This window comes from Amblyraja radiata, chromosome 3 (assembly GCF_010909765.2).
Source record: "Amblyraja radiata isolate CabotCenter1 chromosome 3, sAmbRad1.1.pri, whole genome shotgun sequence".
Taxonomy (NCBI): Eukaryota; Metazoa; Chordata; class Chondrichthyes; order Rajiformes; family Rajidae; genus Amblyraja; species Amblyraja radiata.
Genome location: NC_045958.1, coordinates 99,033,868 through 99,105,956, shown reverse-complemented (window position 1 = coordinate 99,105,956; position 72,089 = coordinate 99,033,868). Strand labels below are relative to the sequence as shown.

The following is a 72,089-nucleotide window of genomic DNA, read 5'->3' as shown; positions in this document are numbered from 1 at the left end:
ATAATTAGCTTCCTAATGACATGTTAATTGGTCATGCAATGCCAATCAACAACTCTGGCACAGAAAGAGAAGAACTTCAACTGTTTACTCTCATGCCTGCATGTGGCACGCATGTTGTCGAAGAATTTTAAAATGTGATTGTTTTTCTTATGCCTCTCTTGCTCCCTCTCTTTGTTCAATCTTTGTTTCAAATCCAGGCTTTTCTTCCATCACGAACAAAACACACGGTGCTGGAGAAGCTCAGCAGGTTGGGCAGCATCTTGGCTAGAGGCAGATAGAAGAAGTTTCGGGTCGATCGGGACCCTTATTCAGGCTGCTTGTGGGAGGGGGCAAAAAGCTGGGAAATAGGGTGGGGGCAAGACAAAGCCTTGGAGTGATAGGTGGATATGGATGAGAGGGATTTTTGAAAGGCCGATTGGTGGACAAAGGCTAGAGATTTTTTTTCCAAAAAAGACAAAAGGGTGTAAGTTAAGGAGGAAGAGGAATGTAACGCACAAAACATGGTCAAAGAACAGGAGGTCAGCATGAATGACAATGGACGAGCAGCGAGAGGTTGGCTCAAAGAACTCTCGTTGGAGAGAGGAGGTGAAATTCAGTGGGATGGATACAAAAGTGAGAGCCAGGGGAGAGGATAATTGGAGATATGGAAGGGTACATAGAGTATGTAAGGTTTAAAAATGACAGATCAAAGCAGGCGATGATCAAATAAATGTAGAACGGTTCATTGTTGGCTGAGGGGAAGGTGATAACGGGGCATATGAACAGTAAATTTAATCGGGAGGACAGTGAAACGAGTGGGTGAACTCGGGTGGGGGAGGGACAGGGAGAGGGGGAAAGCAACGGGTTACTTGAGGGTAACAAAATCATTATTCATACGGTGGGGTTGCAAGCTGCCCAAGTGAAATATGAGGTGCAGTTCCCCCAATTTGTGTTTAGCCTCACTCTATAATAGTGGAGGAGGCTAAGGACAGAAGGATCAGTATGGGAATGGGAGGGGGAGTTAAAGTGTTTAGTCATCGGGAGATTACATAGGCCTGAGCAAAGGTGTTCAGCGAAACAATAGAGGGGTAAAGCGTGAAGTTTTTCCAGTGGAGCACTAACATAGAGAAACAAGCAAATGCAGAATCTGGAATGTTGAACATGAATATACAAACATATAGGTGCAAGAGGAGGCCACTTGGCCCTTCGAGCCTGCACCACCATTCATTGTGATGATGGCTGATCATCCACAATCAGTAACCCTTCTCCCCATATTCCTTGATTCAGCTAGCCCCGAGAGCTCTATCTAACTCTCTTTTAAATTCATCCTGTGATTTGGCCTCTACTGCCTTCTGTGGCAGATAATTCCACAAATTTACAACTCTCTGGGTGAAAACGTTTTTTCTCATATCAGTTTTAAATGGCCTCCCCTTTATTTTTGGACTGTGGCCCCTTGTTCTGGATTCCCACAACATTGGGAACAATTAACAGAGTTGACGTGGAAAAGCTTTTCCCACTGAGAGTAGGGAAGATTCAAACAAGGGGACATGACTTGAGAATTAAGGGACTGAAGTTTAGGGGTAACATGAGGGGGAACTTCTTTACTCAGAGAGTGGTAGCTGTGTGGAATGAGCTTCCAGTGAAGGTGGTGGAGGCAGGTTCGTTTTTATCATTTAAAAATAAATTGGATAGTTATATGGATGGGAAAGGAATGGAGGGTTATGGTCTGAGCGCAGGTATATGGGACTAGGGGAGATTATGTGTTCGGCACGGACTAGAGGGGTCGAGATGGCCTGTTTCCGTGCTGTAATTGTTATATGGTTATATGGTTATTTTCCTGCATCTAACTTGTTCAGTCCTTTTATAATTTTATATGTTTCCATAACATCTCCTCTCATCCTTCTAACTTACAGTGAATACAAGCCCGGTCTTTCCAATCTTTCCTCATTTGACAGTTCCGCCTTCCCGGGGATTAATCCCGTGAACCTGCCTCAATAGCAAGGATGTCTTTCCTCAAATTGGAAGACCAAAACTGCACACAATAGCCCAGATGTGGTCTTACCAGCTCCCTGTACCACTGCAGAAGGACCTCTTTACTCCTATACTCAAATCCTCTCGTTACAAAGGCCAAAATGCCATTAGATTTCTTCACTGCCTGCTGTACCTACATGTTTACTTTCAGTGACTGGTGTACAAGGACACCCAGGTCTCGTTGCACTTCCCTTTTTCCGAATCTGACACCATTGATATAATAATCTGCCCCCTTTTTCTTGACGCCAAAGTGGATAACCTCATATGTATCTACATTATACTGCATCTGCCATGCATCTGCCCACTCACTCAACCTGTCGTAGTCACCCTGCAACCTCCTAGCATCCTCTTCGCAGTTCACACTGGCACCCAACTTTGTGTAATCTGCAAATTTGCTAGTGTTACTTTTAATTCCATCATATAAATCATCAATATATATTGTAAATAGTTGCGGCCCCAGCACCGAGCCTTGCGGCACTCCACTCGCCACTGCCTGGCATTCTGACAGGAACGCGTTTATTCCTACTCTTTGTTTCCTGTCTGCCAAACAATTCTCTATCTACGTCAATGCCCTACCCTCAATGTCATGTGCTCTAATTTTGCCCACTAATCTCCTGTGTGCGGCCTTATCAAAGGCTTTCTGAAAGTCCAGATACACTACATTCACTGGCTCTCCTTCATCCATTTTACTTGTCACATCCTCAAGAATTTCCAGAAGATCAGTTAAGCAGGAATTAAATCCATGCTGACTTGGACCAATCCTTTAACTGCTATACAAATGTGCCGTTATTACTTCTTTAATAAATGACTCCAGCATTTTCCCCACCACCGATGTCAGACTAACTGGTCTATAATTCCCCATTTTCTATCTCGCTCCTTTCTTGAAAAGTGGGATAACATTAGCTACCTTCCAATCCCCAGGAGCTGATCCTGAATCAATAGAATATTGGAAAATGATCACCAATGCATCCACGATTTCTAGAGCCACCTCCTTGAGTACCCTGGGATGCAGACCATCAGGCCCTGGGGATTAACAGCCTTCAGTCCCATCAATCTACCTAATACTATTTCTCGCCTAATGCAAATTTCTTTCAGTTCCCCTGTCTCCCTAGATCCTCTGTCCTCTAGGGGTGGGGAACCTGCGACCTTAAGGCCGCATGCGGACTTCTGGGCCATTAAGAGCGGCCTTTTGAACGAATCCAAATTTTGTAGGACAAATCCTTTTATTTTTATTAATGTGTGTTGGTTCATCTTTTATTATTTTAATTTTAATCTTAAAATGAACCTATTTAAAATACCAAAGAGTAAAAGAAGATTCAACAAAATAATCCTCCCCGACTGACGGCCACAATTAAAACATTAGTAAATCTACTATTTTAAGTGACACTTTGGAACAAGTTATAAGTAGTGTTAACTATATTTGTGCAAATGCAACACGGCATTGGCAGTTTCGTAATATGCTAAAATTGGAAGATGAGACATTCAGTGTGGATTTGCCATATCATTGTAAAGTGCGTTGGCTATCGCAGGAACAGGTGTTAGCAAAGTTTTTATCTTTGTGAGAACAGATAGTTAAATTTCATGAAGAACAAATCTGCAATGTGAATTATTTAAAGAAGATCTCTATAGAAATAGTGCATTTCTATGTGATAACATGTCAAAGCAACATTACTTGAATGTTTCTTTGCAAGGTAAAACTAAGTCTATATATGATATGTGGCAAAAAATCCAAGCATTTCAAATAAAAAGCTATCTTTTTTCAAAACTCTTCTTCAAAATGAAATTTCAGATGAACATTTTCCCCAGTTAGCGAAGGTCATTAATGAGCAGGAGGATTCATGCGAATCATTTGAAGAATACACAGCTGTTATAGACTTATTAATTAAAGAATACAATGAAAGGTTCACTGACTTTGAGAATCATGACATCACACTCAAATTAACATTTTAACCTCACCTAGTTGATGTCTCTAAGGCTCCTAAAGAACTACAGATGGAATTGATTGAGCTCTCAGAAGATGACATTTTAAAGTCCTTATTTGACACTAAGAAAGATCCTATTTAAATATGGAAAAATGCAATAGAATACCCACGTCTTCGGCAACATGCATGAAAAATGCTTTTTTGCTTTTCAACCACTTATTGCTGCCAATCTACATTGTCCTACCTAACCCAAATCAAGACTCCCTTAAGGTCACAAATGACGGATACCCACGAAACTGTGTACCTCCATGTTGCAACCAAATATTCAAATGCTTTCCCACAAAAGGCAGTCACCACAAAGTCATTAAAAGGTTAGTTAACTTTAGAATTAACAAAATGTTTTCATTTTCTTGAAGTTAGTACATAGTTGTTAGATTTTTACAAAATAATGTACATTTTGAAGTATATCTAATTGAAGTTTCTTGGATGCGGCCTTATTTGATTACAGCTAACTTAATGCGGCATTCCAACATGAAAAGGTCCCCCACCCCTGCTCTAGTACATTTGGGAGATTGTTTGTGTCTTACTTAGTGAAGACATAACCAAAGTGCCTGTTCAACTCTTCTGCTATTTCCTTGTTCCCAATAATAATTTCATCTCTTTCTGCCTTCAAGGGACGTACATTTATCTTTACTAATCTTTTTCTCTTAACATACCTAAAGAATCTTTCTAAAGAACCTCACCTTTCACATCGATTCCTATTTCATTTGGTCATACTCTCCTCTTACTTCGTGATTTTTCAGTCCCGTTAGTTCTGATGCCTTTCTTAACTTTTCCTATACTCTCTTAAGGTGCAACTCGTCCCTTGTGTACAATTCACCCGTACCCCAAAACAGATGTCAATGGTCTAAGAATCAAAATCCCTGCCCTCTGCACCAGCTCCTTAGCCATACATTCAGATCCACTATCTGTGGCGATTCGCTGAAGGAGACTGGATCCCAAAGGAGGAAGATTCCAAGAAGATCGATCAGTTCAGAATCATCTCCTTGCTAAGTGTTGAAGGCAAGATTTTCTTCAGCATAGTGGCGAGGCGGCTGACCAACTTCCTCTCCAGCAATGGTTACAACGACAGCTCAGTGCAAAGGGGAGGCTTATCTGGAGTGCCGGGGTGTCTAGAGCACACGGGAGTGGTGACCCAGCTCATCAGAGAAGCCAGGGAGAACAAGGGTGACCTGACAGTGCTCTGGCTTGACCTGGCCAACGCCTACGGCTCCATCCCGCACAAGCTGATCCAGACAGTCATGGCCAAGCATCATGTGCCGGGCCAAGTGGCAGATCTCATCCTGGACTATTACAACCAGTTCAGCATGAGAGTCTCATCAGGGTCAGTAACATCAGAGTGGCACAGACTGGAGGTTGGGATCATCACAGGCTGTACCTTCTCTGTGATCCTTTTTGCCTTGGCGATGAACATGATCGTCAAGTCTACTGAGTCAGAGTGCGGGGCCCTCGGACCAAGTCAGGAATGCGCCAACCACGAATCAGAGCCTTCATGGATGACCTGACTGTCACCACTGAGTCAGTGCCAGGAGGCAGGTGGATCCTGCAGGGGTTGGAGAAACTGATTGGAGGTCACTGGTGCTGAAGAAGGGCAAAGTCATGGAAAGGTTCCGCTTCAGCATCGAAGGGACACCAATCCCAACTGTCTCCGAAAGGCCAGTGAAGAGTGTTGGCAAGATGTTTAACAGCAGCCTGAAGGATACAGCATCTGTCCAGGCAACCTGTCAGGAGCTGGAGAGCTGGTTGAGAGCAGTGGACCGGTCGGGGCTTACCGACAAGTTCAAGGCATGGATTTATCAGCATGGTATCCTGCCAAGGATACTCTGGCCACTGCTTGTCTACGAATTCCCAATATCCATCGTAGAGAGATTGGAGAGGAAAGTCAGCAGTTTTCTCAGAAGGTGGCTGGAACTGCCCAGGAGCCTTAGCAGCATCGCCCTTTACGGAAATAACACCAAGCTCCAGCTGCCCCTGAAGTCCCTGGAGGAGGAGTTCAAGGTGACTCGGGCAAGAGAGGTGATGATGTACAGGGACTCCAGCGACCCCAAGGTGGCTCAAGCAGGGGTGGAGGTGAAAACTGGGAGGAAGTGGAGAGCCGGCAAAGCCGTGCTGCAAGCAGAGTCCCGGATACGCCACAGAGTCCTGGTGGGAGCAGTGACTCGGGGAAGAGCTGGCCTGGGAATCTTCCCATCTCCCCAGTTTCACAAGGCCAAGGGGAAGGAGAGGCGCAGGCTGGTCCAGGAGGAAGTGAGGGTAGTGGTGGAGGAGGAGAGGTGTACCAGAGCAGTTGGATTGAGGCAGCAGGGAGCCTGGACAAGGTGGGAGCAGGCCATGGACCGAAAAGTCACATGGACTGAGCTCTGGCAGGCTGAACCACAGCGCATCAAGTTCCTGGTCCAGGCAGTGTATGATGTCTTGCCTATCGAACCTCTTCATCTGGGGAAAAGCGGAATCTCCAGATTGCCCGCAATGCTCAGGCAAGGGGACGTTGGAACACATCCTGAGCTGTTGCCCAAAGGCTCTTGGGCAGGGCCGGTACACATGGCGTCATGACCAGGTTCTCAAACCCATTGCAGAAGCCATCAGCATGGGAATCAGCAGCTGCAGACGAGAACGCCCCACCACCCAGATGATCACCTTCGTGAAGGCCGGAGTGCAGCTGCCAAGAACCACAGCAGCCAGGAATACATCAGGAATCCTGGCGACTGCGCAGGACTGGCAGCTTTCCATAGACCTGGTGAAACAGCTGAAGTTCCCACAGCACATTGCCACGACCACCCTAAGGCCAGATATCCTCCTGGTCTCAGAGGCGACCAAAAACATCGTCTTGTTGGAACTGACAGTGCCGTGGGAGGACCGTCTGGAGGAGGCCCATGAGAGGAAGATGGCCAAATATGAAGAACTGGTCATAGACTGCCGCAAGCAGGGCTGGAAGGCAAGGTGTATGCCCATCGAGGTTGGCTGCAGAGGTTTTGCAGGGCAATCGCTCTACAAAGCCTTGAGTGCACTGGGCATCAACGGAGTGGCAAGGAGAAGGGCCATCAAGAACACCACAGAGGCAGCGGAGAAGGCCTCGAGATGGCTCTGGATCAGGAGAGGAGGTCCATGGGGAGGAGCGAATGCCACCTGAACACGTCGTGGTCTGATCAACCACGGCTGGGTCGCCTGGGTGAGGGTGTCTGATGTTGAAAGACCCGAAACACCCAATGACCCCAGGTTACATCACTGATGATGTGTTCAGGAGCATCTATCGATGTATTTGTATCAATCTCCCTGTTCCTGCCCTCACCAGCATGAGGAACTGGAAGCAAACCGGAGATAACCACCCTGGAGGTCCTGCTTTTCAGCCTTCTTCCGAGCTCTCTAAAGTCACGCTGCAGAATCTCTTTCCTCTTCTTCCCAACGTCAGTTCTGCTGACATGCTCTACCACTTCTGGCTGCTCACCTTCTCCCTTGAGGGTGTCCTGCAATTGGTCCGTGACATCCTGGATCCTGGCACCAGGGAGGCAACACACCATCCTTGAATCCCGCCTGTTGCTGCAGAAATCCCTGTCTGTATCCTCTCATGATGGAGTCCCGACTACCACGGCTCTGCGTGATATTCGTCTGTTCGGCTTTGCTTCAGTGCCACGTTTTAAATAGCAGACGTGTCCGCCACTCAGACTGGCAGTGTCTTCTGTCCCGACAGCTTCCATATCATACAGCACACAAATCCACCCATTGGCCCACATAATTTAAAATACATTGAGTAAAATACAACATGCAGTGTTTGTGTCTCAGCAGGTCAGCTCTGTCAATCGTCAAGAGTCAAGAATGTTTTATTGTCATAGGTCCCAATTAGAGCAATGAAATTCTTACTTGCAGCAGCATAACAGAATATCATAATCATAATCATAATCGTGATTTATCAGCCAAGTATGTTTAGCAACTTACGTGGAACATAGTACACTGTAAACAATATAATAAAGAAGAGAACAAAATGTCCAAAGGTTTCAAAGGTATTTTATTGTCACGTACCAATTAAGGTAAAGTAATATGCGAATTACCATACAACCACACGAAAAAAGCAAGAAAAAAAAGCACCAAGACACACAACTACATAAAAGTTAACATAAATATCCACCATAGTGAATCCCCCACATTCCTCACTGTGCTGGAAGGCTATAAAGTCCAATCTTTTTCCTCTTTAACACATACATTTAACACATATTATTAAAACACAAAAAATGAAGGGACAGACAGACTGTAGATCTATACACACACGGGCGCGCACATACATACACAAAAAATAACCAATAATAGTGCAATAATAATAATAATAGTTTATGTTGTTCAGAGCTTATTTGAGGTTGTAGTGTTTAATAGCCAAATGGCTGTAGGGAAGTAGCTATTCCTGAACCTGGAAGGTACAGTATTCAGGCTCCTGTACCATCTTCCCGATGGCAGGGGTGAAATTAGTGTGCGGTGGTGTGGGTCTCTGATGATGCTGACTGTCTTTTTGAGGCAGTGATTCCCTTTGATGGTGGGGAGGTCCGAGCCGGTGATGGACTGGCAGTGTTCACAACTTTTTGCTGTCTACTTTGCTCCTGGGCATTCAAGTTGCTGAACCAGGACGTGATGCAAACATAGATTGATGATATGCAAGATCCCCCTTTAGACTGATTGGAGTAGGGGGGAGATGGATGGAAAATAGTTTTCTTCCATTTTTATCTTGTTTGTTTTCCTCATTGAGGTAACTATGATTCACTCTTTCACAAGCATTTCTTCTGGGTTTTTTACTCAATCCTTATTGTTCATTGGTCAAGGAGCTGCACTATTGGATTGTTTGTTCACTGACTTCGGCCCAACTTGCCCACACTAGACCATGTCCCAACTACACTAGTCCCACCTGCCCGCATTTGGTTTATATCCCTCCAAAATCTGTCCTATCCATGTACCTGTCTAACTGTTTCTTAAATGTTGGGATAGTCCCTGCCTCAACTACCTCCTCTGGCAGCTTGTTCCATACACCCACCACCCTTTGTGTGAACTTGCCTGAACTGGCGTTGCTAAGACATGCATGCTTGGTTTAGCACTCCCATTTAGGAGAATATGAATTTCTAGACATCCATTTCTGTAATAAATCACTTAAATACATATCTTATCACTGGCGCAGCGGTAGAGTTGCTGCCTTACAGCTCTTGCAGCGCTGGAGACCCGGGTTCAATCCCGACTACAGCTGCTGTCTGTACGGAGTTTGTACATTCTCCCCGTGACCATGTGGGTTTTCTCCGAAATCTTCGGTTTCCTCCCACACTCCAAAGAAGTACAGGTATGCAGGAAAAATGGCTTGGTGTATGTGTAAATTGTCCCTAGTTTATGCAGGATAGAGTTAATGTATGGGGATCGCTGGTCGGTACCAACACGGTGGGCCGAAGGGCCTGTTTCCATGCTGTATCTCTAAATTAAACTTACCTTTGGCTACTTGCTTTATGGTTAGTGGATTAAGGGCCTGTCCCACGAGCATGCGACTCCATGCGGCAAGCGTGACCTAACGTGGTCGCTTGAGCCATACGGCCTCGCAGGGCCGGTCCCACTTCGATCGCCGGAGCCGTATGGAGTTGTGCGGAGCTGGTCCCGACATTGCGCGGGGCTCCGAAAAACTGACCGTGTTCAAAAATTCCGCGCGGCAACGGCCTGCCGGCCCGCAGCCACCTCGACGCCGTGCGCACCGCCTCGATGGGCATGCGCAACGTCTCAACACCATACACAGCGTCTTGACGGCGTACGTCATGCGCAAACTTCGCTCGAACTGCACGTCACTCACTCGAACTCCGCGCGGCCCCCGCTTCCAGTTTGGTTACGCTCGCTGCATGCAGGCGCATGCTGGTGGGACCGGCCCTGTATGGGGATCACACGACCTCCGCGCGGCTCCCGCTTCCGGTTCGGTCGCGCTTGCCGCATGTAGGTTGCATGCTCGTGGGACAGGCCCTTTAGTTTAGTTTCAAAGAGGAATTATATTTGCCGTTTTCTCAACCCCTGCAGTGGATTCCCTGGGTGTTTATATTCACATGCAGTGCTTCTGCTATCAGTTCCTTTATTGACTTTGCTGCCCACAGCTACAATTGAATATGCCTAGACACTTAATATAAAGTAATTGAGTCACACAGTGTGGAAACAGGCCCATTGGCCCAACTTGATCACATCAACCAGCATGCCCCATCTACAATAGTCCCATCTGCCTGTGATTGACCCATAATCCTCTGAACCTATCCTGACCTGTCTATATATATTATTTTGCATGACCTATCCCATTCTAATACGCATTGGTAATTATGCACCAACGAAATACTTAATCATTTACTTGCTTTTTATTAAATATATGACCATTTCTTTTTTTCATTTTTTGTTTCCATGTCTTTCCTAACTTGGGCATCTATATCTTAAAGTCAATGTTTCCTGTTCTTTGTACATTTCATTCATTTCCTATCTGCAGTTTTAATCTCACCTGTTTTATTTATGCATGGCATCTTCCTTTTATCTCAGTTATTCTCACTGCTAAAATTTCTCGAGGTGTAGTCACCTTGACTATAAATATTTCCCATTGATGTCCTACCCTTTGTCAATAGGTTTCTTTTATGATTTATCTTCCATAGTTTCATCCTAATTCCCTAATAGTTAGCTGTTTCTCTATCTACCACTTTGATCTTTTCACCATCTAGATCTGTCAATATCTTAAATCTTATTAAATAATGATCACTACTCTCTCATTTCTTTGTTCAAAGCCTGTGTTTATCTTATCGAGTTCTCATTTTTGAGGCTTTATTTATACAGTAATGTAAGATATTCCATAATAACCTTTGTTCTTCCTCATATGTGTGAAATAATTCGCTGGAAGGAGAGTCATTTTTTGTTTTATCATGGGCGAGGAATGATTTTTCTGTCTACAATTGAAATAGTTTTATTTAAGTTTGTATTTGGTTGGGTCTCAGGAAATAATTGAATCAGCTCCACCACTGTCATTATGTGCCACAGTCACTGATAGCCTTCTTGTTTTCGTCCAGGGAATATACTTTCCGACATGTCAACGTCTAAATCAAAGGAAAAATAATTACTTCTCAGCCCCATGATGGTTCATTGCGGAGGCACATTTATTTTTTAGCAAAACAGCAACTGTGTAAACAATCAGGAAGAGAAAAATGCTTCAACATAAAGAAAAACGCAGTTTGATGCCGTTGAAATGAGGAGCAGTCTAACTGGCAGCATCGTTAAATTTGGCAGATAATTACTGATACTGGCCTTACTGATGAAGCTCTTTGTGAATGGCAGTTCTCAACCAGGTGTTTTCATAGAAACATAGAAAATAGGAGCAGGAGTAGGCCATTTGCCCCTTCGAGCCAGCACTCACACCTAACAGCACTGCTACTCTCATCCACGCCCTCGTCACCTCCCGTATTGATTATTGTAACTCTTTCATCTCTGGTTTACCCCACAAGTCCATCCATAAACTCCAATTGGTCCAGAACTCAGCTGCCCGCATTATCACCAGAACCCCATCCACCGAACACATCACTCCCATCCTCAAACAACTGCACTGGCTCCCTGTCCAATATCGCATTGATTTTAAGATTCTCCTCCTCACTTTCAAAGACCTCCACAATCTCGCTCCTCCAAAGGTCTCTGAACTCCTCCAGCCTTACACTCCATCCCAAACTCTCTGTTCTTCTTCCTCCCTGCTCTCCACTCCATCTGTCCGCCGGTCCACGATGGGGTTCAGAGCCTTCAGCCGTTCTGTCCCTCGCCTCTGGAACTCTCTCCCACCATCCATCCGTACCAGAGAGTCTCTCCCCACCTTTAAAACCTCCCTCAAAACTCACCTATTCAGATTGGCCTATCCCACATAATTTCAGTTTCTATCAAATTCATGGATATGTTTTTTTTGTTTCATTTTATTTATATATTTGTAATTTGCTGGTTTTAACTGTAAAGTGTCCTTGATTGTTCTGAAAGGCGCCCATAAATAAAATGCATTATTATTATTATTATTATTATTATTATTATTATTATTATTATTATTATTATTATTATTATTATTATTGCGCCAGAGACCTTGGTTCGACCCTGACTACGGGTATTATCTGTATGAAGTTGGTACGTTCTCCCTGTGATCACATGGGATTTCTTCGGTTTTGTCCCACATTCCAAAGACTGACAAGTTTGTAGGTTAATTGGCTTTGCTAAAGGTTGTAAATTGTCCCTAGTGTGTAGGATAGTGCTGGTGTACGAGGATCGCTGGTCGGCGCGAACTCGGTTGGCCGAAGGGCTCGTTTCCGCGCTGTATCCCTATACTAAACTAAACTAAACAAAAGTCATGGGAGCAGAATTAGATGGTATTCAGAGACAGGTAAGGCAGATTCACCAAACTGATTTCTGGGTGGAGATTCCTAATGTCGAGAAGAAAGACTCCTAATTTTTGGAAACATATCAACACTCCTCAAAATGTTCACAAGTTCACAAGTTTTTTGGAGTAGAATTAGGCCATTCGGCCCATAGCGTCCACTCCGCTATTCAATCATGGGTGATCTCTGCATCCTAATCCCATTTTCCTGCCTTCTCCCCATATCCATTGACACCCTTTCTAATCAAGAATGTGTCTATCTCTGCCTTAAAAATATCCACTGACTTGGCCTCCACAGCCCTCTGTGGCAATGAGTTCCACAGATTAACTCCCCTCAGACTAAATAAATCCCTCCTCACCTCCTTTGTAAAAAAGCGCCCTTTAATTCTGAGGCTAAGACCTCTGGTCCTCGATTCTCCCACCAGTGGAAACATCCTTTCCACATCCACTCTATCTATGCCTTTCATTATTCTGTAAATAATGTAATGCTGACAGTAAAAGGGAGACAGTAAAAGAGAATGTAAATTTTGGCTGTGTTCTGAAACTAAGTATCCTAAATCTCAGAATAAAGAATGGCTATTTAGGATTGAAGTGAAGATAAATGTCTTCATTTCAGAATCTTTGGAATTTAGAAGACAATGGCTGCACACCAATTAAGCTTTTCAAGGCAAAAATCAATAAATAACTGGTATCACTGATTGTTCCTGGAGCTTGGTTTGTTAATTGGACTTTTAAACGTAAATCTGTGCCTTATACACTGTTGACGTCTAGTGATGTACTACGGAGAGTTCAGCATTGTCCTCACTAAATACTGTCCACTAATGAGTGATACACAGTACAACACAAATACATGATCTTAATAAAAATATAAAACCCTTCTCGTTCTGACAATGGTGTAATCAATTGGGTGGCAGGAGGAGTGATGGGTATGGAGATTGGACAGGAATGTGGATTCAAGGTAAATGTTGAGCCCCGGTCTCATTTAATGATAGAATAACACCAAGGGTCAAGTTGCTCACTCCTCTCATTACTTCTAATGATTATTACAGATGGCTTTGAGGAAAAAAGCTGGATGATTGTACCGTTAGTTAATGCTTTGAAGGTTGCAAGGTTAAGTAAAGATAGGCATAATTGAATACTGATTCGAAAAACAATGCTTTAGGAATCCTGAAATTATTCAGACATTATGCAAAGGAAGTCACCAGGGCCCGAGCAAATAATATAAGATGTGATGCAATTGATATGTCGTTGGTGTCGTTTCTCTTGTTTCATTTTTCCTTACGCCTTCATCGCTCGACTGGTTTAAGGCAGTGGGCTTGCCTATGTGAGAAGCTGCAGGGGTAACTGTTTTTTTATGTGCATCGTTAACAAATTACTTACATTACTGTACTCAAAAGTTTGTTAATCTTGGCATTAAACAGTGATCTGAAGTGTTAAAGGCACACGTATGACGGTTATGATGAATAGCTAAAGACGGATAAGGTTCAGTCCATCTTTGGAAGGCGCAGTTCTACTCACGTTTGAACATTCACTCATGACAACAGTTGGGTGGTTTCTGAAATTTCTGCTCCATTTGCTTTTATGAACCAACTGTGGAATTATGAATAAAACAAATTGCTGAGAATAGTGATTATGTTAGGTATATTTTCAGAAGAGTTAATAGACTGGATTGAGCTGATGGGACTCTGGTGGCACCAGAGGACAATAACATTAGCTGCAGTGCATGTGACAACATTTTACAGTGCATCTGAACTTAGAACATATAATATCCAACAGTACAGTGCAAGAACAGGCCCTCCGGCTCACAATGTCTGTGCCGAACATACAAAGGATACAAAGGACATTTATTATCACATACACCAATTGGTGTAGTGAAATTTGACTTGCCATTTGCAGCACACCAATAAAAATAAGACACAACATTAAATAATTTAACAATTAACATAAAAACATTCCCCCACAATAGTTCCCACTGTAAGGGAAGGCAGCAACGTCCAGTTCTATCCCCTGTTCACCCATGGTCGGGCCTATTGAGGCTTCCGCAGGTGCCGTTACAGCAGCCCTGAGAACATAATGCCAAGACCATCACTTATCTACCTGCACATCACTCATATCCCTCCATGTCACTAACATATCTGCTTCAACCATCACCTTCAGCAGCGCGTGTAGGGTGTCAGGGTTTATGGGGAGAAGGCAGGAGAATGGGATTGAGAGGGAAAGGTAGGGGAAATGTGCGGGGCCACAATTGAATGGCGGAGTAGACTTGATGGACCGAATGACCTAATTCTGCTCCTATCACCCATGAACTTATAAATAGATACAAAAAGCTAGAATAACAGGCAGCATCTCTGGAGAGAATGAATGGGTTTCGGGTTGAGACCCTTTGTCTGACCCAAAAAGTCACCCATTCATTCTCTCCAGACATACTGCCTGCCCCATTGAGTTACTCCAGCTTTTTGTGCCTATCTTCGGCTTAAACCAGCATCTGCAGTTCCTTCCTACACTTATGATGTACCAGGCACTCTTCACCTTCTGTCTAAGACAACTTGCCCCTCACATCTCCTGTAAATTTTACCCCTCTCACCTTAAAGCTATGCCCTCTGCTATTTGATTTTGTTTCATCCTGTAAAAAAAGATTCTGACCCTGCCTCTGCCCCAGGGAAGATTGTAGTCGTACTGAGCTTCTAGACTTTAGATCCAACACAGCCCCTTCATTTTAAACAAAGCTGCATTTATCTACAGTATGTAGCATTTTTATTAATAAAGCGAATAAGACAAACAATTACCAAAATCTTCTGCTGGGGAATTTAGTTTAGTTTAGTTTAGAGTACGGAAACAGGCCCTTCAGCCCATCGAGTCCATGCCAACCAGCGATCATCGCACACTAACACTACTCTGCACACACTAGGAGCAATTTACATTCATACCAAGTCAATTAACCTACAAACCTGTACGTCTTTGGAGTGTGGGAGGAAACTGAAGATCTCGGAGAAAACCCATGCAGGTCATGGGGAGAACGTACAAACTCCGTACAGACAGCACCCCTATTCGGGATCGAACCTGTGTCTCTGGTGCTGCCAGCGCTGTAAGGCAGCAACTCTACCGCTGCGCCACCATCCGGCCCTTAAAAGAAAATTACAAAAGTTGTTTTCTCTTAAATTTTGAAGAAATATTTATGCTAGAAATTGGACGCTGCCATTTTTTGGTGAACTAACCTGTGATGCGTTTGGCATGAAGAGCTAAATGACAAATGCATGAGCATAGAATAGTACAGCACAAGGAGAAGGTATTTCGGCCCACAATGTTCATGCTGAGAAAGTTGGGTTGATCCCATTAGGAAAAATCCCATGGTGGTTTGTAGCTGGGATAGTACATCTTCAATTGGTAGTTGCCCCCAAAAGCTTGCAAATGTGGATTTGCCAACACATAAGCCGACACACTAGAGACAATTTACAGTATAATGATACCAAAATCAATTGATCTATAAACCTGTATGTGTTTGGAGTGGGAGAGGTATCCGGAGCACATGGCGAAAACCCATATGGTCACAGGAAAAATGTACAAACTCCATACAGACAGCACCGATGATCAGGATATAACCTGAGTCTCTGCTGCTGTAAGGCAGTGACTCTACCGCTGTGCCATTCTATTGCTGCGCCACTGTGCCAACCCTCTATTTAACCAGAATGAGTTTTGTTAGCTTGTCCCCACTGCTATTAAAATTCAATCAATGTAACATCAGGAAAGAGGGCCAGCAAAATTTTAGCAGAAAACTCACACTCCATAACTAGCTCTGCCTCTGGCCAATGTGTTCTGGTACATTGGCAAGAAATGGGAAATAATTACAAGGCAAAAATTAAACTGTAACAATGATTGAAACACTTGAAAGCACTTGAAACCCAAGAGAGCAAATAAAGGCATGGAATGGAATTAACAAAATATGTAAATTAATTGACACCTTCCCTTCAGCAGCGGTAAAGAAAGTTATATGCAGAGTTATGTCAGCAGTTTGGAAAATGTTCACCATGGTCCAGCCCACATAAGAGAAACATAATTTATCCATGGAGCTGTTTACATATAATCCTCAAGGGATTATACAAACAATAATTAAAATCTTCAGCTGGGGAATTTAGTTTAGTTTAGTTTAGTTTAGTTTAGAGATACAGCACGGAAACAGGTCCTTCGATCCACCGTGTCCGTGCCGACCAGCAATCCCGCACATTAACACTACCCTACACACACTAGGGACAATTTACATTTATACCAAGCCAATTAACCTACAAACCTTTAGAGTGTGGGGCATAATCCTAGAGGGATTATATAAGGGAAGAAGGGACAAGGGGAGGATTATGAAGTTACCTAAAATTGGAGAATTCACTGTTCAATGTACAGCACCGTATTTTCAGGAAAGTTTACTGTTGGGTCCACACTTATCTCCTACATCCCTGGTTATGGTAAGGAGGGCAGGTGTCAATTGATTCACATACTTAGTTAATTCTGTTTCATGCATTTACTGGCAATGGACTTTGAAGTGTTGTAATAATAGTCACAACTAAATTTTGATTTTGTAATTATTTTCATGGCTTTTAAACATTCATACGTTGCAGGAGCAGAAAAAGACCATTCGGCCCATCGGGTCTACTTCGCCATTGAACCATGGCCGATCTATATTTCCCTCTCAACCCAATTCTCTTGCCTTCTCTGCATAACCACTGACACCCTGACATGTTTTTGTATATCAGAAGCATTTGGAAGCACTACACTCTTTTGACAGCTTACTAAGGCTTGGGGGCAAGGCAAAGACAATTGCCAGCCTTGGGGATGTGCTTGAAGCAAATGTCATTTTATTCACTTGCTTTGTGGTTTGACGTGTGATCAGCCTCCCCTCACTGTATTAGATTGTACAAGAGCCTGCCACCCAGTGGCCCCACCCTTTTGGATAAGCAGGGTGCTTATCAACAATTCGACATGGGCAGATTCATGTTAGCAATGGAGAGTTTTCCACCTTTTCTAACTATTATGATACACTAATGGATTGGTTCAAACATTTAGTGAGAAAGCCCTCGGTAAAGGCAAAATCCTAGAACTTGTGGCCGCAGTTGATTCTACACCTACAACAATGAATGATCTGTATTTATTTATTTATTTATTTATTAGAAGTAAGTACAATACAGTTGTACATTTTTACAGGTTCCCAATATTATGTTATCATAATACATTCTTTGTACAAATTCCTTTACTTCCAAGAAATCAATAAACGGAGACCAACTCGTTAAGAATTGGTCTTGTTTGTCTATTAGGAGGACAACAATGAATTCAAATACAACAATGGGCGGCATGGTGGCGCAGCGCTAGAGTTGCTGCCTTACAGTGTTTCCTGCAACAGAGACCCAGGTTCAATCCCACTTCGGTTATTGTCGGTATGGAGTTTGTACGTTTACCCCGTGACTGCGTGGGTTTTCTCCGAGATCTTCAGTTTCTTCCCATACTACAATAACATAAAGATATGTAAGTTAATTGGCTTGGTGTATGTGTAAATTGTCCCTAGTGTGTGTAGGATAGTGTTAATGTGCAGGGATCACTGGTAGGCGCGGACCCGAAGGGCCGAAGGGCATGTTTCCGCACTGTATCTCTAAAACTAAAATTAAATCTTAACATCAGGGATTGCTGCCATAGTTACCAGCAAGGCTGGCAACATATCTCCAGATTGGTTATTTCCTACTAACCAATTGTAGTGCTTGTTAGTAGTTGCTCCACCTAATATGGATTTATATTACCAAGAGCTTGCTTATGTGATTCATTCTGAGTAGCTGTTAGGTACTGTAATGCTCTGCAGACCAATGCCATAAGTGACTTTAATAAATATGTGTTGTATTTTGATGTGTGTACGACTCCACTCATTACATGGTGTCAAGAAGTGAGTCTTAACTACTCCGTTCATGTTTATCTGGTTTTGTTTTTTTTAGCATTTGTTTTATGTGTCTGTTATCACTATCATGGCAAACTCGTCTCGCCGTCCTAGTCTTCTGATCTTTGACTCCGACATTGCTAAACACGGGCACCTTTTTGAGCGCGACTACATTCACTACATTCGCATCGTTCATCGCAACGATCCTCCAGATGTACGTGCTTCCGTGCTACTAAACCTGGCTGATCCCGAGGCAATGAAACGTGCAGACCGTTTTACTTTTGAGCATGCTGTTTTAGACGCAAACAGACAGATCCTAGTGCCTGCAGAAACTATTGATGATCCTGCTGTCCTACTTGCAAAGTTTAGACAGCTGTGTGACCTCCCCTCGAACTCTATTATCGAACGTAACAAGTTGGTGAGTCGATAGAATGTTTTAATTGTAGATTGAAACACATGGCTGCCCGCTGTCATTTTCGAGATTTATGCGATGAACTGATCCGCGACAAATTTGTTGGAGGTATGCTTAATGACAAGGTGATAGAAGAAATGCTTCATAATACTGAACTGACTCTTAATCAAGCCGAACATTCCCAGAGGTCTGTGACCTCAGGGCAGCGCTCCCCGTATAGTGTTAACCTTAGAGACATCACCTGTCATAACAAGCATCCACAGCCTTCCCCTGCCTGGCAGCAGTGAAGGCCTGCTGCTCGCTGTCCTAATTGTAACTATTCTCATGCTCCGGGTCGGGAGTTCTGTATTGCTTATGGTAAAATTTGCCATTTCTGCAAGAAATTCAACCACTTTGCAAAATGTTGCCATTCCCGTGCGATTCAATCCATCTCAAGGCCGTATTTGCACCTGTTACAACATGAGTCTGCTGATAACGAAAGCCGAGAGCTTGAGCTGCCATCCTCCGCTCAGCTCTCTGAAAGTGAAGATAAGTTCAGCCATCCATTCTCTCTTCCCTTCCTCTAATGAGCAACTTGACCCTGAGGTAACCATAGGCCTGTGATCGCAAAGATTGATACCGACACGAAATGCAATGTTATCTCGTTATATGAGTTTTTAAAAACACGTAAATTGAAAAGGCCTCGGCCATGCTTCGGGCCTACGGGGATGATGTTCTACACCCACTTGTACAAACTGATTTAAACTACATCATAGACTCGCAGCTTCATACCCTAAAGTTTTATATCGTCAAGGGGGATTCTGAAACTGCTTGGTATCAACACATGCCACGATCTAGGCCTAGAATACTTTAGCCACGCTGTCCATCAACACTTTCCCGCTGAGGGCCCCACTCTGTCAATACAGAGAACTATTTAACGGTGAGCTGGGCAAGCTGCCCCTCAAGTACAACATCGCCGTTGATCCCAACATTACTCCTGTGGTTCGAACACCACATCGTGTTCCGCATGCCATGCGTGACAGCGTACACAATTAACTCAAGCGGATGGTCTCCCTGGGTGTCATTGCTGAAGTTACTGACCCATCTGACTGGGTTTCCACCATGGTGGTTGCGACGAAAAAAACAAGGAGGAAATCCGTATCTGCATAAACCCCAGGGATCTCAACACAGTTATCAAATGCCCACACTACCCTATGCGAACGGTAGAGGAAGTTGCCACTCAAATAGGTAACGCATCAGTGTTCTCCATTCTGGATGCCAAAAGTTCGTTTTGGCCGATTCTGCTGGGGCCAGACTCGTCCAACCTTACTTCATTCGGCACCCCCTTCAGCCATTACAAATTCCTGAGAATACCCTTTGGCATCAACTCTGCCAGCGAAGTTTTCCAGCGCACGATGGAACAAATGTTTTCGAGGTATCCATGCGTTATTATTTTTGATGACATTCTCATTTATGGGCGTGACTTGGCTGAGCATGACGGTAATCTGAAGAAAGTGCTGGACCATGCCAAAGACATCCAGCTCAAACTCAATCCCTCCCCTGAAGTGCAAGATTCGGGTCATGTTGGACATGTTTTCACGAGTGATGTTCTCAGACCAGACCCATCGAAGACAGCTGCTATCAACGAAGTGCCAGCACCTACTGACGTTACGACTCTACAAAGGTTCCTTGGAATGGTCAACTACCTGGGGAAATTTATTCCCAACCTTAGCAATATATCTGCCCCCCCTGAGGGAACTGACACACAAAGACACTGCATGGTCCTGGTATCCGCAGCACCAAAGAGCTTTTGATAGCCTCAAGTTGCAGTTGCCCAGCGCACCTACCCTCATCTATTTTGCTTTGGAGTTACCCATAATGATCACATGTAATGAGTCCCAGTACGGACTTGGTGCTGCTTGCCTGCAGACCACTGCCGATGGCGACTGCAAACCTGTTTCATATGCTTCTCGCACACTAACTGATACTGAATAAAGTTACGCCCAGATTGAAAAAGAATTACTTGCAGTGGTTTTCGCCTGCACGAGATTCAAAGACTTTATATTTGGGAAGTCTGTGGTTATGAAACAGACCACCAGCCACTGGTCACCATCTTGAATAAACCCATTCACACTGCTCCGGCTCGCCTGCAACGGATGATGATGCAGCTGCAGTGTTTTGATTTCAACATTGTCTATAAAAAAGGCAAGGACATGCACATAGCTGACACACTATCGAGGGCCCCACGCAAAACCATCGAACAACAACTCTCTGAACAGGACCAGTTCTCAGTAATGAAGTTATCATATGTTCCTAATGATTGCCTAAGCAACCTGGCAGAGCACACGGCTGCTGATGTGACTTTACAATTACTGTCCGCAGTCATCCAAGGGGCTGGCCGGATAAACAACACAGCACCCCATTCGCGATCCTCCCATACTGCCTGGTTCACGATGAACTGGTGTTACAGGATGGGATTATAGTCAAGGACCACAAGGCAGTTGTCCCAGCTGTCCTCCAGGACAAGTACTTCGACGCCGTCCACAGGGGCCACCCCGGCGTGGAGGCCACCTTACAACGGGCACAAAGCATGTTTTACTGGCCTGGTATGACCAAGTACATACGTGACAAAACTGAAGTCTGCGCCATCTGCAAAAGCCTGACGCCACATCAGCAGAAGCAGCCTTTACTGCCACACCCGGTTCCTCCTCTACCGTGGTCCACGGTAGCCACCGACATATTCGAATGGCATGGGAAACACTATCTGGTTCTTGTTGACTCTTATTCGGGCTGGTTTGTCACTGATCTACTCCAAACCATCACATCTGAAGTGGTTATCTAGAAGTTGCAACGCCATTTCTCCATGCACGGTTCCCCTGCACATCTTCTATCCGACAACGGCAGTCAGTTCACCAGCCAGCTTTTCAAAAGCTTTGCTCAATGATGGGATATATCATATCACCAGCAGCCCTGAGTTTCCGCAGTCCAACGGACTCGCTGAACGAGCCATCCGAAGCGCAAAATAACTAATGGAGCGTTCCTACCTTGCTAAATCTAATGTCTACCTGGACCTGCTCATTTTAAGGAACATTGCCGGGGATCCCATACTGGGTTCCCCAGGCCAACGACTGATGTCTCGCCAAACCCGTGCTGCCCTGCCTGTCCCCCAGTAGCTTTTGCAGCCACAGGTCCATTCTCCACCCGCAGTCCAGAAACAACTACAATTCAAACGTGATACACAAAGACGGTTTTTCGACAAATCCAGTAAGCCACTTAAACCTCTCTCCAGTAGACAGGTGGTTCGCCTCCAGACCAACAAGGGCGATGGCCGTCTGGGACACATCCACAACCCTGCCAAACAACCATGGTCCTACCTGGTTAACGTGGACAGGGCCATTTACAGACGCAATCGTCAACATCTCCTTCCAGTGAAGAAACCGCGTCCTGCGACTCCGCATCCAGAAGTTTCGCGTTTTGTATACCCTCCCACTACCGGGCCAGCTGCTACACTATCAGAGACTGTGTTCCCCGCAGCCTACCCATGGCGTTCAGCGCCTAGCTCGCCTATTTCACCACCTCCACCCGGAGGGTCCCCGGTCATTTCCCCGGTTCCCTCCCCAATCACTTCACCGGTGAAAGGAGGAGATGTGGATTTGTACTGCACACATGCCGGATGGGTCAGCAGGCTACCCATTAAACAATACACAATAGACAATAGGTGCAGGAGTAGGCCATTCGGCCCTTCGAGCCAGCACCGCCATTCAATGTGATCATGGCTGATCATCCACAATCAGTACTGCGTTCCTGCCTTCTCCCTATATTCCCTGACTCCCCTATTTTTAAGAGCCCTATCTAGCTCTCTCTTGAAAGCATCCAGAGAACCCGCCTCCACCGTCCTCTGAGGCAAAGAATTCCACAGACTCACCACTCTCTGTGAGAAAAAGTGTTTCCTTGTCTCCGTTCTAAATGGCTTACTCCTTATTCTTAAACTGTGACCCCTAGTTCTGGACTCACCCAACATCGGGAACATGTTTCCTGCCTCTAGCGTGTCCAAACCCTTAACAATCTTATATGTTTCAATGAGATCGCCTCTCATCCTTCTAAACTCCAGAGTGTACAAGCCCAGCTGCTCCATTCTCTCAGCATATGACAGTCCCGCCATCCCGGGAATTAACCTTGTAAACCTACGCTGCACTCCATCAATAGCAAGAATGTCCATCCTCAAAGTAGGGGACCAAAACTGCACACAATACTCCAGGTGTGGTCTCACTAGGGCTCTGTACAACTGCAGAATGACCTCTTTACTCCTATATTTGATTTTTCTTGTTATAAAGGCCAACATGCCATTCGCTTTCTTCACTGCCTGCTGTACCTGCACGCTTACTCTCATAGACTGATGTACAAGGACCCCCAGTTCCCGTTGTACTTCCCCTTTTCCCTACTTGACGCCATTTAGATAGTAATTAAATAGATGCAGTGATTTTGTGTAACAATCTATATTTCCCGTTATGCGTTATTAATGTTCCGGCTACTATATTGTTTGGCCACCATGTTTCCACGTATCTTTGCTTTATTTTGTTTCTATAAGGAAAGTCGTAGATTGGTTATTTCCTACTAACCAATTGTTGTGCTTGTTAGTAGTTGTTCCGCCTAATATGCGATTAATATTACCAAGAGCTTGCTTACATAATTCAATCTTAGGTGTTAGGTACTGTAACGTTCTGTAGACCAATGCTGTTAGTGACTTTAATAAATATGTGTTATATTTTGATGTGTGTACGACTCCACTCATTACATTATTAATTGATACTACAACATTGATATGCAGAAAATATATGCCGGGTCTGCAGATTCTTTATAGTGTTGCTGATCATCAAGAAAAAATTAACAGAAGTGAAATTATCAAGAAAACATTAGCAACTGAAGACAATGAACACTAAACTAATGGCAGTCATGCCACCTGCTACAATCAGTTTGGAAATGTACATGTCTTGTAAAATTCACTATAATATGCAGTTTAATTTCAACGTAAAAATTGCTATCCAAGTTTCTTTGCGTTATTGTTAACTCAATTAAAATAACGCTGGCGCTTACAATTTCCATTTTAGTAATTGCTTGCTGCGTTTGCTTAAGAGTTTCACATTAAACTTGTTAAAGAAACTTGAAATGTAAAGGAACTGCAGATTTATACCAAAGATTGACACAAGATGCTAGAGTAGCTCAGCAGGTCAGACAGCATCTCAGGAGTGAATGAATTGATGGCGTTTCTGGTCAGGACCCTTCCTCAGACTGATTGGGAGGGGGTTGGGTGGGGGTTGGGAATGTGGGAACTGGAGGCAAGAAAAGAGCAGGACAAACTAAGGTTGGCAACAGATGGCCTCAAGCTGGGAGGTTCCCTTATAAGCTGATAATTGGCTAGAGACGGTGTGATCCCAAGAACATCGTCGCAAAATGTGGAACTGGTCAACCAACCTTTGGTGGAAGAAGGGGTGCAGGTATGGGGGAGAGGTGGGGGCGAAGCGACGAGGGGAGGGGAGGGGAGGGGAGGGAAGGAAGGAAGTGATTGCGGAAATCATCTACAATTAGAAAATTAGAAAAAATTGAAAATTAAAATAAAGAAATTTGAGTTTAGTTGTTGCTACAGTAATAACATTTTTCACATTTGATCATAAGTATTAATTACTGATAGTCAAAATACTTGAAAAAAAATTACTACTGCAATGATGGATTCAAATTTCTTCAGGTTATAATTTTGTTTTAACGTGAAATATTAACTTCAAAATGTATTTTTCTCTCACTTCCCCTCTCTCACCGTTGGACGCACTCTTTTAATCACTCAGTTCATCTACAGTGTAGAACTCAGTGTCACGCGTGTGAACTGAGTCACAGTACTTTTTCCAGCAGATAGCCGGGGTCAAGGAAAGAGCGTTCACGTCGCCGCCCTGTTTCCACCAATCTTACCACCACCACGCACAAGAAGCACAAGAAGCAACAAGACAGACACCATTGTATGCAGATGCCGAGAAGTGTGATCAGCTCTTGTGTGGAGTTTGACCCCGTGACCGCCTGGGTTTCCTCCCACACTCCAAAGACGTACAGGTTTGTAGGTTAATTGGCTTGGTATAAATGCAAATTGTTCCTAGTGTGTGTAGGATAGTGCTAGTGTGCAGGGTTCGCTGGTCAGTACGGACTCGGTGGACCGAAGGGCCTGTGTCCAAGCTGTATCTCTAAAACGAAACTAAACTAAACTGAAAGGAAGATAGAGAAGATGCTGGAGATCTAAAATGAAAGAGAAAAAAAAGTTGGAACAGCCCAGCAGGTTAGGCAGCAACCAACGAAAGAGAAAATAATGTCACAGATAAATGAGATTTAACAGGCAGAAAAGAGTAAAGGAGATGTCCACACCAACCAAGATGCCCCATCTAATGTAGTCCTATTTGCCTACATTTGGTCCATATACAAGATACAAGATACAAGATACATTTATTTGTCACGTGTGCCAGATGGCACAGTGACATGTGATCACCATACAGCCATACAATAAAATAAAGAACACAACAGAGTTGATAGAGTTCAACATAAAACATCCCCACACAGCAGAATCAAAAGTTTCCTATTGTGTGGGAAGGCACCAAAGTCAGTCGTCTCCCTCTGATGTTCACCCGTGGCTGGGGCCTCCAGAGCCCTCCGCAGTCGCCGCTACGGGCAGCCCGCCGCTCAGGCCCGCTCGCCGGGATGTTGGCATTACAACTTCGGGACTGGAGGCCAACCTCAGCGGCTTGGACCTCCAAAACGGCAACTTCCCACCGGAATCCGCAGCTCCCGATGTCCCCAGGCCGCGCCGGGTGGAGACTCCCGCTGGCGGCCCTCGGTAAAGGGCCCCAGGACTCCGCAATGTTGAAGCCAGCGCCGCCCGCGCTGTGAGCTCCGCGAACCTCAGCTCCGCGATATTGGAGCAGCAGGCCCAACGCTCCAGAGCTTCAAACGGCGATCCAAATAGATATCGCCCGCTCCACGGTGAAACCAGCGCCGCACCGCTGCCGAAGCTCTGGTGCGGTCCCCAGTCTCCGGCTGCTCCGATCCAGCTGGTAGGCCGCGAGGTGGGGGGCGAGGTCGTGACCCGGAGAAATAGTCGCATCCTCGCCAGGAAGCGACTGGGAAGCAGTTTCCCCCTTACCCCTCCCCCCTCCCCCACATAGAAAAACTAAAGAATCCCCAAAACAAAACTGTTAGACAAATTAAAATTTAAAAAAAGATAGGAAAAAACGGACAGGCTGTAGGCAGAACCGCCTTCAATAGTATCCTAGTATCCCTAGTATCCCTCTCAACCTTTCCTCTTCACATATCATGGTGTGTACCTTTGTTAATTTACAGTCATCCTCAATTCGGGCGGCAAGATGGTGCAGCAGTAGAGTTGCTGCCATACAGCGCCGGTAATCCCGGATTCGCTCATGAACATGGATGCTGTCTGTACGGAGTTTGTACGTTCTCCCCGTGACCTGCGCGGGTTTTCTCCGAGATCTTCGGATTTTATTCACACACTCCGAAGACACATACAGGTTTGTAGGTTAATAATTGTAATTCCCTAGTGCGTGTAGGATTGGTTTAATGTGCAGGGATTGCTGTTCGTGCAACTCAGTAGGCCAAAGGGCCCGTTTCCATGTTGTATCTCTAAACTAAACTAGACTAAACTAACCAAAACTCCACAAGGAAGGGCTCACCAACCGTTTATGTCTGGAGGCAACTGTTTGCAGACTAGTCCTTTACAGTCACCAAAAATCTGCTTGAGCATCAGCCTTCTTGTAGTTTATGAAATCTTAGTCTCATCGAACATGGAACAGTACCAAACAGGAACAGGCCCTCCAGTCCACAATGTCCTTGCCGAACATGATGCCATTAAACTAATCTCCTCTGCCTGCATGTCATCCATATCCCTGCGTTCCCTGCATACCTGTGCACCTATCCAAATGCCTCTTATATCCCTCCATTGTATCTGCCTCCACCACTACCCCAGGCAATGTATTCCAGGCACCCAGGACATTCTCTGTGTAAAATAAACTCGACTCACACATCTCCGTTAAACTTTGCGCCTCTCACCTTAACATTGTTATGCCATCGAGTCTGTGTCATTTTAACCATGAGGTTCTGACCGTTCACCCTAACTCTGCCTCACATATTTTTATGTGGCTATATCAGGTCTTCGCTCAGCCTCGGATTGTCAAGAGTGTACCTGGACCTTGGAGTATACCTGGACAATAAACTGGACTGGTCCAGGAACGCTGAGGCCATGTACAAGAAGGGACAGAGCCAGCTGTACTTTTTGAAAGGCTCCGTGACTTCAAAGTCTGCAGTAAGATGCTGCAGGTGTTCAGTGGTAGACATTGCCGTCTTTTTCGCTGCTGTGTGCTGAGGCAGTAGGGCGAAGGCCGCGGATGCCAACAGGATTAACAAACTCATCAGGAAGGTTGGCTCCGTCCTGGGGGGGGAGGGGGGGGGGGGTGTAGAGTTGGATTCATGGGAGGTTGGTCTTGGAGGGGAGGATGCTCCTCAGACTGTGGAGCATCTTGGACAATACAGCTCACCTCCTCCATGACACACTGGTCAACATGAGGAGCACCTTCAGCAACAGGCTAGCACCACCAAGATACAGTACAGAACACCATAGGAGATCCTTTTTTCCCTGTGGTTATCAAACTGTACAACTCCTCCCCCTTCTGTCGTGGGGTAGACTGACTCCACTAACCCCCACCCCACTCCCCAATCTTTGCACATCCCCAACCCTTTCCACTCATCACTTTAATTTCATGTTTCATGTACCTTGCGTTTTGTGACTGTTGGCAGATGAATTTCCGTCCTGGGATAAATAAAGTTCTACTGTATTGTATCATATCGTATCGAAAAAAAATGCATAATATCGTGCTCAAAGACAGAAAGAATGATCGCATGATATAGTACCCAGTAATGTGCAGGGATCTGCATGCCATTTAACATGTTCAGGTCTGGAGGTTTGTACAAGAGGATGGCTTCAGCATAAATAGGAGCATAAACCTCCAGAATGATGCCAACAATGAGTGGGTTAACATATTTAATGTGCGTTTGTCGGCAATGTGCCTATATTTGCTGGAGTTTAGAAGAATGAGGGGGGGGGGGGGCAATTTAAATGTACAGAATAGTAAAAGGCTTGGATAGAGTGGATGCAGAGAGGATGTTTTAGACTAGTGGGTGAGTCTAGGACTAGAGGTCATAGCCTCAGAATTAAAGGACGTTCTTTTAGGAAGGAGATGAGGAGGAATTTCTTTTGTCAGAGGGTGGTGCATCTGTGGAATTCCTAGCCACAGATGGCTGTGGAGGCAAAGTCAACGGATATATTTAAGGCAAAGATAGATAGATTCTTTATTACTACGCGGTTATGGAAAAAAGGCAGGAGAATGGGGTTGAGAGGGAAAGATAGATTATACATGATTGAATGGCGGAGTAGACTTGATGGGCCGAATGACCTAATTCTACTCCTAGAACTTAGGACCTTATGACCTAATACCCTCAAATCCAGGCATCATACTCTGGGTGCCTGGATAAGTGTGTAGTGATCTTAAACTTTCCCCCCACTTAATTGGTGCTGTGAAGATTCCTGAAGGTGGGCTGATTGTGGCAAATAGTTAGAAGGTTGAGGGGGGACCTCATTGAAACTTACTGAATAATGAAAGGCATAGATAGAGTGGATGTGGAAAGGATGTTTCCACTGGTGGGAGAGTCCAGGACCAGAGGTCATAGCTTCAGAATTAAAAGACACTCTTTTAGAAAGGAGGTAAGGAGGAACTCCTTTAGTCAGAGGGTAGTTAAGCCGTGGAACTCATTGCCACAGAGGGCTGTGGAGGTCAAGTCAGTGGATATTTTTAAGGCAGAGATAGACAAACGGGTGTCAAGGTTTATGGGAAGAAGGGTGGAAAATGGGATAAAGGGGCAGAGATCAGCCATGATTGAATGGCGGAGTAGTCTCGATGGGTCAAATGGCCCAATACTACTCCTATAATTTATGAACTTGTGAACTTGTGAACTGTGTCGCATGGATAAACGACTCTTGAGAAAATTAAACTTACAATTGCAATTTTTTTTACATTAGGAGTCAATAGTGAAAAGTGTTTTATTGTCATATGTCTTGAAATTAAATTCTTACCGGCAGCAGTGTCACATGCTTGTAAACACAGTACTCAATAATTTCATAATGTTCATGAGCAACATGGTGGTGCAGTGGTAGAGTTGCTGCATAACTGCGACTGCTCTCCATACAGAGTTTGTACTTTGTCCATGTGACCGCGTGGGTTGTCTCCGGGTGCTCCGTTTTCCTCCCACACTCCAAAGACGTGCAGGTTTGTAGGTTAATTGGTTTCTGTGAAATGAAAATTGTCCCTCATGTGTGTAGGATGATGCTCGTGTGATCGCCGGTCGGCACAGACTCAGTGGGCCAAAGGGACTGTTTCTGCGCCGTATCTTTAATGTCCAAAGTCTAAAGACATCCTGTTGCTTTGAATAAACATAACTGTACAGACTCGGTCACAGCTCCAGGCATTGTGCAATGCTCAATCTGAACACAGCTGTCCTTTGATAATCCTTGTAGACTGGGGAGCAGATCAAATGAAAGTGTCTGATTGCAAACTGTTATTTTCCTCCTGGGATATTTCCCAGGTATCCATCTTTTGCTTTATTCTGAAAAACTCTCAAACAACCTGGGAAGTTTGAAAGCTCTAATTGAACATGGCACTGCGATGAAACGCCAGGGAGCCTATTCTTTATTTTAAATGGTTGGTATCTGACTTATTATATTGCATGGATGTTGCCTCATAGCAAGACTTCCTCATTTGGACTTTGCCAAGTGGGTACGACAGAACTTTATTTATCCCAGGAGGGTAATTGGTCTGCCGACCGTCATAAAATACAACAAGGTACATGAAACATGAAATTAAAGAGACGAGTGGAAAGTCCAGGATTGGGGATGTACAAAGATTGGGGAGGGAGGGGAGTCAGTCTACCCCACAACAGAAGGGGGAGGAATTATACAGTTTGATAACCACAAGGAAACCACAAGGAAAAATAATCTCCTGTGGCATTCTGTACTGCATCTTGGTGGAACCAGTCTGTTGCTGAAGGTGCTCCTCAGGTTGACCAGTGTGTCATGGAGGGGGTGAGCTATATTAACCGAGATGCTCCGCAGTTTGAGGAGCATCTTCCCCTCCAAGACCACCTCCCATGAATCCAACTCCACCTCCAGGACGGAGCCAGCCTTCCTGATGAGATTGTTGATTCCGATGAATTTATGATTCGTATGAACTTGTGAATGATTCTAGAAAATCATTGGCAAAGAAACACAGCACCAACATATAGAAGCTTATTAATGAACAGCTGGAGATAGCTGAAAAAGCTGATGAATGCTTGAGGATCTTCCCACAGGAATGTCTAGACATTTTGATAACAGATTTATGGTTATAAATTACCTTGTCAGGCATTACTCCAATTACTTTCTGAAGGAGGCATCTCCGTAAATTATCAGAAAACTGGGAAAGTTTTCTGGTTTTAGTTTAAGAAGCAACTGCAGATGCTGGAAAATCGAAGGTAGACAGAAATGCTGGAGAAACTCAACGGGTGAGGCAGCATCTATGGAGCGAAAGAAATAGGCGACGTTTCGGTCGAGACCCTTCTTCAGGCTGATGTGGCCGGTGGGGGGAGGGGGGGCGGGGGCGGAAAAAGAAAGGAAGAGGTGAGGACAGTGGGCTGTGGGAGATATGGGAAGGGGAGGGGAAAGAAGGAGAAAGCAGGGATTATCTGAAATTGGAGAAGTCAATGTTCATACCGCTGGGGTGTAAACTACTCAAGCGAAATATGAGGTGCTGCTCCTCCAATTTCCGGTGGCCCTCACTCTGGCCATGGAGGAGGCCCAGGCCAGAAAGGTCGGATTCGGAATGGGAGGGGCAGTTGAAATGCTGAGCCACCGAGAGATCAGGTTGGTCATTGCGAACCGAGCGAAGGTGTTGGGCGAAGCGATCGCCAAGCCTACGGTTGGTTTCACCAATGTAGAGCAGCTGAGGTTGGAGGAGGTGCAGGTGAACCTCTGCCGCACCTGGAGAGGCTGCTTGGGTCCTTGAATGGAGTCAAGTGGGGAGGTAAAGCGACAAGTGTAGCATTTCCTGTGGTTTAAAGTGCCAGGAGAGGAGGTGGTTTGGGTGGGAAGGGATGAATTGACCAGGAAATTAGAGGGAGCAGTCTCTGCGGAAAGCCGAAAGAGGAGGAGATGGGAAGATGTGGCCAGTGGTGGGATTCCGTTGGTGGTGGCGAAAATGTCGGAGGATTATTTGTTGTACGTGACGGCTGGTAGGGTGGAAGGTGAGGACACCCACCAAGTCTTACGTACTGCAAAAAGGATACTTGGGGAATTAGGCCAACACAGTGAAGGTAACCAAAAGGGAGGAGATGGTAATAAGATCAGGAAAGTGTTTTGATTGCGAGGCATAGCTATCTGAAACAAAGATAACATAATAAGATACGAAGATGTGGCCATAATTTATAATGCCCATTTATAATGGGAACCATGGCTGCTAGGCCGAAGAGATCGAGCCTCAGCTGTCGGGCAGATAGAGCAGGCATAAAGATATAAAGCAGGGATCAAAGACTACAAAGAAAAGTGGGTACACAAAAATGCTGGAGAAACTCAGCTGGTGCAGCAGCATCTATGGAGCGAAGGAAATAGGTAACGTTTCGGGCCGAAACCCTCCTTCAGAAGTTTATCACCAGTTTATCTGAAGAAGGGTTTCGGCCCGAAACGTTACCTATTTCCTTCGCTCCATAGATGCTGCTGCACCCGCTGAGTTTCTCCAGCATTTTTGTGTACCTTCGATTTTCCAGCATCTGCAGTTCCTTCTTGAACAAAGATAAATGGGTTACTGGTGAATTATTGTAAAACCTGCATGTAACATAGTAATGAATGAATGAATACGTTTATTGGCCAAGTACATACACATACAAGGAATTTGTCTTGGTGCTCCACTCACAAGTAACAACACCACATACAGTAAACAATTAAGAATAAAACATTATAATTTAAACATGTGAATGAAATAAAATACCAGAGCAAAAGGAGGCCACAGACTCTTGGTTATTGAATAGAGCTACTGCTTGTGGAAAAGAGCTAGTAACATGAATATTACAAATCTCTGGAAGTTTTTTGACTCAGTGGAGTACTTTGATCTAGGTTTAGGTTTAGGTATATCATTGTCAAGTGTACTGAGGTCAAATTAAAAGCTTTACTTTGCATGCTATCCAGTGAGATCAGATACTACTACACATAAATACAATCAAGTAAAACTCAAGTACAAGAGATAGAAGAAAGTGCAAGATTGTAAGATGCAAATATATAGTTCTCAGCTTGTAGCACAACAGTTCCATAGAGAAAGTCCAATTTCTGCAATAGGGTGGAGGTGAATGGACCAATGCCCTTGCATATGGAAGGATCATTCAGAGGCCTGATAACAGAGGGGTTCCTATGTCTAGTGGTGTACCTTCTGTCAGACAGGTGCAGGGAGAAAAATGAATAACCATGATAGGGCAAGTATTGCCTGAACTATTATCTACGATATTGCTGACCCTCGGCCAATCTTCGATCAGACTTTATTGGCTTTGCCTTGCACTAAACGTTATTCCCTGATCATGTATCTACAACCCTGTAAATGGCTCGGTTGTAATCATGTACTGTCTTTCTGCTGACTGGCTAGCGCGCAACAAAAGCTTCTCACCGTCCCTCGTTACACGTGGTGATAAACTAAACTGAAACTGAACTGAGCTGAACTGAAGGTGACAGAGGGAGTCCCTGCAGGAGCCTGGGGCAGGAACTGCACCAGTAGACCGAGCGGGCAGGCGGACCGAGCTTTGGACTTTGGAAATGGTGACAAAATCCGGAGGCGCCCGCATGTGCAAGAATGCAAAAATGAATTTCACTGTGCAGTTGCACATGTAACATATTTTAGATATGTTTAAGGCAGAGATAGATAGATTCTTGCTCTGTACGGTTGTCATGGGTATTGGGGAGAAGGCAGGAGAATGGGTTCAGGAGGGAGAGGTAGATCAACCATGATTGAATGGCGGAGAAGACGTGATGGTCCGAATGGTCTTTTTCTGTTCCTATCACTTATGACCTTATTGAATCATCGAACACTCTCTGGAAGTGTTCCCCAAATTATACTGCCTTGGCCTGAATAAATCGACTTGTTTGAGAGTCTTATACTGCTATATGAGATTTTCCTGATGTAAGAAATAAATAAGAGAGCCACTAGGCACAGGAAAGCCAGACTGAGGATACAAGTCAAACACACAGATCCCTCCCAACATTTTCGCAAAGACATTCCTTCAGCATTGAAAATGTGGTCTGCATCAACATAATGCAGCAAATTGACAACTGAATGTGATCCTCATGATTAAACACAGTGTGTAGGAAGGAACTGCAGATGCTAGTTTACACCGAAGATAGACACAACATGCTGGTATAACTCAGCAGGACAGGCAGCATCTCTGGAGAGAAGGAATAGTTGATGTTTTGGGTCGAGACCCTTCTTCAATCTGAAGAAGAGTCCGAAGATAGACATAAAATGCTAGAGTAACTCAATGGGACAGGCAACATCTCTGGAGAGAAGGAATGGGTGACGTTTCAGGTCGAGACACTTCTACAGACCCTGCTTCAGTCTGAAGGAGGGTCTCGACCCGAAACGTCACCCATTCCTTCTCTCCAGAGATGCTGCCTGTCCCATTAAGTTACTCCAGCATTTTGTGTCTATCTTCATCATACTGTAAACAATTTCTGGCACTGACCCATCAAAGCACTCTGACCTGTGGACCTAATTTCTGCATTATGCTGCCAAAATATACTAATCAATGAACTAGATTGCTACTCTGTACAACTATTGCACCTGGACCTTCTCAATTATGTCTTAAATCACCCTGAGTTAGATTCCATTGATCTGTGCTATTACAGAACTACAAAGCTGATTCCTACGGTACATTATTATAATATGCTGAACCAGATTGTCATCACAGGATGTGATTCTCTGCACCATTACAGCATCTTGATCTTACCTATGCTATTTCAGGATCATGAAGCAGATTGTTGCAATATAACATCATATCTGCATGACTACTGATCCAGATTCCTGTACCATAACATTGCAGCATCTGACCTGTGAGAAAGAGTCCTACACTTTACCATCACAGCATATGGCTTCTAAGCCAGATCCCTGCACCATAACAATATAGCACATGACCTCTGAGACAGAATTCTACACTTGATCATTACAGCATACGGCTCCTGAAACAGACTTCACTCTCGTTATACCATTAAAACAAGGAAATCGCTGCACTATCCTTTTGCATTTTAGTGGTGCAGTTGGTAGAGCAGCTGCCACATTGTGCTAGAGGCATGGGTTTGAAACTGACTACGGGTGCTGTCTGTGTATAGTTTGCATGTACACACCTCGTGTGACCTCGTGGGTTTCATCCGGGTGCTCCGGTTTCCTCCCAAATTTGTAGGTTTATTGGCTTCTGCCAATTGCCCCTAGTGTGCAGGATGCAGGACTGGGATAACATAGGACAAGTGTATGGGGTGATCGCGGACTCGGTGGGTCAAAGATCCTTTTTCCACGCTGTATTTTCAATACTAAAACCCAACTTAATCTAGTTTCTCGTTGGATTTCAACATTGCACGTTGTCCTTCATCCTATAGTTCTAGTCCTACTCTTCTCCGTGGATTGTCACCTTGTTGTGGTGGAGAAGCTTCTGCAGACCTGAGATCCTAAGAGCGATGCCGTCTGGAGCTTTGCTCCTGGTAGGGCCACCCATGGCGGTAAGTTCGAGGAGGAGGTCTCTGACAAAGTGCAATCCAACCAAGACCTCAACGGTGGAACAGGCGGAGGATGATTGCTGACCTTAGTGGAGCATGACAACGGCTGGGGAGGTGGATGACGGCTACGGCAGATAAAGGTCTCCGGTCGTCTTGGACGCCATGCCACTGGATCCTGACCCAGATCAGTCAAGGACCGTGGGGTGGCTGTCTGTGCACCAGTCTCCCCACGTTAAACAAAGACACGCACAGGTATCCTCCGTATAGGGAATAACACCCTGAAGACACCAATGGTCAGTTGACCGAAGGGGGCCTAAAATAACATGCTTTTGCATTGTGACTGTTATGTTTATTGTCTTGTGTCCCAGGATACTATGGAAAACTGTATCATGCCTGCCATCCAGGCAGATCATGCCATACAGCATGATACAACAGGTAGTTGAAAGAGGGAAAAAAAAAAACAGATTGCATACTATACTGGTACAACTACAGAGGAAGCGCAGATGAAAAATATAGTGCAATAGTATTAGCACCTAGAAACCATATTATTGTATGGTAGCACTGCACCATTGGTTTCTGAAGAGCTTCTTGCCCAAGATCAATAAAAAGAGTCAACAACAGCTATTATTCAACTAAAGGGAGAAGACATTGGTAAGGCCGCACTTAGAGTATAGTGTTCAGTTTTGTTCACCCTGCTATAGGAAGGATGGTGTTATACTGTAAAGAGTGCAGAGATTTATGAGGATGTTGCCAGGACATGAGGGTCTGAGCTAGAGGGAAGAGGTTGGGCAGGTTAGGGCTTTTTACCTTGGAGTGCAGGAGATTGAGGATGCTCTTAGTCATAAAGTCATAGAGTCATACGGACTGGATGTAGGCCGTTTGGCCCAAATTGCCCACACCACCCAACATGTCCCATCAATCTAGTCCCGCCTAACCTGCGTTTGGCCCATATCCCTCTAAATCTGTCTTATCCATGTACCTGTCTAATTGTTTCTTAAATATTGCAATAGTCCCTGTCTCCACTATGTCCACTGGCAGCTTGTTCCATACACCCACCCACCTTTGTGTGAAAATGTTACTTCGGATTCCGATTTAAACTTTCCTCCCTGAACTTAAACATATGTCCTCTGGTTCTTGATTCCCCTACTCTGGGCAAGAGACTCTGTGTGTCTGCTTGATCTATTCCTCTCATGATTTTAGACACCTCTATAAGGTCACCCCTCATCCTCCTGCCCTCCAAGGAATAGAGACCCTGTATACTCAACCTCTACCTCGAGGCCTGGCAGCATTCTCGTAAAAATACTCTCTGTACCCTTTCCAGCTTGACAACATCTTTCCTACAACATGTTGCCCAGAACTGAACACAGTACACTAAATATGGCCTCAACATCTTATATAATTGAGACATAACCTCCCAACTTCTAAACTCAATACTCTAAAGGCAAATTTGCCAAACGCCTTTATGACCACCCAATCTACCTGTGATGTCACCTTCAAGGAACTATGTACCTGCCCTCCAAGATCCATCTGCTCTACAACACTCCTCAGACCCCTATTATTCACTGTGTAGGGCCTGCCCATCTTGGACTTTCCAAAATGCAACACCTCACATTTCTCTATTTTAAATTCTATCAACTATTCCTCAGCCCACTTGACCAACTGATCAAGACCCTGCTGCAATTTTTGACATCCATCTTCACTATCTGCAAAACAACCCACGTTTGTATCATCTGCAAACTTGTAGAGGTATACAAATTTGTCTGCACATCATAGAAGTGTATAAGATCATGAGGGGAATAGAGGGGAATAGACGAGGGGAATAGGATTAAAAACAGAGTTTTTTATGCAGAGTTGGGAAATTGGGAAGCACAGGTTTAAATTGAGAGGGGAGAGGGGAAGGATTTAATAGGAACCTGAGGGCCACAGAAGGTAATGGGTATATGGAACAAGCTGAGGTAGGTACAATATAAAATGTAAAATACATTTGGACAGCTACATGGATAGGAAAGGTTTTGAGTGATATGGGCCATACAGGCAGGCAGAATTAGCATAGATGGAGGATTTTGGTCGGCATGGGCAAATTAGGCCAAAGGGCCTGTTTTCATTCCGTGTGATTCTATGACTATTACAAAGCTATACACAAGTGTATTTTGCATTACATATCTTCTGCTTAATTTACATATCATTAATACAACTAAATATTTATCCGTGATAAAGTATGTGGATCTACAAATTTTAAATGACCTTCATCTTCATCAATTAATATTAATAATGTACTTCTATAACGAAAAGCTGCAAGCATTTAATGAGATTAGTGACATTTAATATTGAAATTACCTAATAATTTAGCCCCTGAAAGACCATAAAATAAATCAGAGGAACTACATAATTATTTAGCTATATGATGCATAAATTAAGCTCCTGACCCATGTGTTGGTTAAATAAGATGACACTTTATTTATTGAAAATGACATTAAACTGTCCAACTGAAAATATTGTGTTTTCATTAATATTTATGCAATAACTAACAGTGAAAAGACTAAAACCTCATTTTCTGGTTTGAATTTTTGGAAATATGTACAAACGCAATTCAGGTTAAAGCGATTGGTAATTTCTTTCCAGTTTTATCATTGAAAAGAATGAAAAATAAATCACAGTGGCATTTGAAGAGACAGAGGGAGCGATTGAGACACATTTTTCTTTCATCCTCTCGTCCATCTTCTCCCTGCGGAAGAAATCTACAATTATAAATATTATGCATTAAAATGCATGCACTTGATTGAATCGGTAAGTTGATAAAAACTGTTTGAAGAAACCTTGTTATTTGAAGCGGAAATACACCACATTCCTTTGCCTATAAAGCAAGACACAGAGTGCTGGCCTAACTCAACACCTCAGACAGCATCTTTGGAGGGGATGGATAGGTGACGTTTTGGGTCAAGACTCTTCATCAGACTATCCTTGGCATAATGGATCTAGACATTTAGGTGTGATTTCTGGGCTCGATATGCCTTGATATAAATCTACACATATTTTTCAGTTAGATTATTGTTAACAAAATTCTCTCTTGCTCTCTCATCCTCTCTCCCTCTCACATACATGCATTCACACTACACAGAATCCTTGACTACCAGTTTTCCCAAATATCTATCTGCCCAAAGTTAATACATTTCCCCTATTTCAGGAAGAGGGTGATGGGGGTATGGAATGACATGCCAGAGGAATTGGTTGAGATTCATATAATAAGTGTAGGAAGAAACTGCAGATGCTGGTTTAAACCGATGATAAACACAAAGTGCTGGAGTAACTCAGTGGGTCAGATAGCATCTCTGGAGAAAAAGAATAGGTGACTTTTCGGGTTGGGACTCTTCTTCACAGTCTGAAGAAGGGTTTTGACATGAAACATCACCTATTCCATTTCTCCAGGATCAATCTGAAGAAGGGTCTTGACCTCTCCCTCTCTATTCCCTCTCTCTCTATCCCTTCCCCACCCAAGTCACCCCAGCTTCTCGTTTTCACCCAACAAACAGCTAACAGCAAACCGCCTGTTTCTTTTATCATCATTACTTTTTGCATATCTTTAATTCATTGTTCTTTATCTCTCTACATCATAATCTACAGTTTATCTCTTGTTTCCCTTTTCCCTAACTAGTCTGAAGAAGGATCTCAACCTGAAACATCACCCATTATTTCTCTCCAGAGATACTGGCTGTCCTGCTAAGTTACTCCAGCATTTTGTGTCTATCTTCGGTTTAAACCAGCATTTGTGTTGACTTTGGAGAGGGCCCAGAGGAGGTTTACGAGAATGATTCAGGGAATAATGGGGCTAACATATGAGAAGTGTTTGGTGGCTCTGGGCCTGTACGCACTGGAGTTCAGAAGGATGAAAGAGGAACTCATCGAAACCTGCTGAATAATAAATGGCCCTGATAGAGTGGATGTTGGGAGGATGTTTCCAATTTTGCAATGGAGATGACGAGGAATTTATTTTGCCAGAGGGTGGTGATTCTATGGAATTCATTGCCATTGATAGCCATGGAGGTCAAGACATTGAGGTATTTTTTAAGTGGAGATTGATATGTTGTTGATTATTAAGGGTGTCACAAGTTGCAGGAAGAAGGCAGGAGAATATGGTTGAGAGGGAAAAATTGATCAGCCATGATCAAATGGCGGAGCAGACGAGATGGGCAGCAAGGACTAATTCTGCTCATATGTCTTATGAGCAGACAATGATGATATAGTTGATGCAACTTATCCAGGTTAATTTAAAAAACAACTTTTGAAAGGATATCCAATAGTGGAAGACTGAATGAAGTCAAAGAATGGAAAGTCAGTGAAACAAATGACAGAGTGAATAAATAAGCTGTTTTGAAGATGAAAAGTAATAATCCACAGTAGAATAAAGTAAGAAGTTCTGATCTGCAAGGAACAGTGCTAGGACCAATGCTCTTCATGAGTTACTTTATTAATTTAGAATTTAGAATCAAATCACAATATCTAAATTAGTCAATATTCATAAATTTGAGGAAAGAGTGCAAAGGGAGGTTTAGAAATAGTTTCCTGGAGTACAGAACTGCAACATCTGTGAGTACCTAAGAGAAGAAATGTGGCCCCTTTCCTAATTGGGTTTGAAATGTATTAATGTTCATTAATAATACATTGTTAATGATCACTCAGTCCCATTAAGAAAAAGAAAAGATATTGGCTCAGGTATAACAGTCTTCCTGCACTATGAAGAGTTATAAACAGATTTACTTGGCTAATAATGCAAAAACAACCAAAGGTGAAAGTTAGACATTAAAAAGGATTTACTGGAAACATACAAAATCTTAACTGATATCACAGAAAAACAGAGTATTATCATTTCACGGTAGAATCATTCATTTTCAAAGATCTGCTGCTTGAACTCAATATTTTTAGTTGATCCTTGTGGAGGACAAGTCATTAGGTAGTTTAAAATTGGAGATTGATAGATTCTTGACTAGTAAGGGCATCAAGGGTTACAGGGAGAAGGCAGGAGAATGGTGTTGAGATGGAAACATTGATGAGCCATGATCAAATGGTAGAGCAAACCTTTTGGGCCGAATGGCCTAATACTGCTCTAACGCCTCATGATCTTATGATTGCACCATTTAGTTTTTGAAATGTTAAATTTTTTTTGAGGTGCTATCTAGTAACACTGTTGAATGAAGAAATCAGTGGTTTAAATGTATTGGAGCTGAGCTTGAAATAAACAGATTATAATATTGTTTACAAAGATTGTGGATGAGCAATTCTCATCAAGAGAGAGTCAGTGTGTCATCTCCTGCTGGAGACAATCAATGAGCTCACTCCTAAAAAGATCTTTACCTATTTGCACTGAAATGCAAACTTACTATTTACTATTTTTTGAAACTGATATTAGTTTAGTTTAGTTTAGAGATACAATGCGGAAACAGGCCCTTTGGCCCACCGAGTCCACAACGACCAGCGATCCCCGCACATTAACACTATCCTACACACACTAGGGACAATTTACACTTATACCAAGCCAATTCAAACCTACATGCCTGCACGTCTTTGGAGTGTGGGATACAACCGAAAATCTCGGAGAAAACCCACACAGGTCATGGTAAGAACGTACCAACTCCGTGCAGACCGCACCCGTAGTTGGGATCGAACCCGAGATTCTGGTGCTCCAAGCGGTGTAAGGCCGCAACTCAACCGCTGCACCACCGTGCTGCCCAAGTTTGACTTCAGTAACCCCTTGAATGCATGCAGAATGCTTAAATGCCCTCCTAATGCGAACATTTGGACAAAGAAAAAAATATTTTCACGTTAAAAAAGGGTAACCAAGTTCAATGGTAAATGGCATTGTGCTGAGGATAATGTGTGTCTACAATTGTGCAAGCAATGCAAAACCACAGCCATAATAATAATGCTGATACTCAGATAGGAGAGATTGCCAGCCTCTGACTACCAATTAAATTCCTAATACTTCCCAATACGTGTTGGGGCAGTTAATTCATTTGCAAATGAATGACATTTTATTAAAGACTTGAATGTACTCTGCAGAAACATATTTTAAGCAGTTGCACTGGCAATGCAGATCACCGTAGCCTGCAGATATATTTAAATACTAAACTAGCACAGTTAAAGCAATTACTTATTTTGATTTAGACTTCTTGGCATGCCATGGTGTATGCCACTCTGTCAGTATGGCGCACAATGGATGCATTTTATTGATGATCCCACACCACCCTATTCCATTAGAATAGTGTGGCACTGGCAATGACAAATCACATTCGATTGTTTGCATGTAGATGTGGAGACTGATTCAAAAATTCATGTTCGTAAGTCATAGGAGCAGAATCAGCCCATTCAGTACATCGAGTCTAATCTGCCATTCAATCATAGCTGATCTATCTTTCCCTGTCAACTCATTCTCCTGACTTCTTCCCATAACCCTTGAGTCAATCAAGAACCCATCAATCTCAGCTTTAAAAGTATCCACTGACTTGGCCTCCACAGCCACCTTGGCAATGAATTCCACAGATTCACCACTCTCTGAAATTCCTCCTCATCTCCTTTCTAAAGATACGTCCTTTTATTCTGAGGCTATAACCTCTGGTTCTAGGCTCTACCGCTAGTGAAAACTTCCTCTCCGCATCCACTCTATCCAGGCCTTTCACTATTCGGTAAGTTTCAATGAGGTCCCCCTTCAACCTTCTAAACTCCAGCGAGTACAGGCCCAGTGCTGTCAAACGCTCATCATACATTAACCTAGTCATCCCTGGGATCATTCTCATAAACCTCCTCAGGACCCTCTCCAATGCCACCACATTCTTCCTCAGATATTTGGCCTAAAACTGCTTTATTGCTCATCAGTTGTATACACGAGAACACAGCTGGTGGAGCTGCCGCTTCACTGCGCCAGAGACCCAGATTCGATCCTAAATGCAGTTGTGGACCATGTGGAGTTTGCATGTTCACCAGATGAATGCAAAGGTTTCCTCCGGTTGCTCCGATTTCCTCTCATATCCCAAAGACGTGTGGGTTTGTTGGTTAAATGACCTCTGTAAATTGCCTCCGGTATGTACATAGAAAATAGGTGCAGGAGTAGGCCATTCAGCCCTTCGAGCAAGCACCGCCACTCAATATGATCATGGCTGATCATCCAAAATCAATACCCCATTCCTGCTTTCACTCCATATAGCAATGTTACAAAATTTTGAGATTTTAAAAATCAAGTCTGCAATTTATCCCATCAGATAAAGCATAAACATAAGTTTAATTTGACACCTAATTCACTTTCATATCTCAAGTATTTAAAAATTTATGGCCATTTTCATACTGGGAAATGAGCATCTTGTTCCCTATTGATTTTCTATGGACATAACAAAAAAGCTGTGATCGTGAACAGTCAAAAGCCCATAACTTTCTTAAAAATTAAGAGAACTGAATGAAATTTTCAGTTATCATAGATTGAAGCATTCTGAAACAAATATAACATAATCTTACTTGGATGACCTGAAATTAAAGCATATAATTAGTTAGTTACCTAATTGTAGCTAATTTCAGACTTCAATTACTAGGTCTAAACATCTATCCATTTCTTAATAAATGATTAACATTTTTAAATAGCCTAAATGTCCAAATAATATTCACAAATAATTCACAATAAAACATGATTTTTAAATCTCATTTACATTAATTTATAGACCAAATGGAAGGAATTTAGTGTTCAATTGCTGTAAATAAATGCCCATTTAAATCAGCTTTCTAGTGGGATCCTGTGAACGCGCTGGTTTTGAACGTTCACATTGCGGTAGATTTGTGCCCCCAAATGCCCAGAAAAATACTGCGGGATATAATGGGCCCAAAATTAGCTGCTCGCAATATTAAACTTTGTATAAAGGGATCTTTAGAAGCCCTTTTTAATGTAAAAATATACAGCTTACCTTCTGTGGTTTGCTTTATGAGACCCTGCGGTTGCTGGTGGTCGCGGGTTTAGAGTTGATATTTAAACTACTATAACTATTATACGAGGCCTTTAAAACTAATAATAGCTTTTGCGACGGGGTCTTTCAGCGATTTTTCGTTAATAATTAACTAGGCTGAACATCTTCGATTTGAACAGCCTAGAGAAAATCGCGTTTTAAACCCGCCCCCTCTAAACGGCGCCAAAATCACGCACACGGGCTGCGACAGATTTTCAGCGACGCTTCAGGTAGGCTTTGCAACATACCTACTCCATATCCCTTATTTCCATTAGCCCTAAGAGCTATATCTAACTCTCTCTTGAAAACATCCAGTGAATTGGCCTCCACTGCCTTCTGTGGCAGAAAATTCCACAGATTCACAACTCTCTGGGTGAGAAAGTTTTTCCTCATCTCAGTCTTGAATAGCCTACCCCTTATTCTGAAACTGTGACCCCTGGTTCTGGACTCCCCTGCACCTTGCAGGAAGGGTTCGAGAAAGTGGGATAGCATGGAACTAATGTGAACCGGTTAACAATGGTCTGTGTGAATTTGCTGGGCTGAAGGGCCTTTTTCCATGATGTATCAATAAAGTAATCTAAAACTCATGCTGCCTCGTCAAGCCCACCAGCATAATCTAGGACCATTCTCACCCCGGTCACTCACTATTCTCCCCTCTCCCATCAGGCAAGAAGTACAGAAGTTTGAAAATACATACCTCTAGATTCAGGAATTGTTTCATCCCTGCTATTATCCGGCAACTGAATGGCCCTCTCATCAGCTAGAGTGCGCTCCTGACCTCCCAGCCACATCAATAGAGACCTTTGAACTGTCTTTAATTAGACTTTACTGGAGTTTGTCTTACATTTAACATTATACCCTTTATCCTGTATCGGCACACTGTGGATGTCCTGATTGTATTCATGTATAGTCTTTTCGCTGAACGGTTAGCAGGCAGCTTTTCACAGTACCTCGGTACTCGTTACAATAAATTGATCTAAACTGATCTGACTCAATGGGGACCTTTGACTCTCTTTAATCGGACTTTATCGGACTTCAATGTCATATCCTTAATTAGACTTTGCTGGACTTTATCTTGCACTAAACATTTTACCCCTAAGCCCTGTCCCACTGTACGAGTTCATTCAAGAGCTCTCCTGAGTTTAAAAAAATATTAAACTCGTGGAAGCACGTAGAATGAACGTAGCGGGTATGTCGAAGCTCGGGGACGTCTCTTAGCGGCTCGTAACGCTAACGGTAGGTACTCGGGAAACGCGGTAAGCTCAGGAAGACTCGTGAAGATTTTTCAACATGTTGAAAAATGTCCACGAGAGCCCCGAGTACGTATGAGCAGCCATTACCATAAATCTCCGAGTTCGAATCAGGGCAAACTCGGGAGATCTCTTGAATGAACTAGTACAGTGAGACAGGGCTTTTATCCTGTATCTGTAAACTGTGGGCGGCCTGATTGTAATCTTGTATAGTCTTTTCACTGACTGGATAGCATGCAACATAAAGCTTTTCACTGTAACTAAAGTAAACTAAAGCAAGCTTTCTGGATGCGGGCAGTATTCATTCCAGATTATAAATTGTAATGGGCCAGTCACCATTCAATAATGTATGGGAAAGAACTGCAGATGCTGTATTAAATCGAAGATAGACACAAAAAGCTGGAGCAACTCAGCGGGTCAGCATCTCCGGAGAGAAGGAATGGGTAACGTTTTGGGTCAAGACCCTTCTTCAGACGGAAGAATTCACCATTATTCACCATTCAATAATGTTCTAAATGAGCGATTATTCTTCGAATGATTTTCAGAAAATACCAGATCAGAGACATATTGTTGTCGAGTTATAGTTGTGAAGTCAGTGCAGAGAATGACAAAGAATGAATATTGTGAAATCAATTCAATGTAATAATCGACCTAGGAAGTTCACTGGAGTATTACAGTAAAGCTTGTGGATTGCTTAGTCATCAAATTAAACTTGACAATGTTTTATTTGTAAGTGAGGCAGACCAGCCGAGATACAGGAATTCAGCATCTTCACGGTTTGACCTGCTAAATGATTCTACAAATTTCTGTTTATGGTTTAACTGCTCCTGTGGCATATATTCTTAAACTAACTTAATTAGATAGAGAGGATAGATACAAAATGCCGGAGTAACTCAGCGGGTTGGGCAGCATTACCGGAGAAAAGGAATAGGTGACGTTCTGGGTTGGCAGTGTGAACTGTGAGGAGGATGCTACGAGGTTGCAGGGTGACTTGGACAGATTGGATGGGTGGGCAGATGCGTGGCAGATGCAGTTTAATGTGGATACATGTGGGATTATACACTTTGCTGGCAAGAACAAAGAAGGCAGATTATTATCTGAATGGTGTCAGATTAGGAAAAGGGGAAGTACAATGAGATCTGGGTGTCCTTGTACATCAGTCACTGAGAGTAAGCATGTAGGCATGTAGGAAAGTAAGCATGGGCTTCATAACAAGAGGAGTTGAGTATAAGAGCAAAGGGGTCATTCTGCAGTTGTACAGGGCCCTAGTGAGACCACATCTGGAGTATTGTGTGCAGTTTTGGTCTCCAAATTTGAGGAAGGACATTCTTACTATTGAGGGAGTGCAGCATAGGTTCACTGGTTAATTCCCGGGATGGCAGGACTGTCATATGTTGAAAGAATGGAGCAACTGGGCTTGTATACACTGGAATTTAGAAGGATGAGAGGGCATCTTATTGAAACATATAAGATTATTAAAGGATTGGACATGTTAGAGGCAGGAAACATGTTGGACAGTGCAGAACCAGGGGCCACAGTTTAAGAATAAGGGGTAGGCCATTTAGAACGGATATGAGGAAAAACCTTTTCACCCAGAGAGTTGTGAATGTGTGGAATGCTCTGCCTCAGAAGGCAGTGGTGGCCGATTCCCCAGATGCTTTAAAGAGTGAGTTAGATAGAGCTCTTAAATATACTGAGTCAAGGGATTTGGGGAGAAGGCAGGAACGGGGTACTGATTGTGGATGATCAGCCATGATCACAGTGAATGACGGTGCTGGCTAGAATGGATGAATGGCCTACTCCTGCACCTATTGTTTATTGTTTATTGTCTATTGTCTATTGTCTATTGTCTATTATCTATTGTCTATTGTCTATTGTCAGATTGAAAGACAGAGATTGAAGGAGGTGCAAGTAAACCTCTTCCTCACCTGAAAGGACCAGTGGGTTTTACTCCAGCATTTTGTGTTTATCTTCAGTATAAATCAGCATCTGCAGTTCCTTCCTACACTATTCATTAGATTACAGTTCATTAAGTTCAGATCCAAATCCATCTTTAACTCGCCAATGACTCCACCATTAGAGGTAGTAATGAGTCAGCGTATAGGATGGAGATCGATCGTCTGATTGAACAGGCCAAAACAACAACCTTATGCGGCTTTCTCACGGGGCGACTTGACGCAAGATGTAACCAGAGTGAAGTGGTCGTGGTCTAGCACGATATCACACGATATAACGGGGGGTAGATAAAGAGTTCCCACGGTACTCGGCATTTCTGTTATTTGTGCGAGTGACTTGTCCGTCTCCCGAGCTTTCCCGTTAAATCTTGAATGAACATCGTAAAGTGTTGTTAAATCATCACATGGCACAAATGATGTCACTTTTTTTTTACACACTATAAATATCCTCCCTTGGTTGAATTGGCTCATTTGAAGACATGTTTTACTGTGTATGTGGGAGACACAGATGGACTGAGCACAGTACCTCGGTCTTACTGTGTGTGGGAGAGGGGGAGAAAGAGACGTACACTCACAGAGGCAGAGTCTCTCAGCCTGTGTAAGAGGGAGGGAGGGAGAGAGAGAGAGAGGCACATACAAGGTGGATGTGAAATCTCACCTGCCTGTTTCAGTGACAGACACCCGCCGCCAGTAAATGAAGACTGTAAAACTGGGACCCTGGTTCTGGACTCCCCCAACATCGGGAACATTCTTCCTGCATCTAGCCTGTCCAATCCCGTAGATACTGATTAGACTGGTATCTATTTATTTACTTTATTGATGATTTCAATTAAATATTGGGAACATCAGGCCGCAAACGTTATTTCTTGAGTGTTAGTGCTGGACTTTGACTCGACCTTCCTAGTTAGCCGGCGCCTGAGACTGAGCCAAGCAATGTCCAGACCTGACTTCAACACAAAGTGATGGAGGAACTCAAAGGGTCAGGCTCGTCCAACGCTCTGTGTTTTGCTCGTGATTCCTGCATCTGCAGTTCCTCGTGTCTACAGACCAGAGTTGCCACTTGACTCCGAGATTACCATCACAGAGCATACGGAAGATAGACACGAAATGCTGGAGTAACACAGCGGGACGGGCAGCATCTCTGGAGACCCTTCTTCAGAGTCCCGAAACGTCACCCATTCCTTTTATCCAGATGCTGCCCATCCATGATGTTATGTCTGTCTCCAGTATTACTGTGTCTATCATCGGCGCAAACCAACATCTACAGTTCTTCCCGACACATTAGAGGATACCGTCTCGCCATAACTCGGATTACCCGCTTCATTTCCATAACGTTGCCACCTCTCTTTACTTTGCTTACTGAAGCCTGATCCTTGTCACACTCAGTGCTCTATCGCCCAGCCTCTCATCTTTCAATCGGGTTCGGCCAGGAAGGAACTGCAGATGCTGGATTAAAATGAAGATAGACACAACATGTAGCTCAGCGGGACAAGCAGCATATCAGAAGGGTCTCGACCCGAAATGTCACCCATTCCTTCTCCCCAGAGATGCTGCCTGCCGTCGAGTTACTCCAGCATTCTCTTTAAACCGGCATCTGCTGTTCCTTCCGACACATGCACAAGAAATAGGCAACTTTTCGGGCCGAAACGTTGCCTATTTCCTTCGTTCCATAGATGCTGCTGCACCCGCTGAGTTTCTCCAGCATTTGTGTGTGTGGGTGGGAGTTTGGGGGGGGGGGGGGGATTCGAATCGGAACCCTTCTTCAGACATCCTAATCGGAATTGAGTCTGAAGATGTGTCTCATCCCGAAACATCACCTATTTTTCTCCAGAGATGCTGCTTGACTCGCTGAGTTACTCCAGCTTTTTGTGTCTGTCTTCGGTTTAAACCAGCATGTGCAGTTCACTCCTTACACGGGTCTCTGAAGAACATTGATTGGTAGCGTTCCGGTCCCTGCTTCGGAAAGGCATCGATCGCTAGTTGGCAAGGACTCCGAGCTGTATCTCTCAAAGAAGTACATGTGAAAAATTTCTCACGGACCCTAAAAATGCGGGACCTTTCAGTAAAGTCCCTTTTAAAGATTCTTGAATCTCATTAACATAACTCATGAATAAGTTGATGTCCATATGCGGATGCAAATCTTTATTTTTTAAATTCAATCCCACAGAAGACAATTTTTACTCACCTTCTGTCCCCTCTGTCCAGCTTCCGGGTTCACTGTTCGCAGGAGTTCCCACGGTAACCGAAAGAGTTATTACGGATATCGCACGGATATCGCACTGGCCACTACGTTCATATAATGTTGCAATGCTCAACCACAAGTGTACAAGTCACTCTTGGAGAAATTCAAACTTGCTTGAATTTTCTCCCGAGTCACCAAGTTACACGATTACCTGCCGTTAGCGCCACGGTGGTCCACGGTGGTCCACGAATGCCGTACTGTTATCGCACGAGGTTCCCACGATGTTAAACTCTGGTTAACTCTTGCGTCAAGTCGCCCCGTGAAAAAGCCCCATTACTCTCAACATCAGTGAGACCAAGGAGCTGATTGTTGACTTTAGAAGAGGAAGGCCAAGGATCACCGAACCAGTTTTCATCAATGGGTCAAAGGTGGAGAGAGTCAACAACTTCAAGTTCCTGGGCGTACATACTGTATCTCGGAGGATCTGTCGTGAACCCAGCACATTGGTGCAATCATAAGGAAAGCCCGTCAATGACGCTGCTTCCTTTGAATATGGAAGAGATTTGGCATGTTGACGAATACTCTCCTGAGCTTCTAGTGGTGTACGGTAGAGAGCATATTGCATCATCGGCTGCTTTGGCATGTTGAATACAAGGGAATGGAGGAAATGAAAAACGGTGGTGGACTGCCCGGTCCATCACAGGTAAGGACCTCCACACCAACTAAAGGGCCTGTCCCACTTTCACAACCTAATTCACCACCTCTGCCGAGTTTGCCCTTGACTCATACTCGCTGCATGGTCGTCACGAGGTCGTAGGTAGGTCGTAGGTAGGTCGTGATGCTAGTCGTAGGTACTCGTGGCATCAAGTCGGTCGGGGCATTTTTCTAGCCTGATGAAAAATGTCCACGAGTAAAAAGGATCGTGAATTAGGTCATGAAAATGGGACAGGCCCTTAAGGGATCTTTTTGAGGCCTTTCCTCCTTCTGAAGAAGGATCTCAACCCGAACAGTCACCTATCCATTTTCTCCAGTGATGCTGCTTGACCCATAGAAACATAGAAACATAGAACATAGGTGCAGGAGTAGGCCATTCGGCCCCTCGAGCCAGCACTGATCATTGAAAATCAGTTCTAGCTTTCTCCCCATATCCCTTGAATTTGTTGGGTTACTCTGGCATTTTTATGTCTATCCTTCCTTATGACTGTTGTACAATGGTTGCAGCTGTTGAAAAATGCACCTGCGCACAGGACAACATTTACTGCCAGGTAAAGGTTTCGTCCATCAGCATTGGCCATGGCCAGACATGCTTTGGGCTGTTATCTCTACTGTTATGCTGTCATTGTACTTGACACAGACTGCTTGGCCACTGAGGTGACATGACGTGACACTTAAAGTGACGACACTGCCGAGAACACAATCATGAAGGAACTGGTGTGTGAGAACCGCTCTGAGGAGTGTGGGGGGGGGGGGGGGGGGCAGATCAAAAGAGGAGAGGAGCAAAAGAGAACCTGGCATGAGATACTTCATAACTTTGACAGTGTCCTTTATGTGGCGACTCTTTGCATACCTTGGGTATGCACAACGAAGAATATCACTGTGACTTGGCACATGTGACAATAAAGTATCATTCATTCCTTCATTCATTCATTCATTCCTTCATTCATTCATTCATTCATTCTTTCATGCTACCAGTCAAAAACATATTTCTACAACCTATTAAGCCAGGAGGGGACACTTACAATTCCTCGTCCTTAAGAAAAGGGAGCAAATAGCTCATGACGCAGCTTTATACAAATTTGGTTCGGCTGCATTTGGAATGTTGTGTGCAGTTGTATTTGCCACAATACAGGATGTGGAAGCTTTAGAAAGAATGCAGAGGAGGTTTACGAGCATGATGCCTGGTTTTGAGGATAGTAGGTCATGTGATAAGAATAGAATTAGGCTATTTGGCCCATCAAGTCTACTCCGCTATTCAATCATGGCTGATTTATCTCTCCCTCCTAACCCCATTCTCCTGCCTTCTCCCCATAACCTCTAACACCAGTACTAATCAAAAATCTATCCATCTCTGCTTTAAAAATATCCACTGATTTGTACTCCACAGCCTTCTACGGCAAAGAATTCTACAGATTCACCACCCTCTGACTAAAGAAATGTCTCCTCACCTCCTTCCTAAAATAATGTCCTTTAATTCTGAGGCTATGACGTCTAGTCCTGGACTCTCCCATCAGTGGAAACATCCTCTCCACATCCACTTTAGCGAAGCCTTTCACTATTCTGTATGTTTCAATGAGGTGACCCCTCATTCTTCTAAACTCAGCTATAAAGCAAGGTTGAACAGACTTGGATTATTTGCTCTGGAACACTGGAGGGTGAGTGAAGACCAGATATAAATTTATAAAATTAGGTGGGGCATAGATAAGTTAGACAGTCAGAACCTTTTTCCCAGGGTGGAAATGTTAAAGACTAGAGAGCATTGCTTTAAGGTGCGTGGTGGAAAGATCACAGGAGATGTGTAGGAAACGTTTTTACAGATAGGGTGGAAGGTGCCCAGAACAAGCTATCAGGACTGATGGTGGAGTCAGATATGAAAGTGACATTTCAGAGGCTTTTTTGATGGGTATGAGGATGAGCAGGGAATGGAGGGATATGGATTATGTACAGGCAAACAAGATTTTATCTTGGCATCATATGTAGCAGATACATTGTGGGTTGAGCATCCTGTTCCTGTGCGGTACTCTTCTATATTTTATGTTCCAAGTCAATTTTAGAGGGATCCTGGTTTCATTTGATTTGATTTAATTCAACTTTATTGTCATCATCTTCAAGTAAGAGACAACAAAATGCTATTTCCCATACAGTCATACGAATAATCCACAACACAAACATCTCCACAGGGACACCAGAATTCCCCACTGTGAGGGAAGGCACCAAATTCCAGTCAACCTCCTCTCTGATGTTCCCCAATGTTCACCCGTGGTCGTGACCTCCCAAGCCCCCCGCAGTCGCCGCTACGGGCGGCCCGATGTTCAGGCCCTCTCGCCGGGAATTATGGAACCCCGACGTTGAACGGAAGAACATCCTAAGCGGCCTGGACCTCTGAATTGGCCACCTCCCACCGGAGTCCGCGGCTCCTGAAGTCCACAGGCTGAGCTGGGTGGAGATTCAATGCTGGCGGCCCCCGGCAAAGGGTCCCAGGGTCCGCGCTGGGAGCTCCGCAGACCACAGCTCCGCGATGTCGAAGCAGCAGGCCCAACACTTCCGAGCCTCAAACGGCGATCCTAGATAAGGCATCGTCCGCTCCACGATGTATCCAGCGCTGCGCCACTGCTGCTGAAGCTCTGGTCCGATCCCCGGCAGGAAAGGCCGCGCCAATCCAGTTGGTAGGCCGCGAGGAGGGGGGCGAGGGTGCGACTCAGATAATAGTCGCTTCCTTGCCAGGAAGTGACTGAAAGACGATCTCCCCCTTACCCTACCCCGCCCCCCCCCCCTCCCCCCCACACGAAATACAAAAATAAAAAATAAAAACTCCAAAAACATACTTTAAACAACTAAAAATTAAAAAAAGATAAAAAGACAAACAGACTGTAGGCGGAGGCAGCCATCAACAGCGCCACCGGGTGTCCTTTACTGGTGTACCTCTCCTAACCGTGGCACAGCGGTAGAGTTGCTGCCTTACAGCGAATGGAGTGCCGGTGACCTGGGTTCAATCCCGACTACGGGTGCTGTCTGTACGGAGTTTGTACATTCTCTCCGTAACCTGGGTGGGTTTTCTCCGAGATCTTCGGTTTCCTCCCACACTCCAAAGAGGTACAGGTTTGTAGGTTAATTGGCTTGGTAAATGTAAAAACTGTCCCTAGTGTGTGTAGGATAGTGTTAATGTGCGGGGATCGCTAGTTTGCGCGGACCCGGTAGGCCGATGGGCCTGTTTCCGCGCTGTTTCTCTAAACTAAACTAAAACTCACTTCACTTCACTGGATATTTTGACAATGTTTCATCACTCATTCCCCCTTCTATCGCACTCAGTAACAATTCCCATCCAGGGAGCCCAAACTGCTTGTACCTCCCCTGAAATGTAATGTTCCTTCAAAATGGATGGATGGAAATTCTAATTTTCAACAAACTGTTTGGAATGTTTTAGAAACATTTGCAGACACTCACCGCAACTATGAGACCCCCCAAGGTATTTCAGAGGCAAAGGCTGCCTGAGAAAAAAACAAAGGGAATAGGAAGATAAAAAAGATTTTTGTTATTAATATTGCATGTAAATATCCACTCTGCAGAGAAAATAAATATTAACATTTTGTGCGCATTGCAGCCAAATTGGACAACTGAAAATAAATCATTGGATTTTCTCGGGACCGGCAGTGGCTTTAAAGGCATAAAACATTCAAGAGTTAGATGAGCCAGCTACCTTTAATGTGTCCTGGTGAGATGATGCAGTTGATGCCAGCAACACTTTTGTACGCTCTAAATGTATGCTATGCACAATCTGCAGTGTCTTCAATGATTCAGTCTAGCCTCTAGGTAAAAGATCTTTGACCTATTTAACGAGGAGAAGATTACACTGTTATTCTTTACACACACTTTGTTCCCAGCATACAATGTTCATTACAAAAGATTCCTCTAAAACAATTCACAATGCCCTGGTGCATCATTCCCTTCTTGCATTTATGGTGCACACATGCAGGTCAGCACAATTCCTATATCATCACGCTTAATAAATACTGCAGACAATTGGCTGAGTATAGACATATTTTTTCGATTTAGTGAAAGGCTTCACAGCTCATAATTGGTCTCAAAGTGTGAACTGGAGCGTTTTGATCCCATTTTAAAAATGGATATCCAATCTATAGTCGCTTCATCAACTCACAAATGACAGGATATGAAGCGAAAGGTAAATATATATTTCTGATTTACAAAATGAATACTCTTCAGAATATGACACAAAGTGCTGGAGTAACTCAACAGATCAAGAAGCATCCCTGGAGAACATGGATAAATGACGTCTTGGGTCTTGCAGTCTGCAGAAGGGTCCCAACCCAAAACGTTACTATCCATGTTCTCCATAGATGCTGTTTGACCCTCTGAGTTACTCCAGCACTCTGTGTCTTTTTGTTTTAAACACAACATCTGTTTCAACCCTTCAGAATAATATGGTCAAGCATTCTGCTGTGGTGGAAAGGCATGAAGTAAAAGTTATAAGTATTGCATTTTAGGTTTAGGTTTATTATTGTCACGTGTACTGCGGAACAGTGAAAGCTTTGTTTTGCATGCTATCCAAACAGATCACATATGCTGTACATAAATACAAACACGTCAAACACAAGTACAGTAGGTGGAGCAAAGGGGAAGATACAGAGTGCAGGATATAATTCTCAGCATTGTAGAAAATACCTTAAGAACATATAGGAATGGTGCTATACTTACAGGTACAAATTAATTTAACAAGAGATTAGTTTAGTTTAGTTTAGTTTAGTTTAGTTTAGTTTAGTTTAGTTTAGTTTAGTTTAGTTTAGTTCAGTTTAGTTCAGTTTAGTTCAGTTTAGTTCAGTTTAGTTCAGTTCAGTTCAGTTTATAATAATAAACTAATACTAATAGAACGCAGTCTTAGCCAAAAAAGAAGATGACTTGAAGTGGGCTGATTAGTTGAACTTATAGGTTGAAATAGAACATAAATACAACAATATCAATGTCTATGTTTAAGAAAAAACTGCAGATGCTGGAAAAATCGAAGGTAGACAAAAATGCTGGAGTAACTCAGCGGGTGAGGCAGCATCTATGGAGAGAAGGAATAGGCGACATTTCGGGTCAAGACCCTTCTTCAGAAAGAAGGGTCTCGCCCCAAAACATTGCCTATTCCTTCTCTCCATAGATGCTGCCTCACCAGCTGAGTTTCTCCAATAAGTTTATATAGCAGTTTTTTACAAAGCAAATCATCTCGGCACTTCACAGGGCATTATCAATGAAGAGATGCCTCATTTCACAGAAGGAGAAGTTGGTGGAGGTGACCAAAGGTTTGCTTGATAGAGTAAGCTTTAAAGCTTTCCCTAATTAAGGAAGAAAGGCAGCAAGGCAGCAAGGCAGCAAGATTTAGGGAGGAATTTCAAAGGGACATTTGGCAAGTGAACAATGAGCCAGGTATGGGATGTGTGAAGAGTCTAGAGTTAAGAGAATACATTTGTACTAGATATTAGGGAAGTACAGATATGGGGGGGATAGTAGAAATAAATTACAGTGAAGGGAAGGGGTGAAGATGCAAAGGTATTTACAAATAAAAATAAGTAAAATATTAAACTAAGCTACTGCTCAACCAAGAACCAATCTCACCCCGGTCATTCCATCTTCTCCCCTCTCCCATAAGGCAAGCAGTACAGAAGTTTGAAAATGCACACCTCCAGATTCAGTGAGAGTTTCTTCCCAGCTGTTATCAAACAATTCAACGGTCCTCTCATCAGCTAGAGTGCGGTCCTGACCTCCCATCTACCTCATTGGAGATCTTGGAACTATCTTTAATCAGACTTTACTGGACATCATCTTGCACTAAATGTCATACCATACCCTTTATGCTTTATCTATACACTGTGGATGGCTTGATTTTATTCATGTGTGTTGTTCCTTTGACTGTATAGCGTGCAAACAAAAGCTTTTCACTGTACCTCAGTACACCTGATAATAATAATAAACTAAACTAAACTAAATTAAACTAAAATAAACTAAGCTAAACAATAAAGTCTAGTGAACACAGGGTTGCTGGATTAGTGCACAGGGAGGAACAGATTCTTCCCCTTTGTTATCGGCCCTGAATAGTCCTTCCAGAAGCTAGGGTACTGTTCAATTCACTTGTACCCCATTGTTGACATTGGATATTGTCAGTGGAACAGATGCACTACAATGCTGAGAACTACATTCTGCAGTCTGTATCATCCCTTTTGCTCTACCTATTGTACTTGAGTTTGATTTGCTTGTATTTATGAATGGCATGTCTGATCTCTTTGCAAAGCATGCAAAATAAAGCTTTTCACTACTGTACCTCCGGACACGTGACAGTAACAAACCTAAACCTAAATCTATACCTAATTTTAGATGTCTTCAAGCTTATGAAGGGCAGTATAAGAGCTGCCAGCCTTGTGTGCCTTGGATAGTAACAGTTAGAATAACAAAGGCATGGATAAGGGTTTGGCAATGAATGAACGGAAATCAAGATAGAAGCAGAATCAGAATCAGAATACATTTATTGGTCAAGTATGTATACATACAAGGAATTTGATGGTGCTTTGCTCGCAGAAGTCCTTGTTTGTTTGGCAGTTTGGAGTTGCAGTTTGTCCACTTTGTTGTTGAGAGAACGTAGATTTGCAAGGAATATACTCAGGAGCGGTGTGCGTGATCTTTGTTGCCGGAGTCCGATGAGTGCTCCAGAGCACTTCCCCCGGGTCCTCCTACTTCTCACGACCTTGGACATAACCGCAACCCCGCCCACAAGTATGTCCAAATAATGCAACGAGATAATCCGGAACAAAGTTTGGAGAAACCGAATGCCTGATGTTAATGAGTTCCTCTCTCATGAAAGTAATCTTTGTGGAATTTCCATAGATGACACAAATGAACAAACACAGACAAAGCAGCAAGGAGCAGTACTCCGTGGCAGCGGTCGTCAGCGCCATCTTGTTCACCTTATAGAGTGAGGGAATTTTATAGGTGGGAATAGATTGCCTTAGCCTTGATGAAGATCTACTCAAGGTCAGAAATAAGACCAAGGTTGTGGAAGTAACGGAAGTGTCAAGAAACCGTCAAATATTATAGCTCAAGAAAAAGGCTGAAGATGTCCCCATAGGTATTCCAGAAATATTAAATAAATATTTTACATCAGGCTTCATCCTTGAAGTTGATGCTTGATAATTAAGATCTAATGACAATGCTAATACTAAACAAACGATGTTAAGAAAGATTAGCATATCATTAATTAAGAATTAAGAGTCTGAAAATAGAACAAAGCAGCCTGGTAAAATTATATCCAAACTATGATTTGCAAGGAAATGGGACACATCCTGTGTGAGCCTGTCTCATGTATTTTTAATAACTCATTGCATTATGACCCATTCCCATCGGCCGAGCACAGGCTCATGCAGACCATGTGTTTATAAAAGGTGACAGTGTAGACCTTGGTTACTCTAAATTAACATTATCTGTAAGAAAATTGCTTGAGGTAATCATTAAGTGTGCAACATGTGATTAGTCGGGTAGAGAGGGAGATGTTTGAATTTCAAGCATGAATTCAAACAAAATAAAATTCATCACATCTGGGGCTGCACAGCGGTGCAGCGGTAGAGTTGCTGCCTTACCGCACCAATGACCCGAGTTCGATCCTGCCTACGGGTGCTGTCTGCACAGAGTTTGTACGTTCTGTGACTGCATGAGTTATCCGGGTGCTGCAGTTTACTCCCACACTTCAAAGACATACGGGTTTATAGATTAATTGGCGCTTGTAAAATCGTATTTGTCCCTAGTGTGTAGGATAGTGCTAGTGTACAGTGTGATCCCTGGTCGGCGTGGATCCAGTGGGCTGGAGGGCCAGTTTCCTCGCTGTATCTCTAAAGTCCAAAGTCTAAAGCATCCCAATTTTTGTAAAGTCACTCTATTGGTAGGTGACGGAGTACTCTGCATATCGCCAATTTGGACACTTTTACATTTTTATCAAGCCAATTAAACAAGCCAATTAACCTACAAACCTTTGCGTCTTTGGAGTGTGGGAGGAAACTGAAGATCTCAGAGAAAACCTACGCAGATCATAGGGAGAACGTACTAACTCCATACAGACAGCACCCGTAGTCAGGATCAAACCCGAGTCTCTGGCGCTGCATTTTGCTGTAAGGCAGAAACTCTACCGCTGTGCCACTGTGACTGCAACCGTGACTGCCTTTCTTCTTGCATATGGCTTGCACAGCCTAAAGTTGTTGGACAACTTGTTCTATTTAATCTTATTTGATTGTGCCTGCCGGGTTGATTGAATTCGTCGAAACAGGGCTGACCACGTGAAGGTTGCAATCTTCCACCCCAAGCCTCTGCTAAGTTGTACTCAAGATGGACTGTTCGAACTCCTACCTTCCGGCAGACGTTACAAGGCCTTTTACGCCTGCACCTCCAGACTCAGGAACAGCTTCATCCCCAGAGCTATAGCTGCTCTGAACCGGCCCGGCTGAGTGCCCCCCACCCCTATGAACTGTCTCCCTCGGATGGTCACGTCGCACATCGACCCGGCACAGACACATTAGCACTTTAGACTGTTTTACTGTTTTTCTGTTTTACTGTTCTTTTTATAAATCATGTTTCTCGGGGTATCTAAATCTAAATTTTATTAGTTGTTTAAGTTATGACATCGGATGGAAGCTGCATACCAAATCTCGTTGCACATATGTGATATTATTAATTAATTATTACTTAATAATATTATTATCATTATTATTATTATTATTATCATTATTATTATTATCATTATTATTATTATTATTATTATTATTATTATTATTATTATTATTATTATTATTATTATTATTATTATTATTATTATTATTATTATTATTATTATGTGTAGTGAGAACTAGATGGAAAGATATGGGCAGAAGATATTTTTAGAGCAGTCAAGCTCACAGGAGAAATCGTTACATTTTCTGACCAGGCACATTTCAGCCATTTGGACTGAGTTTTGATTGAATTCACCAATGTTGGATCATCAGCTATTCCTTGAGCTAATTTTTCTCTAAAGTTTAAAGTCTAGAGGAAGGTGAAGTCAGAGGGTAGCTAAAAGTTAACCACATTGGGGAATCTGGAACCACTTTTAAGAGAGACCAGGTTAAGATGAACCAGAGGGTTGTATGATAATTTGGTGGCTTCCTTCTTACAATGTGTGGGGCTTGTTTCCTTCTCATTCCAGATACACTAAATTATTTCATTTTAAATTCCACCTTTGTCAAGATAGATAGCAGCTTTTAATTCTGAGGTTATGTATCCAGCAGATACATATTACTTCATTGGACAAGAGGTGACTGAGTTTATGAAATATACTGTATATTTCAGTCTGGAGGAAAATAGCATTAAAACTGGAACAAAATTACATTACCTTGATATGCGTATTTATGAGAAAGTCTGTCATCCGGTGAGTCATTATTTTTTGATAGTCCGCTGCTGAGTTTGCCAGGCCATTCACATGAAATTCCACTTTCGTAAATCATTCATGAGATGTGACATTACTGCCAAAAGCATGATCTATCGACATTGCAAATTACCCTTGAGAGTTGTGGTCCTCCTTCTGGTGAAGTGCTCCTGGAATGCTGTCGAGTAGGACGTTCCAAGTGTCAACGTGTAGCTTGAGTGGTCTGTGGGCACCATTCCCATCAGTCAGAGGCTGGAGATTATTTGCCTTTGTCTGTGTTATATTTCAGAAGTTAAACCAGGGCAGGACTTACCCAGTCAATGGCAGGGCAATGGAAAATGTTAAAGACCAGAGAGACATATGTGTAGGAAGGAACTGCAGATACTGGTTTATACCAAAGGTAGACACAAAAAGCTGGAGTAACTCAGCGGGACAGGCAGCATCTCTGGAAAAATGGAATGGATGACGTTTCGGCTTGGATCTGAAGAAGGGTCTCGACCCTATGCGTCACCCATTCCTTCTCTCCAGAGATGCTGCCTGTCCCACTGAGTTACTCCAGCATTTTGTGTCTACCTTTGGGGTACAGCTTGATAGTTCCACCCAAGGTGGTGACCCAGATACACAGAATGGTGAAGAAGGTGTTTGATATATTTGCCGTCACCATTCATGGTTTGGAGTACAGGGGTTGGGAGATCACGTTACAACTGTGCAAGGTGCAGATGAGAATACACTTGGAGTTTTGTATGCAGTTCTGGTCACAAATCCCAAGGAAGGGTGCCCTTATGCTGGAAAGAAGGCAGAAAAAAGATCACTGGAAAGTTACTGGGACTGGAGGCCTTGAGTTATAATGAGATGCTGAATAGGAATAGACATTCTTCGTGGGGGCACAGGAGAATAAGGGTTGATATTGTAGAGGCATATAAAATCACATGAGTTGTAGACATGGTGAATGGTCACAGTCATTTTCCCAGGGTAGGGGAGTGTAAAGCTAGAGAGCATAGATTTAAGTTTAGAGGGGAAAGGTTCAAAAGGGGCACTGAAGGGCAAGTTTTTCACAAAATCAGGAGGTTGGTATAGAGAACGAGCTGCCAGATGTAGTGGTTAAGGCAGGTACAATTTCAACATTTCAAAGACATTTAGACAGGTACATGGATAGGAAAGATTGAGACTGATATAGACCAAATTCAGACCAATGAGAACAGCTCAGGTGGACAACTTGGTCAGCATGGAGTCGTTGTGCCGATAGGCTTATAGCTGTATAAGTCTATGATTCCATGTGTCAAGTGGTTACTCTAGCTTTCTTCTGATTGTGTTTTCTCATGATAATGGTTCAATAGGGTAGCACTGTAGCGCGGAGGTAGAGTTGCTGCCTTACAGCGCCAGAGACGTGGGTTCGATCCTGACTGAGGGTGCTGTCCGTACGGAGTTTGCACATTCTCCTAGTGACCACATGGGTTTTCTCCGTGTGCTCCGGTTTCCTCCCACACTCGAAAGACGTGCAGGTTTGTAGGTTAATTGGCTTTGGTAAAAATTGTAAATTGTCCCTATGTGTAGGATAGCGCTAGTGTGTGGGGTGATCGCTGGCCGCTGTGGACTCCATGGTCTGAAGGGCCTGTTTCTTTAAAGTCTAAAGTAAAGTAAAAATCTGAATGATTTGCTGGGTTATTTCAAGGTAATTCAGAGTCAGCACTGATTCTGAAATTAAATATAGGATTATTTTATTGAAATTAATGAGCACAATGTGTTTTTATGAGAGACCTGCCAGTTCATGGTCACCATTGTTGGGTAAGGTCTTCATTTAAGCGATTACTTAATTATAAGATTGTAAGTTCTGGAGTACAATAAGGCCATTCGGCCCATCAAGTCTACTCCATCATTCAATCATGGGTGATCTATCAATCCCATTCTCCTGCCTTCACCCCATAACCCCTGACACCCGCATTAATCAAGAATCTGTCAATTTCCACCTCAAAAATATCCATTGACTTGGCCTCCACTGCCTTCTGTGGCAATTAATTCCACAGATTCACTTTCATGAGAAATTCCTTCTCTTCTCCTTTCTAAACTTATGTCCTTTTACTCTGAGGCTATGGCCTCGTTTCCCAGACTCTCCCACTAGTGGAAACATCCTCTCCACATCCACTCTATCCAAGCCTATATAACATGGCCTGCTACATATTTATCATGTGAAAATGAAAGGTCACCATTGTTAGTACCAGGTCCTTAAGGGGCTGTCCCACTTGGGCGACCTAATCTACGAGTTTTAAAGAGTTTGCCCTGGACTCAAACTCGCAGCATGGTTGACACGAGGCGCTTGGAGGTCATATGAGGTGGCTGAAACTCTCCTTCATGCTCGAGGGGGGTTCCCGCCTACTCACGGCCTCAGCTAGGTTGTGGAAATTTTTTCAGCATATTGAAAAGTTTTCTGCGAGTAAAATTTTAGTCGGCATGGTTCTTTTTCACTCGTAGTGCAGTGGAGTGGGGTCGCTATTTACTTCCAAGCAGTTGAGGGCAGCAGTAGGCCATCTCCTTCGCTGACCGGCCATTTTGATTGGCTCATTGGAGTTTCATGACCTAGGAAGATCTACCTAGATCTAGGTAAAATGCCCGCTAAACTTTATTAAACTCCTTAAAAGTGTCTCCACTCCTCTTCCCCCCCTTCTCTCCCATTCTCCTCCCCTTCTCTCCCTCTTCTGACCCCCTCCTCTCTCTTTCTCTCCCCTTCTCTCTCCTTCTCTCTCCCTCTCCTTCTCTCTCCTTCTCTCACCTTCTCTCTCTTTCTCTCCTCCCCCCCCCCCCTCCCCCCGCGCTCTCTAAAGGACTTACGGTACTCTGTGGCAGCCGTTTACCTTCCTCTTCATCATGCAGACAGCGCTCCGCCGCTGTCTATGACCCCCACCTTCGCAACATGGGTGTGCGATCGGTCGATCCAACTCGCGGTTTCAATGCGGACGGTCGATCCAGCTCGAGACTTTCCAGGCGAGTGCCCTTGAGCTTGAAGGTCGAAGGCACTCTTCTGGACTCGCGGATTGGGTCGCCCAAGTGGGACAGGCCCTTTTATTCTGATTATTTAATCATGATATATTCATATTTATATGAAAACAGTAAAATTGACAAATCTAACAGAAAGGAGCAATCAATCAACTTTAACAGGAGATGAAAAAAATGATTCTGTTCCTATCACTTATGACCTTATGACCTTATGACCTTATGACCTTATGAACATGGGACATTTGATGAACGGTTGATGATTTGGGATGGATAATCCGGCAAGGCTCTGGAAACAAGGACGCTGGAAAATCGATGGTGGACCCATAATTCAACCAGGGCTTTTCTTACCATTTATTATGTACCTCCCTCTTCCAAGTAATCACCCACAATTTATAATCGAGCTCTTTGCAAATTACTGTAATTACACTAACTTTTAAAATATATATATTTTACAGATACCTGTACTCAGACTGAAGGCACCTATCAAAATTTTGCCAATGTACAATTTGTTCAAGACATCAGCTGTGACTGTTAGTCGCTCCATCAGTTCACTCTCTGAATATTAACAATTCAAATCCCTACTTGTTGCCTTGTGGCTAATATCTCTGCTCTCATTCCCTTTGTAGCAGTGGGAGTGCCACAAGACTGGAGTTTCATTTTGTAAATGAATCTTTAAACTTAAGGACTTGTTTGCTTTCACACATGGATGTTATAAATGGCATGGAAAAATTTGAATTATTATTTTTGCTGGAAAAGGTGCAGGGATTTACAATAATGGTGCCTGTCTGAGCTATAGGAAGAGGTTGGACAGGCTAGAACTTTATTTCATGGAGCGCAGAAGGATGAGTGGTGTTCTTATAGAGGTGAAGTTATACACAAAAAGCTGGAGCAACTCAGCGGGACAGGCAGCACCCTGGAGAGAAGGAATGGGTGACGTTTCAGGTCGAGACTCTTCTTCAGACCCGAACCGTCACCCATTCCTTCTCCCCAGACGTGCTGCCTGTCCCGTTGAGTTACTCCAACTTTTTGTGTCTATCTTTGGTTTAAACCAGCATTTGTATTTCTTTCCTATACATCATATGGAGGTGTATCACATCATGAGGGAGAAAGGTAAATGCAAAGATCTTCCTTGCTATCAGAGATAATGCATCATTTCTGCCATCTATGTTACATTAACACTGTCAATATCACATGGCCTGTAAACCTCTCCACCTTACCCTAAAAAAAACTATCAAAGTGAAGGGAATCCTCATCCTTGCTTGCCCTACCTAGTTCATGCTTAGGGTGAGATTAGTAAACGGTGTTCTCAATTCAAGTTCAAGTTCAAGTTACATTTATTGTCACATGCACCATTGGTACAGTAAGATTTGAGTTCCCATACAGCCATATGAATATAAAGAACACAATACACTATAGAATTTAACATGAATATCCCCACACAGCAGAATCAATGTTTCCCACTATGAGGGAAGGAAATAAAGTTCAGTCACCTTCCTCTTTGTTCACCCATGGTCGGGTCCTTTGAGCCCTCCCCATTCGCCGCTACGGCGGCCTGATGTTCAGGCACTTTCGGCGAAATGATCGGAACTCCGACGTCGGAACGGATGAACACAGAATGCACAATGTTTTTTTTACCCAGAATAGGGGAACCAAGATCCAGGAGACATACATTTAAAGTGAGAGAGGAAAGATATGAAAGGAAGCTGAGGGGAAACTTTTTTACGCAAAGGTTGGTGGATATATGGAACGAGCAGTCAGAGGAGGTCGTTAAAGCAGGTACCATAACATAATTAAAAGGCATTTGGACATTTACATGGATAGAAAAGAATTAGAGGAATATGGGCCAAACGTGGGCTTATGGAACTTGTATTAGTAGAGCAATCTTGGTCAGCATGAGCAAGTTGGGCCGAATGGCCTGTTTCTGTGCTCTATGACCCTAGAACTAAAGATTGCAATATGCAGCATGGAAACAGGACCTTCGCCCCACCGAGTTCTATGTTATCCCACTTTCGTATCCATTCCCTACACGCTAGGGGCAATCACCCTGCAATCCCACACGTCTTTTGGATGGGATGTGAGAGGAAACGGGAGCTCCCGAAGGAAACCTGTGCAGTAACAGAGAGAATGTGAAAACTCCACATAAACAGCACCCAAGGCAGGATCGAACCGGGGTCTCTGGCGATGTGGGGCCACAGCTCTACAAGCCACATCCACGGCTTGCACGATGTATGGGTGTGGTGCCTGATCGCTTTCTGGCACTTATTCAACGTTACCAAAACATTTCATCGAGTTATGATCACTTGCTGGTTGATAGGACCGGGTTCTGAGTTTCCCACATGACAGCTGAAGCTACATTCCACTTCCTTTAACACACTTTCTTTTTTCTTTTTAAAAATTTTTTTTTTGTTTTGTTCAAAATCAAAAACAAAACAACAACAAAAATAATGATAAACGTAACAATGATATTGATACATAGGGATCAGGATTACATTAATAACATGTATAACCTAAATATGAGTCCAGTGTCAAAATACACAAAATACACACTTTCAAATGTACTGCAAGGGAATAAAGGGTGCTAAATAGATGCAAGTCTTCCTTATCTTTCCACTGGCTGGTAGTTTAATGCTGTACCGTAACTTTCATTGTGAGCCAATAATTTTTCTCCCATTGGCTTTCTGGTGTGTTATTGATGCCACCATATGGTACACATGTACTGTTCCGCATAGACCCTTGTAGTACACAGTCGTCATTTCTTGACCATTAGTATCACGGCTTTCCATCTTCGACCAGACTGATGAATAATTTCCATTCAGTTACATGAGTTTTAATAAACTGCCTAATAGTGAAGCCTTAAATAATGACTTAAGGTCGGCACGGTGGCGGAGCAGTAGAGTTGCTGCCTTACAGCGCCAGAGACCCGGGTTCAATCCTGACCAAGGGTGCTGTCTGTATGGAGTTTGTACGTTCTCCCCGTGATTATGTGAGTTTTCTCTGGGTTTCTTCCCACATTCTAAAGACGTGCTGGTTTGTAGGTTTGTCGCTGCCGCACCCGCTGAATTTCTCCAGCACTTTTGTCTACCTTCGATTTTCCAACATCTGCAGTTCCTTCTTAAACCACTGGTTTGTAAGGTAATTGGTTTCTGTAAATTGCCCCTGGTGTGTAGGATAGAACTAGTGTTGGTTGGTGCAGACTTGCTGGGCCAAAGGGCCTGTTTACACACATATCTCTAAACTAATGGTAGAGCGCTTGCAGCAACGGAGACCCGGGTTCGATCGCGACTATCTGTGCTGTCTGTACGGAGTCTGCACGTTCTCCCCATGACCATGTGGGTTTCTCCGAGATCTTCGGTTTCCTCCAACACTCCAAAGACGTACAGGTTTGTAGGTTAATTGGCTTGGTATAAATGTAAGTTGTCCCAGTGTGTGTAGGATAGTGTTAATGTGTGGGGATCGTTGGTCGGCGCTGACCCAGTGGGCCGAAGGGCCTGTTTCCGTGCTGTATCTCTAAACTAAATTTAACTAAACTAAACTAAACCAAACTAAACTAAAACAAAACATAGAATATTAGAATCAAAAGCCGATCAGCCAGCCCCTTGAGCCAGCTCAGCAAAATTATAGTCGATGAAATAGTTCTCTCTACTTTCCTGCCCAGTGCTTTGATTCCCTTAGGTTCTCAAAAAATCCATCAACCTTAGCCCTGCATAAATTCAACAACCAATCATTCACTCTTGGGCAGAAAATTCCAAGTATTTTCAATGCACTAAGCAAACAAGTTTCTGATCTCAGTCTTAATGTGGCATTTCCCACAACAATACCCCCTTTCTTTCTCCGTTCTCCAGTCTGATCCAACAGCTTCTCAGGAATTACTCCATCTGATGAGCGCTTGTCGGCACTGGGCTTCACTCTGCTGTTGCGGCGCGGTGCTGGCTCGAAGGGCCGAATGGCTTACTCCTGCATCTATTGTCTATTGTCTACTCACTGGAGTTTAGAAGGATGAGGGAGGGACCTCACTGAAACTTGCGAAAGTCCATTCAAGGATAGTCCAAGGGTCACCAATGAGGTAGATAATAGTTCAGCACTGCCCTCTGCTTGTGGTAGGATGATTCAGTTGCCTGATAACAGCTGGGAAGAAACGCTGCACCATTTGTGCTGCCACCTCTGGAGCAATTTTTGCATTAAGATGTAAAATGATGGTTCAGGTATTCGCCATTGCTCATCCGGAATGAAAAATCAGGGAATTCTGTGTGGGAACCTTCAGATTTCAGGGATTTGGCTGACAGCGCCATTATTATTTTCTAATGATCATTCTTGGTTTTGTTAAGTCTCGTTAGACTCACAGCCCCAGATTCATTATCCTTTCCTTCTGCAGTGACACAGTTCTTTAATAATGCTGTCATTACTTATTTCCATGTGCAACATTGCCCCATCTGTTTCTAATGGCCTCGCATTCTCCACCACTGCAGTTTATCTTCCTGCTATAATTGTAAAAATCTAGTTCAGTTAATCCTGATATTACTTGAGCATATCCTTTTATACAGCTTCATCATTTTTGATCAGGGCAGAGGGACTGGGTGATGTGAGTAAACAATTTGGCGGAATATTCTTTGGAGCCTTGCTTCTATGAGATTATTGTGTTTTACGGTGCTGCAGTGAAGCAGAATCATTTGAGCCTTTCACGATTGAAGAAGCACATATATTGGTCAATGCATAATAAGTTAACTGATGTTTCTTTCCCTTGGACACAACAGTGCAAAGTTTCAGTGGTGCATGTGATCCAAAACTATGCACAATTAACTTGCTCAATTGCTACTCCTTTGGCCAAGAGAAAGAAAACTTGTAGGATGTTGTAGAGGAAAGAATAGTGAGGGCTACCAACTAGTAGATGGGGATGCAACATGTAAACAGCCCATCCAATCTAACTTGTCCATGCCAACCAGGTTTATAACGGGACTAGTCCCATTTGCTTGCATTAGGCCCATGTCCCGCTAATTCTTTTCTATCCATGTATCTGTCTGTCTATTAAATGTCATCATTAGGTACACCTGCCTCTAAGGGTTCATCTGGCAGCTTGTACCTTATACACGTCACACTTTGGGTGAAGAAATTGCTCTCAGCTTCCTTTTACATCTGTCCCCTCTCAGCTTACGCCGATGCTCTCTACTTTTACATAGCTCTACCTTCGGAAAAATTATCCTTATTTATGTCCCCCATGATTTTGTACACCTCTAAAAGGTCCACATCTCTGAGGGAGCAATGACCTGCAACTGTCCGTCCTTTCACCCTTTTTATATTTTTTAGTATGTTAAAGGTTCATTTGGAGGTCTAATCTTTTTTATGTGGAGGGTGCGGGGGGGGGGGGGGAACTATTTTTCCCAGTCCCTACCTGGTCGGAGATGCGGCTTTTCTCCGAGCCGTATCTTCGCCCCTTCCTCACGGCGTACCATTGGGACTGGAGCGGCGTTTCCTGCCGGGACCGGCCAGAACTTCGGCTTCGGATTCGGCGGCGGTGCAGCGCTGGGGCGCCATCGTGGAGCGGGCGATGCCTTACCGGGTCACTGTGCGGTGGGCTCCGGAGTGCTGAGACCGCCGACTCCCAACATCGCAGAGCTGTCGGTGTGGAGCTTCCAACCGCGACAGCGCTGACTCGGAACACCGCGGAGCTTTGGATCTCTTGGCCGTTCCAGACGCTCCAAGCCGCTGAAGAGTGTTCTCCCGACGCCGGAGCTCCATCATCTGGCGAGAGGGCCTGAACACCAGCCCCATTGTGGCGACTGCGGAGGCCTCAATAGGCCCGACCATTGGTGAACAAGGGGAAGAGGACTGGAATTTGTACCTTCCCTCACCGTGGGAACCATTGTTGGGGGATGTTTTTATGTTTTATGTTCAATTCCTTTTTAATGTGGTGTCTTACTTTTATTGGTGTGCTGCAAAAGGCAACTCAAATTTCACTAAACCAGAAATGGTGTATGTGACAATAAATGTCCTTTGTCCTTTGTTGTCCCAAAGACATGTGGAATTTTAGGCTAATTGTTCTCTGTAAAATTGCCCCTATTGTGTCGGGATTGTATGGAACTAGTGTGGGTGGGTGATCGGTGGTCAGTGTAGACTTGGTGGGCCGAAGGTCCTGTTTCTATGCTCTATCTCTGCAAAAAATATAAATGTTCAAAAAAATATAGGAAGGAGTATATTTTAATTTTATGTAAATAGCGGGAGCTCACTGTGCTGCTTTGGACTAAAGTTGCCTATTAGAGCCTTATGGGCCTTAAGGTGATTTTTTTCGGCGACTTGGTTAGTCGCCGGCAGTCGTCGAAAAAAATCTATCATAGTCGTAGCAGGTTGCTGAAAACCCGGCGACTGGACCCCCTACGACAATGTCTACGACAACCTACCGCCTAGTCAAGCTACAGCAAGCTACCGACAACCGTCAGTCGCCAAACAAATTGCCTTAGTGGGACAGGCCCATAAGGCTCTATAAGGCCCTGGTCAGGCCACATTTGGAGTAATGTGAGCAAATTTGGGCCCCATATCTGAAAAAAAAGAATGTTCTGGCTCCAGAGATGGTCCAGAGGAGGTTTACCGGAATGATCCCTGGAATGAGTGAGTTAACCTATGATGAGCGTTTGACAGCACTGGGCCTGTACTCGCTGGAGTTTAGAAGGTTGAGGGGGGACCTCATTGAAACTTACAATATAATAAAAGGTATAGATAAGGTGGATGTGGAGAGGATGTTTCCACTGGTGGGAGAATCTAGGACCAGAGGTCATAGCCTCAGAATTAAAAGACATTCTTTTAGGAAGGAAATGAAGAGGAATCTCTACAGTCAGACGGTGGTGAATCTGTGTAATTCTTTGCCACAGAAGGATGTGGAGGCCAATTCAGTGGATATTTTTAAGGCAGAGATAGACAAATTCTTGATTAGCCCGGGTGGCAAGGGTTTTGGGGAGAAGGCAGGAAATGGGATTAGGAAGTAGAGATCAGCCATGATTGAATAGCAGAGTAGACTTGATGGGCCGCATGGCCTAATTCTACTCCTGTAAATTGTGAATTTGCGAACTTAGCTTACTCTAAGATGCGGCGTGAAAACCAGTCCTTTTGCCCACTGAGTCTGTGCTGACATCGATCACCCGTTTACACTAGTTTTGTTTTTCACTTTTGCATTCTAAACAATAGGGGAAATTTACAGAAGCCAATTAACAATGATTGAAAGATACAGAATGGTAGCAGGCACTTTGGCCCACCGAGTCCACGCCGACCATCAATCAACCGTTCAAACCAGGTTAACCCACTTTCGTATGCATTACCTTCGGTCTAGAGGTAATATACATGGGCCAATTAACCTACAATCCTAACGGGAAAGGTCCCGACCCGAAACGTCACCCATTCCTTCTCTCCAGAGATGCTGCCTGTCCCGCTGAGTCACTCCAGCTTTTTGTGTCTATCTTCAGTTTAAATAGGCATCTGCAGTTCCTTCTTATACATCCTACAATCTCGCAGGATGTGGGAGGAAACCAGAGCACACGGAGAAAGCCCACGCGATCACAGGGAGAATGTGCAAACTCCACACACAGACAGCACCCAAGGCCAGGATCGATCCCGGGTCTCTGGCGTTGCCAGGCAACAGGTGTACCACTGCACCATTGTTTTTGCTTATTATAAATGTTAAACTCTGCATTGGCAGGGAGTGCTATAGATGCATTTTAGCACATCACCAAAATTACGAATGAAATGTAAGCAATTGTAGGCAGCTTGGGCTTTTATCATTCTTTTGTCTCTGAAGTCAATTTACCAGATGGTCCTTGTGGCTCGGCTGTTTACCCACTGTCAATTTGTCATTTTAGGATCTATCATCCCTGGCCTAGAATCCAATTTGCACACTGAAAAACAGAGTGAGCTGCAGACAATCCTATCCTGCCAGATTGCTGAATGCTTTCTGCTGTAGTTGAATCTGCCCTTGAACAAACCTTGATATATATTTGTAAAATACAGTGCAAATGCCTCCCTCTCTCCCGGCACATTTTCTTACTACTTACAGAGTATACGTTTGTCTCCCTGTACTGCCAAGTATAGACAAAAAAATCTGGAGTAACTCAGCGGGTCAGACAGCATGTGTGGGAAGGAACTGCAGATGCAGGTTTAAACCGAAGTTAGATACAAAATGCTGGAGTAACTCAGCGAGACAGGCAGCATCTCTAGATAGAAGAAATGGGTGACGTTTCGGGTCACCCATTCGGGCTGAGGCAGAAGCCATATGCTGTAATGGTAAAGTGTAGGACACTTTCTCACAGGTCAGATGCTGCAATGTTATGGTACAGGAATCCAGATCAGTAGTCATGCAGATATGATGTTATATTGCAGCAATCTGCTTCATGATCCTGAAATAGCATAGGTAAGATCAAGATGCTGTAATGGTGCAGAGAATCACATCCTGTGATGACAATCTGGTTCAGCATATTATAATAATGTACCGTAGGAATCAGCTTTGTAGTTCTGTAATAGCACAGATCAATGGAATCTAACTCAGGTTGATTTAAGACATAATTGAGAAGGTCCAGGTGCAATAGTTGTACAGAGTAGTAGTCAAATTCATTGATTAGTATATTTTGGCGGCATAATGCAGAAATTAGGTCCACAGGTCAGAGTGCTTTGATGGGCCAGTGCCAGAAATTGTTTACAGTATGATGAAGATAGACACAAAATGCGGGAGTAACTCAATGGGACAGGCAGCATCTCTGGAGAGAAGGAATGGGTGACGGTTCGGGTCGAGACCCTTTTTCAGACTGAAGCAGGGTCTGAAGAAGGGTCTCGACCTAAAACGTCACCCATTCCTTCTCTCCAGAGATGTTGCCTATCCCATTGAGTTACTCCAGCATTTTATGTCTATCTTCGGGTCAGACATCATTTTGGGTGACGTTTCGGGTCGAGACCCTTCTTCAGTCAGTCTGATGAAGGGTCTCAACCCGAAACTTCAACTATTCCTTTTCTCCTGAGATGCTGTCTGACCCGCAGCGTTATTCCAGCATTTTGCATCTATATTCAGTTTAAACAAGCACCTGCAATTCCTTCCTACACATTCCCTTTGCAGCCATTTGGGTTTGTGGAAGAGAAGAATATCTAATGAATTGAGATTTACACTTCGCTCGAGCAATCAAAGTTTAATTACATGGAATAGCTGTCTGAAACTTTCAAAATTATTTTTCTTAGCACTTATCAATTCAGAATACATTAGGGTGGAAGGAATTGATTGGCTGGTTAAAAGTGAAAGTTGTTTTAAAGAAAATTAAATTGAAGACTAATTCAGTTTTAAGTACAATGTCACTGTAGAAAAACTGTGTGATGCAAATTAAAAGTAGCCGTTACGTGATGGAATTTTAATTGTACTGACTTACATTGGTGACCTGTTTATTACAATATGGTTCACTCAATGAATTTCAATAGATGAGCTCCAATTACCGTTTCCATGACTGAAATTCGGGATCAAAGGGGCTGAAATTGGATAACACTGGAATGCGCGTGCTGAGGATGGTCCTGCCCAATTATCTCGTGTCATTTTGACCCAGTGCAGGATAGACACAATGTCTGTGCTGTGACCTTATTAACTTTATTTCAGATCCCTCCCAGCAGTAGTCGTGCTGTTGCCAGCATTAGTACTAAACTAACTTTATGAGCCGGTCGCAGCAGCTCTAAGTGCAGGAAAATGAGGGATGATCTTATAGAGGTGTATAACATCATGAGATGAATAAATCGGGTAGATGCACAGAGGACATAGGTTTAATGCGAAGGGGGAAAGATTTAATACGAATCTGAGGGGTAACTTTCTCAAGCAAAGGGTGGTGGTAGAATGGAACAAGCTGCCAGAGGAGGTAGTTGAGGCTAGGACTATCCTAATGTTTAAGAAATAATTAGACAGGTACATGGATAGGACAGGTTTAGAGGGACACGGGCCAACTGCAGGCAGGTGAGCCATGTGTAGATTTTACGCTGTATGGGTCCATGACACTACTACTCTGTAGGCATTTGTCAATGAGGGGAATTGGTGGATGCTTCTTAAAGGGAAGTCACAGTAGCAGCAAAGGTTCATGTCATAAGAGCAGAATTAGGTCATTCAGACCATCAGGTTTACTCTGCGATCAATCATGGCTGATCTTTCTTTCCTTCTCAATCCCATTAGTTTAGTTTAGTTTAGCGATAGTATTAAACAGGCCCTTCGGCCCACGGATCAGCGATCCCCTGCAAAACTACCATTGCTCCACCATGCCGCCCCATTCACCTGCCTTCTCCCCTGAACCTTTGACACCCTTACTAATCAAGAAAATGTCAATCTCCGCTTTAAAAATACCCAGTGACTTGTCCTCCACCGCCATATGTGGCAATAAATTCCACAGATTCACCACCCTCTGGCTAAAGAAAAGGGCTTCCTCCGGTGCTCCGGTTTCCTCGCACACCCCAAAGACGTGCGGGTTTGTAAGCTTGTACGGGCTTGTAGGTTGTAGGCAGCGTAGATTCTATGGGCCAAACTACCTAATTTTGCTCTTATGACTTATGAACTAATTGTCTCTTGGTGTGTCGGGAGTGGATGAGAAAAACAAATAATGTCGAACTATGTAAATGGGTGACTAATGGCCGATGTTGATTTGGTGGGCTGAAGAACCTGTTTCTATGCTGTATTTCCAAACTAAACTAAACTAAACTAAACTACCTCTTCGATGACCTTTGGACGATCCTTGATCGGACTTTGCTGGCTTTACCTTGCACTGAACGTTATTACCTTATCATGTATCTGTACATTGCAAATGGATCGATTGTTATCATGTACTGTCTTTCCGCTGACTGGCTAGCACACAACAAATGCTTTTCACTGGACCTTGCTACATGTGACAATAAAATAAACTAAATTAAAATAAACCATAAAAGTGAGGAAAGAAACATGTTTCAAGTTTCAACAGTGGAGCGATTACATGGAATGTCAGTTTATGGAACAGAGAACATGTTACATGTAATGTGTACATGGAACATCCCCCATGGTTGACATTTTGTCTT

At 43.7% G+C, this 72,089-nt stretch overlaps 1 long non-coding RNA gene across 1 annotated transcript; it reads left to right on the top strand.

The window, feature by feature from the left end:
- The first annotated feature begins 18,415 nt into the window (after positions 1-18,415).
- On the top strand, positions 18,416-35,069 carry LOC116971327. The gene is made up of 3 exons (XR_004411472.1): positions 18,416-18,495; positions 28,383-28,389; positions 35,059-35,069. It is a non-coding gene; the product is annotated as an uncharacterized LOC116971327 (long non-coding RNA).
- Positions 35,070-72,089: the final 37,020 nt, after the last annotated feature.